At 34.2% G+C, this 72,089-nt stretch overlaps 6 protein-coding genes across 6 annotated transcripts; 3 read left to right on the top strand and 3 right to left on the bottom strand.

Annotated features, from left to right (window-relative positions):
- Positions 1-1,838: 1,838 nt before the first annotated feature.
- On the top strand, positions 1,839-2,384 carry LOC132545568 (dynein light chain Tctex-type 5-like). The gene has a single exon (XM_060209258.1). The coding sequence runs from the start codon at positions 1,839-1,841 to the stop codon at positions 2,382-2,384; it is 546 nt and encodes a 181-aa protein (XP_060065241.1).
- Positions 2,385-7,553: 5,169 nt separating this feature from the next.
- LOC132545485 (dynein light chain Tctex-type 5-like) lies at positions 7,554-8,207 on the bottom strand. Its single transcript, XM_060209168.1, has one exon. The coding sequence runs from the start codon at positions 8,205-8,207 to the stop codon at positions 7,554-7,556; it is 654 nt and encodes a 217-aa protein (XP_060065151.1).
- An 8,848-nt stretch (positions 8,208-17,055) lies between these two features.
- LOC132545649 (NAD-dependent protein deacetylase Sirt6-like) lies at positions 17,056-25,990 on the bottom strand. The gene is made up of 5 exons (XM_060209347.1): positions 25,639-25,990; positions 19,032-19,195; positions 18,370-18,753; positions 17,676-17,869; positions 17,056-17,272 (listed from the first exon to the last, which is right to left on the bottom strand). The coding sequence occupies exons 1-5, from the start codon at positions 25,988-25,990 to the stop codon at positions 17,080-17,082; spliced, it is 1,287 nt and encodes a 428-aa protein (XP_060065330.1). The 3' UTR covers positions 17,056-17,079.
- A 385-nt stretch (positions 25,991-26,375) lies between these two features.
- Positions 26,376-44,929, top strand: LOC132545596 (WD repeat-containing protein 36-like). The gene is made up of 20 exons (XM_060209291.1): positions 26,376-26,601; positions 28,893-28,920; positions 29,793-29,893; positions 30,344-30,461; positions 31,654-31,841; positions 32,521-32,653; positions 33,681-33,856; positions 34,511-34,631; positions 34,945-35,094; positions 36,738-36,892; positions 38,035-38,149; positions 39,083-39,248; positions 39,600-39,708; positions 39,879-39,958; positions 40,504-40,712; positions 41,059-41,204; positions 41,933-42,046; positions 42,740-42,824; positions 44,173-44,360; positions 44,631-44,929. The coding sequence occupies exons 1-20, from the start codon at positions 26,458-26,460 to the stop codon at positions 44,778-44,780; spliced, it is 2,676 nt and encodes an 891-aa protein (XP_060065274.1). The 5' UTR covers positions 26,376-26,457; the 3' UTR covers positions 44,781-44,929.
- A 9,616-nt stretch (positions 44,930-54,545) lies between these two features.
- On the top strand, positions 54,546-59,149 carry LOC132545650 (GLIPR1-like protein 1). Its single transcript, XM_060209348.1, has 7 exons — positions 54,546-54,704; positions 56,023-56,238; positions 57,246-57,370; positions 58,035-58,129; positions 58,343-58,474; positions 58,696-58,725; positions 59,010-59,149. The coding sequence occupies exons 1-7, from the start codon at positions 54,546-54,548 to the stop codon at positions 59,147-59,149; spliced, it is 897 nt and encodes a 298-aa protein (XP_060065331.1).
- Positions 59,150-60,801: 1,652 nt separating this feature from the next.
- LOC132545530 (ceramide kinase-like) lies at positions 60,802-67,450 on the bottom strand. Its single transcript, XM_060209214.1, has 10 exons — positions 67,330-67,450; positions 64,102-64,305; positions 63,212-63,340; positions 62,892-62,955; positions 62,521-62,735; positions 62,247-62,393; positions 62,002-62,106; positions 61,513-61,691; positions 61,054-61,193; positions 60,802-60,847 (listed from the first exon to the last, which is right to left on the bottom strand). Exons 1-10 carry the CDS (start codon positions 67,448-67,450, stop codon positions 60,802-60,804), a joined length of 1,350 nt encoding a protein of 449 aa, XP_060065197.1.
- Positions 67,451-72,089: the final 4,639 nt, after the last annotated feature.

Here is a 72,089-nt window from a genome sequence, read left to right as displayed (position 1 = left end):
CAAGATAGACTTACAATCGATGGAGTTATTGTGTAGACATTTACCTGTAGGGTTGTGTAAACATCATGCACAATAAATTCCATGGTCATTAAAAAGCTTATTTTAAAATTGGTTCGAGGTACAAAAAACCTCAATAATTTCATCCAACCAGGGTTGGTAACTTGCTGTGATTTTAGGTAAGTAAATGGAAGATTTTTCTTTCTTTTGTGATTTGATAAGTAGCATGCCAATTTGAGGTGAGATGAACATGAACAAGATCTTGAAATGTACAGTATATTATAATAATACATAACATGTAAATAGCCAGCGCTACTTCAGATAAAACGTACTATTAAACACCTTAAGGAAACACTTGTATGTACAGCATTTACTCCTGGCGGCTAGACTTAGCCAGGCTACACTGGGAATAGAGAAACTGACAGTTGGTAGATTTCGACAGAGGTAAGGGTCACAGATCTTGTTCAAGTTTTTGCGTGATCGACTGTGGTCCACGTCGACATCATTCAATGGTATACATGTGGATACATGTATTGATATAGTTTTGTGGTCAGTTTCGTTTGTATAGTTCTCATGTTTCAGAAGTAAAGTTTTAAGTATGGTTCTTTTCATTCATATATTCTACAGTAGCGTTACAAAATTTTCATTTGACTAGACTGTATTTCAAATTTTACTACAACTGTTTAGATATGTTTTGCATTATAGTATAGATAGGCATATTTTTAATCGAAATAGCAAACGAGGTCATTCTATTCAAGATAAGAAAAACGGTGTTTAAACTACTTTAAGTGAATGGTGCAATATACAATATGTATGTAGAAATATGATAATATTAGACTTTTAAATTCTCCAAGTGTTTAAAAAAATAAGTGAATGAATATACAATACTAATTTGATGGGATTTTGTCTTGTCAGTTTGGTTTCTTTTATGTACACTGTATGCCTTCAACGAATCCATTATTCACCTATTATTTGAAGTAATGACCAGTAAGAATATATCAACAATACCTTGCCATATCTAGTAATCAACCTGCAAATGTAATAGAAAAGTGCAATAAAACACTATAACTAGGTACGTTGTATAAGTTCAGACTATGTAAATGTATATATGACCTTACTTAGGCGTTCATCGACTCAAAACGACAAACCTGTTATTTACGCCTTGTTAATGTGTATTCACTTCTCCTAACTGGATATTAAAATCTCAGAATACGCAATTGGCATAGTGTTTAGAAACTTCTTAAGAAGTATTCCGTTATTATCGAGCAGTTGTACTTATGTTGTACGCTCTCTTGTGACAGACTATATTGTATGAATGGTTTATGACTGACAAGAGGTAGTTGCTATCAACATACTCTTTGCAATAGGTATGAAAATTATGCTTGTAAGAAATTCGTATCCAATATAACATGGCTAGTGTTGTGCGACGATGTTTCATCTTAAAATTGAAAAAAAAATCTTTTTGGTAGATTGAATGAATAACCATTTAGCAATGGAAACAGGCCAATGTACTCCTATATTAGAATTGTAGGTATTTCTAAGTTTATGATACTTGCGATTACAAAACATGGTGTCACTATCAACTTTAAAATCTAGAAAACATATTAAAATGATTGCTTTTTGTTCAAAAATCTTAACAAATTTTTAGTACTTGTTTATGTATCCGTTACTGTAACATACATGACATGTGTACTCCTGTTAATATGAAATATTTTCTTTTGTTGTTTTCCAGGAGCTCATAGCAAGTTAGGGTTCTGGTTTTCTGACTGAGGGACCAGACAAGTCCACATACTGCAAATAACAGAAAAGTACGTTCTAGAATAAAAAACACTTCAGCAAAAATGGCGGATAGAAAGTCAGCATCGACGGATGCAGGCCCAGTGAAAAAGAGCATGAAACCCGCTACATCCGGACCAACTATAGTTGGATTGATGGCGTCTAAGCGACTGACAAGCAAACTCACGTCTAAGCTCGGTAAAGACAGAAGATCTTCATCAATAGCTGCAAGTAATGTCCATGTCGAAAAGGAGCCGACTTACCGAATGGAGCCCAACAAGAAATTCAGCTCTGTAAAGGCACGACAAATCCTAGAGGATGTCTTATCGTCTAGGTTAGAGAGATACAGATATAATTCTAAGTTTGCTAGAAACATGGCCAAGGTGTTAAGTGACGAAATTAAAGACCAGATGAAAGCGCTGCATTACGATCGTTACAAGTATATCTGTGTTGTTTATATTGGAGAGGTCAAAGACCAAGCAATGGAGCTCACAAGCAGATGCGCATGGGACAATAAATACGATAATTCAGCGACATATACGTACCAAGGATCATTCCAAGGAAAAGCCTGGTTTTGCAACGCGTCTGTGTTCGGAGTTTACAGAGAATAAATTGAACATCACGACAATCGATAATAAAACATGTGGGAAATCCGTAATAGGTTCTCCCAAATATCGGATTTTTGTGGAGGAAATTGAAATATCGTATACCAGAATACTACGCAAAAAGATGCGTTGCAAGTTAGCAAAAAGTGAACTCAAACTAGCCGAAAATCTACACGCATCGATAATAAGTTCGTCCGTCTGATAGTAAGGGACAATGTGTAAGATGGATGTCAGAATTGGAAGAGTTGTATATAAACATGTTTTCATGGATCATTTAGTTATCACTCATGCTGATATTGATTTATAAGGAAGTGATGACACTGCTTTTACAAGTAGTCATAATTGTCTGAAGTTATGCATTTATTGATATTAGGACTACTCTTTGATATTTACAATGATACTGTGATAGATAGATCTCTAAGTGGCATTTCTGCTACTAGAGAGAGCAATAATGTCTTGGATTGTGTCCACATAGAATTTATCTCAAATCGAATTCTATGTATGCTTGCTTACTAGATTTTGTGATGATATCTAGCTTTATTTTGTTACCTTCTGAATTTATGCTTATATATTTGCAAAACCATTACGATACCGTCCTTATTTTAAAAATGTTTAAAAAGCATCTCCTGATGCACATTGTTCTTTTGTTATGCAATTTATTGAAAACATGCGAAGTTGTACATCATACTTTTATCCACAATTTGTACATCGAGTAGAATCCTTTGGGACCATTTACACTATCCGCTGTAATCATTTTGCACTTCTCAAATAAATTTTTATTTATACATCTCATGCTAACGGTTTATTTTCCATATCTTTTAACATTTTACAGAACCTCAAATGGAATATGATTGTGTTTTCTTGTAGTAAGGAAACAGGTCTCGGAAAGACCTTAAGGTTTATTTGCCGCTTTGTAAATCGACGTAAGAAAACCAACGCAATTTCCTACAAATGTTTCAGAATAGTATCAGGCCAATCTATCAGTAAAAGTGAAAAAAGAAAGAAATACAATATTCATTTTATGTTGACCTCCTTTCGTCTAATTCTTTCTTTCCTTATAGAACTGATATGTAATTGACTGTATAATATATCTGTTTTGCCTTTCGTATGAATGTTTAGTCTTCGTATCATTTAGAAATTTGTCGCGATCATGTCCGTGGGGAGACCAGAAAATTCTTTTTTTTTTCGTTTTTTGTTTTTTGTTTTTTGTTTTTGTTGGGATTCTCATATTTTCGTTTCACGTTTTATTTAATTCTCTTTCGCTAAACACTACGGTTTTGTTCTGGAATGTTACACGTTATCATAGGAAAAACATATAGTATTAACCTCGTTAATACCAACTGAGTAATTGAGATTTTAGATAACTCAGTTCACACAAAGTAGCCACTGTAGTCCTGTACAGGAATATGCTTAGTAATCAACGATATGAATACACATTCCTAACAAACACCAACAGGACTAATTAAATCATACACATAAACGGACTATAAATCCGGCTAGCAGCGTGTAGTCGGTGTAACCCCGAATTTATTTCAGGTATAATGTACGCTATTGTACACGCTAATTCATAATTACATATTATATTAAACTTAATTCTTATCATTATTTGATACGTTTAGTTTGTCAAAATTTAAAGGATCCACACTATGCCATTTATTGCCTTTTTCTAACTAAATTGCTATTTTAAATTATATCTAACATCTATTTAAAAGCTTATATTTGATAAGAAGACACAAATTGGTACGTGAATTTATTGTCATCATAAACATAAAAATCGCAATAAAAGTCATGTAAAGGATATACCACTGTATACACTCTATGTTGGTATTGTGTAACATCTCTCTACCTTAGAAGAATAGACAGGTTAGATAGTCGATTTTTTTATGTTTTTTTCCAATCCATACTTGAATTTTAACAAAAAATATATTTAATCAAAGATTACCGCTAATTGATTTTTTTATGTTTTTTCCAATCCATACTTGAATTTTAACAAAAAATATATTTAATCAAAGATTACCACTAACACTTTTAAGATTTATTTTCTGTGGATTTGTCACGAAAGTGGATGTTCATAAATGGAAGTGTAACACACATAAAGCTTTGAGTGAAAACTAATAGTAGCTGGGAAACATTGCCTGCTTATGCTACTGTTTTTAATATACTGGTATTCTAAATATTGTAAAGGTATTTTTTGAAGACCGACATCTTCTATCTCCATATTCAGAGATATGTGTTAAAGTTTGTCAGTGCACTTGTCAAAATGTTGGTAAAGGCAAGTAAAAAGATGACATAGCATCACTCTCCGAATGAAATGATTTGCATACTTATTTATCAAAAAAGGAAATATTCGAAAATATAAACACTAGTTTTATATGATATTTAAAAGTTGTTACAGCAATTTCAAACTAGCACCAAAACACCAATATAATCATTGATGACGACATATCATTACGAATAATTCTTAACACTATTGCTTTAATCCTCAAAATACACAGAAAGAAATCTTTTAAGTATATCATTTTCTACTCAATAACTTCATCGGTTCTACTACACAGTAATTACTCAGTTAAAATTTTGTTGTGCATTGTGTTAAATTATAAATGTCTATAATTAATCATAAAGTACAAAGGGATACATCTCTGATATGACTCGTTTGTGTGTCCCTGTCTTAAGTCAGAAAGCTATATTCTACTCAACGAGTGTTGTTATCTTTGTATGTAAGTAGGTCAGATATATCATTATCACACTTTGGTGAGGAATTGTGCAACAATCGATAATTACCGAGTACGAAATCAGTTTAAATTGTTACCGTGAAGGATGTGTTACCTTGTAATGCTTTCAGTTCTCATTTGTCACGAACATTTTAATGGAAGTATCAGCTGTTAAATGACCTAAGACGTTTCATCATAAATCACCGACAATTACAGCTCTTCTGTCACTCATTGACAATGTGTCAAACTATCAAACTGTAATTGAAATGAAATCAGAGTGAGTTAGTTAGAGTACTTAGTTTGATGACAAGGACGCTCCTCAAAAGTACAACAAAATGAACATCTACGAGCAATAAAAAAAACATTACGAGAACCTATCTCTGACCTTTTCACAAAGCACGCTCTGTCACCGATGTCCTTTTAACGAACATCAAATAGTGTTAAACGGGTATTTACTAATGGGTCCGGCTATATATCAACTGTGTACCTACATGTTCGGGCGATACTCTAATCACTCGTTGGTGTTTATAGAGACACTCCAAACCCCCTTATCAAACGCTAAAATTGCTCGTATTATTGGCTTTTATACAGGCGGTCGTGTTTGTAGAGAGATGATTATGGGTACCAAGGTTCTTGTGAAGTAGTCTAAAATACAGATATCAAACAAGGGTCGAGTATATACCAATGTATGGAGATGTTTATTGAGTTAGCCGAACTTTCGTAAATAATTTTTGGCTACTGTATATGCTATTACGTATGTTAATTCTAGTCTAACTGTGAGACTTGTAAAAATTTCAGCTAATTAGCAAATGTCACTTTGTATGAATATCGTGAAAAACAAACGCATAAGATATGAACGAGATCAATGAGACTTATTTCTTTTTTATTACATAAATAACCCTATTATCAATGTAATAACAACAATTTCATTTTTATTCTGTTTTGTTTTTACACACGCGAAATATGATTCAGTAGACCTTTGTTTGGTTGAAGGTTTTCATTGTTTCACTTGTGACGTTCATGGCCTCATATGCATTCTGACATTTCCAAAGACAAATGGAAGAAAATTGTCAATTTATAACTTTTATAAAATTCTTTTTTAATAAATGTTTGCAAAAGCATCTAATTAATGTGATAAACAGAATCCAACATTCGTTTCCATATTATATTAAACTTATAAAACTCATCATCGCTATCATTTCATTATATTTGCGAGAGGTTTGGTAAAATGAAAATCTCTAAGACTCGTTTAATAATAATCATATGAATGGAAACTTATACTAGATCATATAGTTTTTCCTGTAGGTGTGTAAGCAATCTTCACCACACATCAATTTGCGAGATAGTAAACATCACTACAGGAATCAGAGATAAAATAACAAAAATGAGCACAGATGCATGTAATTTCCTTCTTTTAAGAATAATTATCAACTTTATTACAAAAAATGCCGAACAAATAAAATGTTTCTCATTCTATAGCCGTCGGTGTGTAACAGACCGTATCACTAACTGACTAGCCTTTTCTGTGTATATGTTAAGTAGTATATATTTGTGTATTAACAAAAGGGCGGTATTTTTAGAAATGTAATCAAGCTGATAGCTTTTTGTATGGACAAATCTGGTAACTGAAACAATTAACGTTTGCCAAGTGACACGAATACTTGTAATAAAGATTTTTCAATTGACACAGGTACTGGTGATAAAACTTGGACATCATGCATGAAATTCATTACCGTAGCCAAGTAATATCCGTTACTGATACAGTATAACATGAAAAAGTTTCAAGGGAAAATATTCATTTTCAATTTTATTCTTTTTTGACAAATTAAGTAATGCAATTGTAGTTTTATGTAATTTTTCATTAACTTAGAATACATTTTATTGTTTTGATCATACAAAAACATATTGACAATAAAACATGTAGTAATATACGGTAATAAAGGGATGCATTTTCTCTATTACTATCAGGTACACATTCAGCACATCTTACAATGAGCCAAAGTAGTCCTCAATACACAACATATCATACCTGCGTAACAATTTAACGATTACATTTCATTCCATCATACTTCACAATTTCTCTTGATCCCGAAATAAGTTGTATGTATACACTAATATGAACACTATTTAGCAAATCAATATTTCATGTTAGAAAAACAAGTACCATGTAAATAGCTTAAAATGAAGCAAAATATATAGTAATTTTACGATGAAGATATTGCAATGGTTTAATAATTGTACGATCAAAAATAGATAAGAGTTCCTTCAAATATATAACAAAATTTTAGTCTTCATTTTCAATTGTTTGGACTTATACAATGTATCAACAAGAAAATGTTTGTCAGTATAGCTGAAATCTACTCGGATTGCGTAGTCTGAGTGTCTACATACCTCTATAAAAACACATATCGAATTATTTCACCTGATCACCGATATATTTTACGCCGTAAATCTGTATATTGCACTATTCATTGTAAACACCGTACACTGTCGCGGTGGCGTATATGGCGCTGTTTTGGTAATTGCAGGTGGCAAAAGTGTCGACTTTCTCATCCCATGCACAGCGACTGGCGATTTGAATTCCTTGGTCCTTGTTTTCACCTATGAATACAATAACTATTATCTTGTACCTGTCAAACTTTAGCATTTTTACTCTATCCTTGATCTCCTCCGTGATGAGGCGACTCATATTTGAACAGAGACGCGGGTTGTATTTCATTTCACATAGTCGATCTTCTAGCACCTTGTTGGCTATTTTTTCGACCTGGACGAAGTTGAATTTTAGCGACTCTTTTGGTTCCATACGGTATGTAGGTTCCTTCTGGATACTAAGAGCCGACATACGCGAGTTTAATAGACTTCTGGTACGTCCAGCAAGAATTCGGGAAGTTAGTCGTTTTGCCAAACGTTTTGAAGCCAGTAATCCAACAAACGATGGACCAGATCTTTCGGAGAAAACAGGAGTTTCATTCTGTTTCAGCTGAGAGATGGAACTTATCTGTCTCTTCAGCAAGTAAGAACTGTTCGACTTGAGCAGGGGTGAGGTTTTGGCTTTTTCTCCCATCTTTGGTGGGAGGTTCGCATTCGATGCAGATCTTGTGGCTGGTCTGATATCCATAGTGTCCAATATCAACTTCACAAATAAAATGTTTTAACAGAATCCAGAAAAGAAACACTAGCAATTCTTTTAGAGGCTTTTATGACTTCTAAATCAATTCATAAAACATTTCACTGTTTTTCTCAATACATTTCATATCACTTTTACTTTGCAAAAGATTGTTATGAAGTCCGTCAAACGAACGTACTTTTACCTTGTATCTTGATCACTTCTCCCATATGCAGGTGCTCAAATTTCAGAATCCCACGGAAGATGAACAGGTATGTGTATTCACAAATTATCCTATTGATTACGTATCCAACAGGTATGCAGGCTCTGGAATTCCTGTACGGATTGTCCTAGGTCATTAGTAGTTAGTAATACTGTTCTTGGAGCCAAATCAATACGTTGTGCTTCCTGTCTCCAAGTCTGTTCTAACAATAAATTGGTTCCCCTGCCTCAGTCAATATTTGTTGGAGAAAGTCGATTAGTCACATCCTCCTCATATCGTTCCTTGTATGAACAACTTGTGTTGTTGAAAGTCACTGAAATCATCGACCCGTGAGTAGATTTAAAACAGTGATTTCATTATTTTTTTTCTCTCTCTCTCTCTGTCGTATGGAGTTCCAAAAGTCCTAATTCAATTTAAAATACAGCACTATCAACCGTATCGAAATGCCAATTTGTATAGTGTGTCGAGACAAAACGAAATTGATAAATATATCCTTTTTGTATAGTTGATTCTCAATTAGGTGGTTTAATTGATTGTCGTGACATATACCTAATTTGTCTGACGCGTGTTCATTTTATCTCTTAAAAATGGACTCAAAAACGAAAAAAATCAAATCTAGCAGAACGATCAAATGAAAAGTACAATCTACAACAAGTCAGTATACAAGCTCCGGTCTTGAAATCCAACGTCCGGTATCCATCTCTCCTTGCAGTTAACAAACAGAACTTCACCCTTTTGGTCGACAAATACTTGGTCACTATAATATTTTTCTGAACATACATCAAACATATGTTTGATCCTGATTTCATCACGACACCCTTTTGATTTACCCAACATGCAGCCAATTTCTATCTGGCCTCAACACGTTGTATACAGGTGAAGGCCAGTTCGATACCTCTCTTCAGACACGTCTCGTATATCAGAGTAGTTTCATCAAGCACTTACATACACTCTTGACTTGACTGATAAATGTACTTAACAGCAAAACATCGTATTTAATATATATGATCTTCATTCTGTCATCTTTTAATATCTTAGGTTTTAGAGGTATTGGTTCACGTGAATTGAATTAATAATACCTTATAAAGTGATTTCAAAACGAACGTTTATCTCTTAACTGTTTGAAATTGACAAGCACTTACTGTTCTCATCTCGTGTATTAAGCATTGATTTGACACACACTTGCTACATAACAGTGTGATCTTATCCCTATGTCAAATAAGAAATTTTCTTTGGGTGGATAAATATCCACCTAAACATACAGGTGATGATTTCCCAATATCAGATACAGATTTTCTTATTAAATCATTTCTATTTAAATTTTTTTCTAACATAGATCGTCTCCGGATAAACACGAACGGGTTTAATAACATTCTAATCATATCTAATTAACACAATGATTATAATGGATGAAAGACAAGATCAAACATTTTCTGTATAACACAATTTCATTTATTGAATAAATTAGGACTAAATATGTAAAGTGTTTTGGTTACAACCTTCAGGTTAATTATTAATACGTTTGTAAGCAAGTTTTTTCTTTGTCGGAATGTTGTGCACATAAAATATCCACCAACATTATATAGGCAGGTGTGCTGTCAAAAGTTCTATCGAGATATATATTTATGATAAATCACTTTGTTTGAAAGTAAACACTTACTGACGGAAAATTCGAAATGTGTTGTCTACAAAGTATAATGCTTATCTTTCATAAGGTACGTACTGGCATACCAATGGCTTACCGAAGAAAAACGTACACAATATCAACAAAATCTTGCGGAAACGAGGGCAAATATACTCTGGAAAGAAAGAAAGAAAGAACCCTTCGCCACGATGCACTGAAAAATGAACAGAACACAGACAAGTAACTTAATTAGTAGGTATGGGGGAAAATCTAAAATCCTTCCGCCAAACTATCTTCAAAACATACTGCAAAAATATTTAGGACCTTGACGTCACAGATGCAATAATAGTCATCACGTGAACATGTGTTTCTTCATGATAGAAATTCATTTTGAGGAGTAAAACTCATCCCCTGTCCAAACTTTCTGTGAAATGCCAAAACTTTGAGAGCAATCCGAAATAACATTTGCAAAGAAATAAGGCATGTGAGAAAGAATTCATTTGGCGAGCAGTCAAAACAGTAAGGTCAAGTTATTTCTGTACATGAAATAAACAATGATGATAGGTAATAGTCACTCGGATGGAAACATTTACTCCAACCAATTTCCATTGCTTTTGGTATTTTCAATATCAAAAACCAACATGCCAACAGAATCATAACCCAAACTCCAATCTGACCAAACTATGACAAAATATGAACAAAAGAAAGATTAACAGCGAGATCCAGAAAAAGTTAAATGAGAATAATATCAGATGTTCCGGAAGAGTAAGCGTCTTCTGCTTCATCGACGACACCTGCCATGTTAATTTTCCAAATATGAAATGTCACGTTGGCAAACGAGAACATGTTAAACAACAACGAAACCACCAGATATGCTAATGGTCAGCTTCATATCGCACAAAGATAGAATATTTCTCAATGAGATCATTTTAAAGTAAGAAAATGAGAAATAATGTTTGTCATTCTGGAAGGAGAGCAAGTATAATGAATTATTTGTACTCCAAACTGATAGTTATTGCATGAGACTTCAATTATCATAAATTTATTCCTTTAACTCTTTTTATTATTTATGTAAAACAAAATGTTTTAACAAGATGATATCTATGTTATCAGACACGTTTATGATAAATATTCAAGTCACCATGTAAAGTTAATTTACATCTATCCTGTGCTGTATTATTGTTTATCTTTATCCATTCACGTATCGTGTTTGTGATCTTTTTACAAAGTGAAGTTCTGTTCAAACAAGTGAAACTCTCTTGACTTTTACGTTCTCTAGTTTTTCGGTCGACACTCAGGATGGCGCTTCGACTGTTCCCGGCATCCACATATATTAATTGTACACGGTTTCGAACAATTTTGTCCAGTCTCGTATAATGTTTGTTCAATGTGTTTATTGAATTTTTTCTACTATTTAACGGTACTGTTTCATGCACAAAAGGTATGAGCACTAAATATATATTTTGTGACGTGTTCGTGAGCGGCAAAATTTGAAGGAAAATGTGGACTCAGTTAGGACTGAAGATTTCATAAAGCAAGCAGTCAACATATTGAAGTATTCCTGTGAGAATAAATCATTCATTTATGGAAGTATTGACAAATACAAGGTGACTTATATTAGGTACATTTGTTCATGGCTTTCTGGATTCAATTTGCAGCTTGGAAGACCTTGGGGACTGTTCTGTTGATCCTCTTCGCTACCTCGGGACAAGGATTTTCAATCTTCCATATGCATAGTCATGATAAGTCCCACCCATGATAGTTTACGGCGGCGAATGAATCTTAATTGTCATCAAATGTGTATGATAATGTCTTGTATTCTGAAAAAGGTAATATTCACTAATATGGACGAAAATCTAGATAATATTTGTATTGCTGGTACGGTGGACACTAATGAGTTAATTAAAAAAAATGTAATATTGGGAATGTCATTGTCATGTATGTATATGTATTGTTCAGTAGTATGTCTACCATTTTGTTATAACAAATGGATATTGTATGTACGTAATGTCTCCGGTGTTTCTTGAAACACAAGCAAAAGAATAAATAAAACCTAAATGATTTACATGACATATAGACACGGACTTATCTTATTCACTGACAAAATAGGTCAGGGTATGCCCACGGTACTTAGACCAGCTGATTTAAAGAACCCGTTAGACAGGTAAAAGTCACTATATCATTTATTATTATGACGTCATTAAAAAACACATATTTGTACCTGTATGTTCTAATCGATAAGTACCGTAAGCAATTTATGAAACATGCTAAAATGCAAATTAATTAATGAGACAAGACGTTTTATTTTTATGTCCCTTTTTAATTAAGTACTCTTAATTATTTGATTAATAAGATAAAATCTTCATTTCCAACATTTATGAGATTGCGCTCAAAGCCAGGCTCTTTAATGTGTTACGCAGGTGTCATGTACATGACTAGGAACGAGACGGGAAGGCGTGTGTCGAATCTAGCTTACCACTGTTAAAAAGAGAGTCAAAATCATGTATAATTCTTGTAAATAATGTCTGGGTTGGCTAATTGGTTTGAAAACCATATATCTAAGATAAATCTCAGGAGGACCGATTGATAGCTTTATTTTTGTACAAAATGTATTTATTTAGAATCAGTTTTATACATAATCCCATAGAACAATTGATTTAATCTGCATGTGTCTTCATTTTAGGATGATATGTTACTTTTATGAAATTAGTGAAGAAGAAAGATAATTTACAAAATTGTTCACCGATAAGCAAGGACGTTATATCTGTACAAATAGTGAGAATGGAATACACATTTTCTGTGCAGCTCATTATATAATTACATTCACCTCAATGCAAACATTGGTATACTGGATATATTTTTCTTGATTAAAATGACGTCACGACGCCTTCCATTTTGTTTCGATGTTATCGGTTTGAAGTCGAGCCCCAATTTGTTCTGGTTGGTGGTGTGTTATATCTTAAATTACACAGACACTCGCCTGCTTTTATCAGGAAGGTTACTGCCACAATGACTGTTATTTTCTCGTAGCTTTTTTTATTCATGATATAAGGATATTGGAAGATGACGTGTACAAATTAAGTTGCACGAGGCAATTCATCTTCAAAACAAGACAGTAATAAATTCTTTATGCAATAAAAAGGTAATTTCACGATAATTTTCTAAAGAACTCTCTGTACTACAGACAAGAAGTGAGTCAATTCATCATCATCATCATCATCATCATCATCACCGAGACATTTAGAGTATTGACAAGCATAAGGATGAGATTAACAGTTCATTTAGTTCATATTACACAATCTATACAAGTGGAGGGTGTAGCACGTTTTGCGTTTGTATAATACCTTTCTTCAGATTGGTAAAACCAAATACCCGCTCTTATATAGCAAACAGATAGAAAACAAGATGTGTTTATGAAACACCATGCCCCCGGGTGCAACAAGATTCTGAAATGGGGCATTAAAACTACTGTATAAGGCATGTGTTAGTTGCACAGTTTTTTTTTTCAAATGTTGGCCAAAAGTAACGTTCAAGATCACATGGTCAAAACGTTTGGTACCACTGGAAAGGTCTTGTAACACACATGCCACATATGTATGACATACCTTTTACGGTTCAATAGTTATGGGCAATGTTAAAATTGACAACAGACAAACAAACAGACTAACAGACAGTACCAAAACAATGTTCTTCCGATACGAGGGTGTAAGAGTCTGTGTGACGTTTCGATGACTACACATTCAGCTTCATAACAGACAAATGTTAAGTGTACTTGCACTGAGGTATACAGTGAACGAGATGGTGATGAAATAAGACATTTTGGGAAATGTGCACGATCTTGACAGAAGAAAAAAAATGTTGAATTTATTTCATGTTATGTCTCGTTTTTACCAACATGCCCACTACCAGAGTACTTGGCATCATTCATGTCCGATTACAGCTAAAGAACGTAATTTTCAATGTTGTATTTACAACAGCATGGTTCTCTTTCCGGAATGCCATCCATCAGATTCAGCTTGGAAATAGGCAGCTCAATATATCCATTTATTGCAAACATTTGAAGAGAGAAACTAAAGCCACTTCACCCTTATGAGACAAACCTTGCCAGTGTAAAGATAGGTTGACGACATGAGAGGGTCATATACAGATTTGGCTATGTACAGCAATACAGTGGGTACTACCAACAACATCAAATTTACGATCAGAATCACATCCATGACGTAATGAAAACATGTTGATATCCTGATTGGCCAATTCAGAGGATGAACAAATGGGTAGACAAATGGTTACATGAAATACAGAGTACATGCACTGCAATACAAACTGATATCTTATGTGTTCTAATACAGGACGAGTTACCGCCCCTCTATCGTGTAATGTTGTTGAATATTGAATGAAACACCGTTGTGAAAGGTAAGCATGAAATGCTTGTTTCAGGAATGTCACACATTTCAAAAGACTTTTTACGAGGTTCACAGTCATGTTCCTGGTCTGGACTGGACATATTGAGACAGTATAAACAACTCAACAGCGATATACGAGGATTTCAATGTATTTATCCTGGGATTTAGTGAGTCTTTATCGAATTCTTACGTTACACACAGTCTGTAATGCCACCGCTTCGCTGTCAGATTTTCGAGGTAGACTAATTTCAAATAAATGATAGTTCAATTTTCTGTTTGAATATAAACCTGTTTTTATTGACTGGTGTCAATCAATGGAAGTCATGGCGATGAAAAACTCGTGAATAGAAGCATTGTCCCAGTGGAACAACACACACCTTCACCGACTTTTCCGTGGCGCTTGGGTTTGATATTTTCTCTTGACTGCCTAAGAAGAGATGCATATGTTTGTTGATTGTTTGTCCATTTCACAGATAATCTTCCATCAGAATACCATCAGCATTCCAGAAAAAAGAGGCCATAACTTTTCTCCAGCTGATGAAATAGTCTTCGCCTCCTTTTCAGGGGTGAACCAGGGGTTGTTTGGCATCTGTGGTGAAATGATGGACCCGTTTCATTCATAGTCAAAATAGTCACAAACCGCAGCAGAAAGTTAGCAGGATCTGCCTCTAAAAAGTTCAGATTAGCACGCGTCAAAGCCCGCCTAGTGTGCTTCTGGGGAACTGTCAGAAGTCAATGTACTGACTTTATCTCTCTGTAACTCGTCTGTCAGCCATAACAATATCATGAACGTTATTGACCATTTCTGGAGCTGCAACAGTGACAGGCCTTCCACGACGGGCGTCATCCCCAAGGCTCTGCCTGCCACGCTTAAGTTCCATCAACCACCTTTTCACTGTAGCATATGAAAGGGCATAATCTCCTAGTATTGTTACCATTTCAGTTTGGATATCTTTTGATAGATCTTTCTAATGTAAATATTGAATCACAGCTCTTTCGGCGATTCTTGTCCATTTTGCAAAAGTCCCTTGCCTTGTTTACATATAGTTCAGAGTGCGACCTCTTGGACATAAACTGACGGAATGACCCCAGTCTTCGGGTACACAGACTTCAATAGTCAGGGAATAGTATAGTTGGAAAAGGACATTCCTGCTTAACTTCTTCATTACAAGGCTCACAACTTATCAATCAGCCTTCGTAAATATTCATTGCATATCTTTATATCACACGGTCGTTTTTGTCTAATTAATTCACGAGAGAAGGGTTTTATTTAGTTCCTTAAACAAAGACTGTTGTTGTGTCCACCTCATTCAATCAATCGCTGGTTTCATACACAAGATCTAAACTAGAACAGAGGCTTGGTGGTGCGGAGAAAAACGTGTTCCTGTTTATGACAATAACACATTTAAACCGAGGAAGAAATCCCAACTGAATGCTTACATAGGACACTTAACCAATGATCCAGTTATGTTTACTGCTAGAAGAAATTATCTGCTGATATAAAAAGGTATGCATATTGTTAGCATTGTTGTGTTCAGACAACTTAATGCCTTCAGTTTCATGCGCAACTTAGACTAAATGAGTTACCTCCCTTGCTCGAATGAATTGCTTAACTTTAGCTAATAACAAGATTTAAAAAAAAGACTTAAAACTTGTAGATTTTTCAAAGTTTATTTTATCACTGAAACAAAATGTAAATTAACATATTTATATATATCTATAGATAAAGAAAGAAAAAAGAGATAAATAATTTTATGGATACAATTATTGACCCAATATCAAAATGAATATTTTCAAAAAATATAAAGTTCCATAATGGTGAAATAGTGAAAGACAAACATTTTATACACAGTATACATACCATAGAAACACTTGTTAACACAAATGATGTGGCTAGGTATACAAATATGCTGTATCATTATGAGCAGTCCTCTGTCCTCACACATTACAATACTCGCATATCACAATCTCATTGGACAACATTTTTTTATATCACAGACAATACATACCTGATTTATTGTATATTTTGTACTTGTATATGTCTATAGCTGTTTATTTATGGAAAACATACATGTGAAATGTATCATGAAAAATAGAATGTATATTTTTTAAACAATATAAAGTTTTTTTTTTGTTTTTTTTCTTTCTTCAGTACAAACATTTTATCAAAATATCACAATATACATAAATTATATACACTAATTTATCATCAACATAAATTAATAAATAGGTCATTCATGAGAGACATACACAGCAAATATTAATCAAGACATACAATACACTTTATCATGTCATGTAATTAAACATTCTCTCCTCTTAGTATGTCTTACGTAACAATCAAGGCTGAGTCATACATAATCAATTCTGACAATAAATGACACAAAAGTATGCAAAAGACAAAATATAAAGAACCGCATTTCAAAGAAGTATTAAGTAAAAGTGCAAAACTATTTGTTTAAGTGTCATTATATATCAATCCAATGCATTAACAGGAAAAAATTATTTTTGAAAGATGATTTCCAAACTTGAAATTCTCAGGCGGTATAAATCTTTTTAAACATCAGATTTATTAGCTCACTGTAGATGAACTTTCCGTTTTTCATTCACTGTCACCAAAATTTTATGCAATTCTCTTTATGAACGATGTTTATCATACTTTTTCATTCTTTTTCCTCTATCATCCTCCCATCTCTTCAGACTCTCTGGATCCAAGATGTGTTTCATCACTTCACGAAAAAAGACATCACAGTCACCAAACACCCTTGATCCTAGCTGTTGACCGTCTTTTGTTTTCTCCGCACAGACACTGTCCATATAAGTTTCCTGTCTGTTACAAAATGCAGAGAAAATTTGACAAATATGTTCGAATAAAATATCCAAATGCAAAAAAAAAAGAAAACACAAACTTTGGAATACAACAATGCAGATACATTGAATTAGTGTTATTTTCCCCCTTGCTTCAGCATTGAGAAATTGCTTATAACATTATCATTAAAAATTTGGCAGCTATATATTTGACTAGTTTATTAATGTGCTTTTTTAACTGATTAATAATCATGACAACTACAAAAAAGCAGAGTTGGTAAGTTCTTGGCATTCTTTTGATATTTTCAAGAAACCAAGGCAAGATTTACATACAAGGAAGGATATTTATCATTAAAACAACATCCAATCTATTTGCTTGCACTAAGATAAAAAATGACGTTAAAGAGTTAATGTGTGCCAAGTACCTGTTACAGATGACTAGTCTGAGGGGATGTTTTCCAAGCTCCACAAAGTCACTGGCTGGAGTGACCATCAGGGTAGTGCCAAGACACAACATGAGATCACATTGACTGGCGTTAGCAGTTGCCCGGTCAGTTATTTCATCCTCAAGATGGTCACGGAAATTGATGATGGAGTCAATTAAATATCCTCGACAGCCCTGCATGAGCAAAATTATCACATTGCTTATAAATGACAGACAGAGTATACAATAACACAATAATAACATACATCATTGCAATAAACTGAAGATTTTAAAGCATCAGCACCTTTGTATAAAAATGAAACCACAAGATAGATCCAATCTTTTCAGGTAATATTTTCAATGCTGTTTCAATACTTTGTATCATACTCTATGCTAGACCAGTTGGACTATATGCCATGTGTCTGTATAACTTTACACACCATTTGTACTAAGACATGTTTTACCATGGTATATGTACCATTTTACTGAGCAAATTGAGTGAAAAACTTCAACAATACTGTGTTAACATTGATCAATGCTGTCAATTTTATATTTTCATCGAAAGAAATTAATCTGAACTCCATTATATTACCAGATCCCCATATTCAAATTATGCATTTACTTATTTTCTTTTACAGCCAGAGCTAGCCCTGTATCAAAAATTGTGGTATAAAGTATATAACAGCACTGCTCACCTTCTTTTCACATTTTCTTCCTGTTCGATGACACAATCCACACCTCTTACACTTCACAGCATGTTTAGGTTTACGTATATCAGTTTTGCCATAATCTTCTAATTCCTCATAATATTGACTGCTTATGTCATCCATAACATAGAAATCCCTCTCATATCTTTTTCCACAAGATTCACACCTCTCAATGAAGACATTGCCGTGAAGCTCTGAGATGGCATCTTGTGGCACTCCTGACAAACCATGCAGTCCATCTCCATTCTGACTGATGATGTAATGGAGGTAGCCATCCTGTAATAGCTTGTACAGAGCTTCGTGTGTGTAGGTTGGTCGCAATGATTCATATGGAACACCATCACCTTCATTATCATCATCTTCCTCTCCAGTCTCAACTAGTAAAAGGATTCAGATAATTTTATTTTAAATAGTCAAAAATTACTCTAGGCACTTTAATAGCTGGACTGTACATTTTCAATAATATTATATATGGTCAAGATATCAATTGTAACATCAAACTAGTGTCTATCACTTTGTATTAAAAGTTCAATGCTTTTACACTGGAAGTTGACAGAATATATATAACTAAGGTAATCATATTTCATAGCACTTACGTGTCTTGGCTTTTATTTCCCTTATATATTTTGATATATAACATACTTGCCTGCTTGTGGAGTCACTGTTGCTTCAGGCTGGGTTTTCCTTTTCTTTGTTTCTGGTTCATTTTTTTCAAACACAGAGTCAACATCCAGTGAATTTTGATCCATCTCTGTCCACTTTCCACTCTTTCCCCTATAATCACCTATACCAGCTGATGTAGAAATTCCAGCTCCTGAAAAATTGAATTTGTACTTCACTCTCGCGAAAAATGAATTTAATGTTAAACTCAGACCTTTCTGGTATGGAGAATTACCTGATTATAGCATTTTAGGCAAGTTTACTTTATTTAAAATTTTACTTACATGCTTTTGGGTTTGATTTAAACATATTTTATTGCATAAATTGTATATACAAATGGATTGGGCACAAGTTTACAAACTTATATAAAGCCCGTTCCAAGATAAATAACAGACACATATAAATGCAAAAGATGACCTATTCGAAATTTACAAGATACAATTATATATACAGAGAGAGAGAGAGAGAGAGAGAGAGAGGGGGGGGGGGGGGAGAAAGAGAGAGAGGGGGAGAAAGAGAGAGAGAGAGAGAGAGAGAGTACATCTACAAATGTAGTGAAAAAGGAACAATAGCGATATGGTCTAACCCAACCCAGGTGACAATCACATTCTTTATACTATTCCACTCTTCCTAGCGTTCAACTTGTCAATGTCTATCAAAAAACCGTGCCACCGATGTCCTTCTCCTTGGTCCATGCTGATCCTTCTGGAAATAACATATCTCAACCGATTGTCACCCGAGTTGGGAAGGAACGATTATAATTTACTATAGAGTATAATTTAAAACCGGTTTGTATTTATAATAAATCTTTGGGTGGATTGGCATATAGTTTCGTTTTCCTGGTTAGTCAGCTCGGAGTTTCCAAATAATAGAAGGTGGAGGTCTAGTGGAATGAAATCATTAAGCTCACGATAAAGTTGTAGGCGTTGGTAGGCATAATTATTACATACAAAAAAGAAGTGATGAGCATCTTCGATATAGTGTCCACATTGACAGTGTTTATAATTAATTAAGTTAGCATGAAACAAGTCATTATTTAAAGTACTGGATCTGTTACGTAATCTGGCATGCAGGATGTTAGTTTTTCTATCACCAATAAGAAAATAGGGCGGAATTCGAATGTCTGTGTTTTTACGGAGAGAGTGTTTAAAGACCGAATATGTTTCACTTTGTCGGATATCGTGATCTAACTGATTCCAAAGATGAATAGTAGAGGGAAAGAAAGAAGATTTTGTGAGTTGTAGACGGTAGTTTGGTATGGAGTAATTATTGGCATTTCGAAGGTTATAGGGTGAATTTTCTGAGACTAAGGGGGGAAGAAGAGTGGATAAATAATCAGGTGTTAAGTTATTTTTGATTTTATAAAAAAGCTGCAATTTCCTTCTAGAGCGTCTAAAGCAAAGTGGTTCTAACCCACATTCAGAATATAAGGAATCTCTGCTCGTATAAGATGGTAACCCCGTAATCACACGAGCAGCCTCTAATTGAAGTTTTTCTAATTTGTCTGCGTCACCGAGAGTACATCCATCCCATACCTCACAGCAATATTCTAATAGTGGAATAATATAAGAATTATATATTCTATACAATGTTTGTCTACCTAGAATAAATTTAAGTTTTCGCAAGATACTAATCTGCTTAGATACTTTTTTACAAATGTCCTCAATATGACTTGTCCATTTACAATTCTGGTCAAATGTTACCCCCAAATGCTTATGATTATCTACAAAATTCACACTAACATTATCAAATTTTATATCTATCGCGTAGTCTAATTCGGAATTATGGATAAGTAATGCTTCTGTTTTAGTTGGATTAAACTTTACTAGCCACTTTCTCGCCCAATTTTGAATTTGTTCTAAATCATCATTTATTACAGTTTCAACGTTGTAAGGGGATGGGTTCGAGTATAATAAAGAAGTGTCATCGGCAAATAATTTTGAGAAACTCTGAAGATTATCGGTTAAATCATTAATATATAAAATAAATAATAGAGGACCAAGTACTGAGCCTTGTGGAACACCCGCATTAGAAGATTTAATAGAGGATTTAGAGTTACCCACGCAAACTTGCTGTTTTCTTTCACTTATATAATTAACAAGCCAATTTAAAAGTTTACCCCGAATACCATAATTTGCTAGTTTCACTTCCAGACCCCTGTGCCACACACGATCAAACGCTTTCGATATATCGCAAAAAACTAAACATGTAGGTTGCATTTTTTCTAGATTTTCGCATAAAGTATGATAAATTTCGATAAGTTGATGTACTGTCGAGTGACCAGGTTGAAAACCAGATTGGAACTTGTATATCAGTGAATTTTCTAGTAAATAGTTATTAAGGTATTTTACAACTAATCTTTCAAAAACTTTACCAACAGTGCTTAATAATGAAATTGGCCTGTAATTAGCAAAATTGTGTTTGTCCCCTTTTTTGAATAATGGTATCACTAATGCATGTTTCCACATTTTAGGAAAAACCCCAGTTTCCAGAGAGGATCTAAAGATGAGAGATAGTGGGAAAGCTACTGATACTGCTGTATTTTTTAACATATTATGACTGATTGTGTCTATACCAACAGCTTTATTCACATTTAAAGATTTAAGTATGTCAATTACGTCCCTCAATTCAAAATGTATATCTGATATTGTCGAGTCTGTCCGTAATTCTACCGTCGGAGATTCTATATTAATGTCGTCTATAGTAGAAATGGAAACAAAGTAATCATTTAAAATATTAGCTTTGCCATCATCGGTCATTTCAATGTTGCCATGAGTATTTCTAATAGGGGGTATAATGTTTGATTCGTCTGAAGATTTAACTAATTTACGTACAATTTTCCAAAAATTTCTAGGATTTGAATTCGAGTATCGATCTAAAATTCCATTTATATCAGCATAAAAAAATTCTTTTGTTCGTTTCTTCAAGTTATTCACATGATTACGTTGTTTCCGAAAGTTAGATAAGTTGTTGTTGGAGCGGTTTGATTTATACAATTTCAACAGTCTATTCCTTTTCCAAATTTCACGTCTTAAATTTGAGTCAAACCAGGGTTTGTCATTAGGTCTAACGGTCACCGTCCGAGTCGGTATACATTCCCTAGCTATGTCTAGGTATCGCGTTGTAAAAATTTCACACATATCGTCAGGAGAGTTAGCAGTCGCAAATAAGTCTACCCAGTCCGTATCGTTTAATTTATTATTAAATAAGTTATAATTTGCGTCATTGTAGCATCTTATAGTTCTTTCATAAGTCTTCCTAATACTAGTCCTAACTGTCAATTCAACCGTTGTCGCGCTATGGTCAGAGATGTCACTGTCTATATCTATTACGTCGGTGTAGCTAAAACTGCACGTGTCAGACAGAATAATCGGGTCAAGTAAGGTCGAGCTTGTACGTCCTACACGTGTCGGTCTTTGAACGATATTCGATAGATTAAAGGAGTCAAGGATATCAACAAATACATGGTTATTATTAATAGTTAAGAGGTCAACGTTGATATCACCAACGATTACTACGTGTGAAGTTTCATTAAAAGCCGTTTCAATTGAGTGTCGGAAGTAATACCAGAAGGAACGATCACAATTAGGAGGTCTATACACAGTACAAAGAAGATATTTTTGCTCTGAAAACTGGAGTTCTGTCCAAATAATTTCACCCACCCGGAATTCCAAATCAGCTCTATGACGGGTGCACAAGAGCCTGGAAGCGTAAACAGCTATCCCCCCACCCGGAGACCCACGATCTTTACGGTATACATCATAATCACTAAGGAGTATATCAGCGTCTACGGTGGAGTTATCAAGGTGAGTCTCGGTGACACAGACAATATCATAATCTAATGCTATATTTTCTAGAAATGATAATTTGTTTTTCAGACTTCGAATATTTAGATGAAAGATAGAAATGTCGGTTTTCTCGATAGGGCCGGGGTTAGGATGGACATCGTTACATGACAGGATGAGAAGTTGTAAAATTAATAGAAAGCAAGAGTTGTTAGTAATGGCAGACTGAGTAGCGTGAATGGCTAATAATAAAGAAGTAATGATACTCATTAAGCTAGACCTACATCTTGTAAACAGTTTACTGATAGAAATAAAAATGAAAAAATGTAATGTAGTATTTATACCGTGTATCCGTTGGTAGAAGCAACCAATAGCTACTCTATACTGCATTAAATCATTACCCATCATCATCAAAAATTACATAAACAATAGAGTAGACAATAGAGTAGCCATCAGGTCCATCTACCAAGGTTTTATAGCCAATACACCCAGTAGTAATTCTTACAAGGAAAAGAAAAGAACAGAAAAGATACAAGATAGAAAATAAAGGAAAATGACGTAAAAAATCGTAAAGAGAAAACATGGTTTTCACAAGAGTATATCTGTGTATGGCACGTTGCGTGATGGAGAACTTAGATAATTACATTTAGATAAACACTTTCAGATATAACATCATAACAATATGTACAGGACAAGTAAAGGACCTAACATAAATTGAAACACACCAATCTTTTTAAAAAAAAAAAAACCATTAGGCACAGACGGAAATTTGTAATATATCGTTAGACACAGACTTAATATTGTACAATATCATTAGACACATAACAAATCTGCAGTATGCCATTAGTCACATACCATTTTGTAATATCTCGTAGTACGCAGCAAAATGTATTTTCGTTAGTCTATACCAGATTTGTAATATTCCAATAGATAAATATCAAATTCAAATTGATAATATCATTAGACACATACCATTTTTTTTAATATATCATTAGACAATATTTTAATATATCATTAGACATGTAGCAAAATTGCATTATGCCATTAGTTATATATTATTTGTAATATATCATTAGACATAATTGTAATATATCATTAGACATATGCAAGTATTTGTACTGTATCTTAAGACACATACCAATATTTGTAATAAATCATTAGACATTTACCCAAATTTGTATCTTATCTTAAGACACATACCAATATTTGAAATATCTCGTTAGATATACCATTAATTGTAATGTATCATCAGACACAGACCAATATTTGTAATATATCATCAGTCACAGACCAATAATCTGTAATATATCATCAGACACAGACCAATATTTGTAATATATCATCAGACACAGGCCAATATTTGTAATATACCATCAGACACAGACCAATAATTGTAATATATCATCAGACACAGACCAATAATTGTAATATATCATCAGACAAATATCACATTTGCCATGTGCAATTAGTCGCATACTCATACTAAATTTGTAATATCTTATTAGGACATATATCTAATTTATAATATATCACTTGACACATACCAGAATGTGCAATAAATCGTTAGGCAAATATCAAAACTTGTAAGTTTTCCCTTGACACATATCAAATTAGTTTTATTCCTATAGTCGTATATCAAGACTTGTTATAATGCTGATAGTCACACATCAACTTTGTAATATATCACCAAGGCCATAGCAAGTGTGTAGTATTTCATTTGACATATACAAAGGTTTTTTTTTTTTTTTTTATATATATCATTAGACACAAACCACATTATTAGAATTAAATATTAAGAGCCATTTAAATTCAGACGGAAATTTGTAATACATTTTTTGACACATATCAACTTTGCCATATGCCACTTGTCACATACGAAGTTTGCTATATATCATAATACATACCAAATGTGTACTATTTCTGTGTCTTTAGACACAGACGAAAATTTATATTGTATCATTAGACACATATCAAATCTGTTATATGCCATTTTTCACATACCATGTTTGTAGTATACCATAATACATGTCAATTGTGTTCTATTCCATCAGACTTCAATCATTTGTAATATTTCTTTAGACATATATAAATTTTATAACATATCATTAGACACATACCAAAAATTGTAATACATTGTATATCATTAAACACATACCAAAAATTGTAATACATTGTATATCATTAAACACATACCAAAAATTGTAATACATTGTATATCATTAAGCACATACCAAAAATTGTAATACATTGTATATCATTAGACACATACCAAAATCTGTAATATATCATTAGACACATACCAAAAATTGTAATATATCATTAGACACATATCAAAAATTGTTTTATGCCTTTAGTCACACATCAAATTTTTAATATATCTTGTGTATTATTTCATTACACATAAAATATTACCGTAATTTAAATTTGTAATATGTCATTAGACATATCACCAATTTTTTCAATATGATATCATGAAACAAATCCTAAAATTTGTTATATACATGCATCATTGGACACAGACGAAACTTAGAATATATCATTAGACACATCTCAAATTTGTCAGATGCTTTTGGGTTGGTGATGTAACTGTGAACATTTGAAAGAAGCTAAATGAAGAGAATCCCACATAGGATGATAACGTTTTTTTAGATCCAATTTTCTTTGTAGAAACATTAACATGTGCTTTAAAAGACATACAATAAAAGTTCCTAGGTATATTGAAATTATGATCTGTCCTATTATGTATTTTTTGTGAACTTCTCTGTTTTTGTTGTACAGGTAATTATCAATTATTACGTTTCACGATCTTTACCTGTAAACGCAACACAGTGTTTGCTTGAGGTTATCATTTTAGCGACTCTCTTGGCTTCACGACATACATGTTGAAAAGAATCAAACTGCTCGAACGATTTTGCAGCCTCTTTCACTAGAACTTTCTCCTGGTGCGACATATTGGGTCCATCCTTTTTCTTTGCACGAGAACGCGACAACTTTAAAACATCATTCCAGCAATCTTTGTGAAACTTTGCCTCTCCATCACTTCTCCAACGTATGCAAAGTTTTGATTCATCGAATTCCCTCTTCGGTAGGACAGTTTTAGCCTCAATTCTGCATTCCGATTCATCCAATGAATTACTTTTACAATTTTTAAAAGAACAACTCATCTTTACACCTTCACGACCTGACGATTTATGCAGACAGAGCGATAATCAGTCTATTCTTAGAATTCACATCATCCCGCAATATATCTAGACTCGATCAGTTACGTTCTTACCAACTGCACATTAGGTTACCTCTATTTCAAACCCTTTACCGATAATGATTTTTCAAATGTTTGGATTTTACGTCTTTGTAAAGAATCAATTCCATTTCATAAAATACTAGTATGTTCCAAGCATAATTTGGCAGACTATTATAAAAACCATTTAGTACTTGAAATTTGTTTTGATTAATCTAATTCATTTAAATTGTATGTCGTAAAATTATGAGCTACTTTACGTCACACAAGAATTTTGCACGTGGATTTGTTGATATTTTTATATTTTGTATGATTTAGTTTGTAACTACATTTATTTTAAGGTTAACGCCATAAATATGTGTGTAAACATGTTTTCTTAAACACAAACACAGCATGCCAGTCGCAAGTAAAATCTTCGAAGGATATCGGGCACTCGGATTTGTCAGCAATCATGTCCCCCTGGCTGTCCGGTATCACAAAAAGCACAAGGATAACTATGTTATCACATGTGTTGGGAAATCGTACCACGTATATAATGTAGGTATATCTATGTATGCTTCAATTGATATCATATATAAGTGTAGTTGATAATGGATGTTTTAATAGAAATAATTTTCTTTAGAGTGTAAAGGCAGGTACTGTAGCACTAGCAAATCTGGTTCTAGACTATAGGCAGATATGTGGCTATATAAACAGTCACATCTAAACACGCAGGTGAGATTCGGTCACGTTTCTTTCGTGCAGATCGAAAAAATAATGGATGACGAATAATGTTTGTCAGCGAAATGAATATTTTGGCATGCTTGTTCAAGTTCAGACATTTGAAAAAAAAATGTTGTTACATATTTTCAGTATCGCTACTTTGTGACAAACTCAAAAGTGAGTCCATCCAATATGGCATTCACTTCTTTTGTCATCTGCAGATAAGCATCCCTTTGATGCAGATTCGGGCCATAGGTGCACTTTTAGCACAATGTTTCTGTGCTAAAAAACAACCTTCAGTGAATGTGAATTGTGTAGTGGAAGCAAGTGGTATGTTTTGGTAATTAATTAAGGAAGATTCATGTCTTACCATCAGAACATGAGGAGATGCAAGTAAATACAAAATTCAACGAACCCCTCCAAAATGGTGTCTTATAGCAGAAATAATTTATTAATTAGCAACTCGCTAGATTTATCGTCAATTTTTTTGCTATGCACATCAAGATTGCTATAAGATTTGGCTAAGTTGTTTACATTTTCCCTATATACATGTAGTCAGATTTGCTGGTGCTGCAATACCTGAAAGAGCTGGTACACATTCAATTTGATGATAATCGGTGACCAACTTTGTGGAAATGTTATGTTTGTAATGTTTATAGTTTAATGTAAAGCAATTACAACAAATTAAAAATTTGTTAGATGTCTGAAGCAATCTGATGTATCCGCAACCTTAATTTTTGGTTTTTTGGGTTTGGGTGTAAAGGTATTTGAAAATTTTGAAAAGTTATTGAAAATCCTATTCAGCCCTTATTTATTTATATTTATCTTCTTATGTATATATTGTCATGGTTTTTGTTTAAAGGACAAAAGATGTAACAACCTACAAGTACATGGTAGTAGGGCAACTGACCATGCTATTTGATACAAATTACTTCTTTTTGTCTTAGTTTGTAATATGTATACTATTGTACATTGCATTCCCCTACAAATACTTTTTTGGCATGTATATTTAATTATCATCATGGTATTTGTACAAAGTACACAAAATGTAACATTGAGTACATGATAAAAACACTGTAGCAGTGATTTATGACGTGCTGACTGTTGTGATGTGTGCATTCCAGTGCATGTTCAGGGTTTTCCATAAGAGCCAGTCGCCGGCCAATTTGACCGGCTACTTTGATCATTTGGCCGTCTACATCAATCCAGTTTCGTAATAATGTTCCGTACACGACTACACGTACACGGCAGGCCAGCCTCCTACTTTCACTACACAGCCTACTACTAACAAAATTATGGAAAACCCTGCATGTTCATTGTATAAGCATCCAATTCTGATGCCTGTTTGCCATGACTAAGTAGCTTTCCCACTGATTGCAGGTTGCTTTTCTGTTTTTCTCTTAACACCAAAAGCATTTGTTCCCATAGCGATGGTATAATAAAAGTTCTACAGTTCTACATGTTTATTGTAGGATTACAAAGTAAGGATTAAATCTATGTTTTTCGGGTTTTAGTTACTTCCCTTTGTTTCAGTTGGTTAATTTTACTCTAAATGTAATGACCTGGAGCAGATCACATATATTCATTTATTGCTGATAAAAAACAAATCTCATTATTTTCTTGTTTTTTTTTTTTTTTTTTTGTATAGGCTTTAAAGTTAGGCTACATACGTAACATGTATTTGTAAGATACATGCATGTATAATATAAAAAGCATCTTGCAAAGTGGTGTGACAGGATTTGAACCCAGGATTCCAGTGTCTTAAGTCCTCGATTCTGTCATTAATCTGAGCTTAAGAAGCATGCTCTCTCAGCTGAGTGACAGAGACTTTATCCACTAAACTATCATGTACAAGCTATACCAACTCACTCCTTCTACAGAAGTACATTTGAGAAATTTAATATTATTTATTTTGAAAAATCATAATTTTTATTTGGTCTGCAGGGGATATCAGATTTGTACAGTTGATGTTGGTTGTATTGTAGTGTTATGCAACAGTCAATCAGGTTTGTGAGATGCACTATAAATATATCTGGTGTATATATGTAATTATCACTGATTAAGTAACACATTTCAATTAAAATATCATTGTCAATGATTATGTAATCTGTAAATTTCATTTTCAGGTTTCAAAACTGGGGATTGTCTGTGTCAGTAAGTATGATTTATCTTTTCATCTTGATCAGAAATTATTTGTTCCCCTGCCATGAAATGGAGGGCATGAAGTATTACTCTCATCCATCCATATGTCCTCAAACAGTTTTTGGAGAGTTTCTTCGCTGTATAAGGGGATCATGTCTTATAATGACTTATAATGAGTTATTCCCCTTTGCAATTAAAATAGTGTGTAAGATAGCAGTTTTTGGACTTTTCCTGTCCTGTTCAGAATTTGAATTTGCTTTGTGGATGTAACCTATGGGGTGTCTGATCAGGCTTGAATCCCATTCATAATTATGATATTAGATGGAGTTGAGCTATTTGTGCCGAGGATACTGTGTAAAATGGTAATTTTTCTGACTTCTTTTTTAACCTTGTGTTCAGAGATAATGACATTGACTTTAAATTTGATGTGTGGTGTCATCCTCCAGGAATACAAATGTGGTTTGAATACTTGTTGAAAAATCAAATTCTAGGTGCATTTCTGGCCCTTTGTATTTAACTTTTCTGGACTTCTTTCCATTATGTTCATAGATAGAAGTTTGGCAATACTGACAACAATTTTGCCATCAGATCCCACATTGCCATTAATTGTTGGGGATGTTTGAAATTCTGTAAATGTGAATATTTGAGGTGGGTGCAGGTACATTCTTGTAGTACTGACATTTCAAGTTTTAGTTATCAACTATTTAGTACCTGTATTGGTTTTTCAAATACAAATGCTTATTCCCCATTTCTTTTGCCCTGACATGGAAAAAAGCATCTCCCAATAGAGACACGAATTCACTGTAAACAATATAAAAGTTTTTGTGTGTAATATATTGATAGATATAATCATATTTAAAGTGATTGTCTGAAATCATTTTCAGGTGACATCCATCCTGATGATATAAACTGCATAGCAGTAGATTCAAAATTTGTATTTACTGGTTGTGGGAATGTTATACGAGCTTATACAAGATGGAAGCAGGTTTGTAAAAGATATTTCTTTTTTCCTCTCATCCTATGAGTTTCATACTTGGTTGATCATGAAGAAAGGGTTTTAGAGCTAGACGACAACTAACTGGCTTGTGATCCAAATTAAAAGGAATGTTTTCCTTGGCATACATTAAAAAATAACTGAAAAAAGAATCCAAACCAGCTGATTGACCTTTAAATGAAGTTCATTCACATTTATAGATATTACAATGAATGATGAGATTTTAATGGATTTTCTTTTTTACAATTTTTAGGTTTACAATTGCCTTTATTAAAGCAAACTATTTTAGACATAAATCTGTCCTCTCATCTTCATTTTATTTAGTCCTCAAATGTACCCTCCCACTTAAAAATGTGAAATTTTCCAATTGGATACTTTCAACATCAAGTCATTGAATTTCATGCCTACAGTATTTTAAGTAATGCTTTTGTATGGTTTTAGCTGTCATATACATATGAAGGTCATGAAAAAGACATCCGTTTGTTGCTTCCTTTTGGGGAACATCTCATTTCTGTGGATGAAGAAAGTACAGTCAAGGTCTGGGATGTGGATGCTGAAGGTAAACTATTGACTGTAAAATGATATAACCTTATGTTCTTGTCTTATTTATCTGCTGCCCTTTAACTGCAAGTATGACATAAAATGATGCTTACAGTCCTCATTGCATCATTGTAAAACACAACTAAGCTTTGAAACTATTCATCATTTAATTTCTTCTAAAACAACTTTATATTCTCCTCCAAAAATTTCAGGGCAGAATATAGTCGCCATCTTGTCCATCTGTCTTTCTTTCAAGTCTGGAGCATAAATATGCCCACAGTTAAGGATGTATTCCTCTGAGAAGTCAGTATTAAACTTTTTGTCTGATGATGATTTTTGGGAAAGGTTTGATTTTAGAAAGTAGATTAAAAGCAAAAAATAAATATATTGTTGCACTACTTTTTCCAGGATAGTCCTCAGGATACATGTAACTGGAAATAATTAATTTCCACATTATTCTGATGTATTTCCTGAAAAACAGATATTCTCTGTTATTTTGGTGGGAACCTTTTCTTGAAATAAATTTTTGTCTTTTCGTTGCAAAGAAAGGTTATGGTACTTGGATATTAAGAAAGAAATCATGTTAAAATGCTAGTTTTTTTTAATTTGATTTAGGTTTTAAACTTTTATCTTTTACATTTTATTTGACCGTCTTCTAGTAATTAACTTTTTTAAGACTTTAAAGCTTTTAAAGAGAATTTTTGAGAATGCTTTTCATGATTAAAAAAGAGGTTTCCTCTGTGCTTTAATTTGTTGCATTTTCTCCCAAATAGCCAGTTTTCTAAGATTAAAAAACCAGCTGAAATATTTATTTTTGGGTCTTAAGTACAACTGTAGATGGCAAAGTATAAAAAAGGACCAAAGTCTTAGATATTATGTTGGAATTCATTTTATGTTTATTTATGCCTTACTTTTAGTCAAAACATCAGAGGAGTATATCCTTAAGCAAGGATAATGAAACTTGGTGTATACATGGTCCTGCTAAGGCGATGTGCTTTGTACCAACGTCAGGGCCCTCAGCTCCACAATAACAAAGTTACTGCCCTTTGTTAAACTTTCATGTCCATAGCATAACAGTTAAACCAGGATAATGAAACTTTGTGTATACATTGATTATGTTTTCCTGTAGGAAATGTTAAACTTGATCCTTGTTCACATTAGGTATGTAATACTGAAATCTGTGGTAATTGATGTATTTTTATTTTCAATAGTTGTTTACATGGAGATGACTTTCAACAATAAAAACTTTTGTGTAACCACCTTGATGCATCCAAGCACCTACCTGAACAAGATTCTTCTTGGCAGCAAGCAGGGCAAGCTGCAGCTGTGGAATATTCACTCCGACAAGATGCTTTATATGTTTGAGGGATGGAATGCAGGAGTCACAGCTACTGAACAGGTAAAAACCATAAAATGCCTTGCTTGAAATACATATTTATTTTGTCAGGGTGTTAGATAAAGAGAAAATATTTATTTATTTCCTAATGGGATCAAATATAAATATGAAAATAATTGTATAATATTGGCATAGAGATATATATCCTGATTTCATAAAAAAACTGACATTGCAAGTCGAAAAGCTCTCATTATGAGATAAACAAAAGGAACAACGAAGTTGTTGTTTCAAAATGTATCCGAGATGAACCCTCCTATAACAACATCTTCTGGTCTGTGTATCTAAAGAAGTGGCAGACATTTTAGTCTAAACCTTGCTCGGAAACTGGTACGGACATGCAAGGGTATGAAAAACATGTAACATGTCAAATAAGTTAGCATAGGAGGAATGTCTTGGAAGGTTATACAGAAATATATATATAGATATGTTTTTTTGTTTGAATTGTCAGCTTTATTAACACTGTTTGTATGAAGAGTAAAATATCAGTTGAGAAAAGAGTCTCATACAGAGTGATGTATTGTAATTGTTTAACGATTCTTGGTGTATTAGGAGATACATGTTTGTTTATTTTTCTTATGTTTGTGTCATGTTGGTGTTAAGATATTTATTTATTTATTTATGGTATATTCCAAAACTGTAAAGTTATTTTAAATATTCTAAAACAATGAAAATTCTGTTACAGTCTCCAGCCATTGATGTTGTAGCCATTGGATTGGATGATGGACAGATCATTTTACATAATCTCAAATATGATGAAACAGTGATAAAATTCCGTCAAGACTGGGGCCCTGTCACAAGCATAGGATTCAGAACAGGTAAAACCCTGGCCCTGTCACAAGCATAGGTTTCAAAACTGGTAAAACGCAGGCCCTGTCACAAGCATAGGTTTCAGAACAGGTAAAACTCAGGCCTTGTCACAAGCATAGGTTTCAGAAAAGGTAAAACTCGGGCCCTGCCACAAGCATAGGTTTCAGAACAGGTAAAACTCTGGTCCTGTCACAACCATAACTTTTAGAACATAGGTTTCAGCAAAGGTTTCAGAACAGGTAAAACACAGGTTTTAGAACCCTGTTTTTTCATAAGCATAGGTTTCAGAACAAGTAAGACTGGGACCCTGTCACGAACAAAGGTTTCAGAACAAGTAAGACTGGGACCCTGTCACGAGCAAAGGTTTCAGAACAAGTAAGACTGATCACATTTAAGGAAGGTTATATGCACAAGTAATTACTGTGATTTGAATTAATCAGTGAGTACCTTTTATTAACTAATAATATTCTACAGAAATAGTCAATAACATTTATATACATACCTATTGCTGTGTTAGATATTCATAGACAGAGAATGCATTTTCCATTTTTGTTTAAGATAAAATACCTGACTTACCTAAAATTTGCATGAGAATAAACATTATTGGCAATTGGCATCTTTATATAAAGGTATAGATGATGAAGTATGAAAAAATATGATCAATCATCACTTTAGATGGAGCTAGAGGGTTAGATAATTGATTATATTTGATCATTGCCCCATCACTACTTTAAGGGCTATTTTTAAAGGTTATTAACTATCACAAAGCAACAAGGCTTGATGTTTTATTTACTGAACTTATCTATCAATCAAGATCTTGTAGTCCGTCCCCTGTCATAATACTGAACCAAGAAATGATGTGCTACATCACCTGCAATAATAAGAAAGCAGTTGGGCCAATATATATGACATTACAACTGTCCAAACATTTATTTATTTTCTTGACAATCATATATGTAAATCCTGTTCTCTGATTTTTAGGTTTAGTTTGGAGTAAAACAGTCAAACAAAAATACTTTTGCTTTCTGTTGTCAGATGGTCACCCAGTAATGGTTACAGGAAGTGCTGTAGGCCACATGGCCTTGTGGAATTTGGAACAGAGGAAGTTGACCAGTCAGATAAGAGAAGCACATTCAACCTCTGTTACAGGGATGGTGTGTGTGGCTTCTGAACCATTGATAGTGACTTCAGCAGCTGATAATTCACTGAAGGTTAGGACGTCTTATTATACCAAGAAATGTTCAATAATTGGAATGATAATGTCCTTTTACATGTTTTTTTAACTTCAGCCCTTATACGGAAAATTTGGTGTTAATACCTTGAAAATCCTAGCATCTATGGTGTTAAATAAAAAAACTAAATGTTTACCTAAAATATTCACAAAACCCACAAAAATGAAGGGTGACCTTTGCTGAAAAGATTAAATATAGAAATATAGAAATATAGGAAATAAAGAACTGTTAATCACAACTCATAAACTGAAGAAGAATACTTTGATCACTGTCTCTGAAAAATTCTGGGAGAAATGTGGAATTCAGTGTCAGGAAGTCCTTAAAAAGTCTAGAAGTTTGATTGTCTCACATGTCTGTATAAACCATGTTGGTGTTGACCTTACTACATATCTGTATCTACACAGCTAATGTTAAGACATGTGCTAGCCCATTTCTTCACAATCTCTCTTCAGCACTTTCTTATTGAGGGGAAATATTTCAGTGGGAACACTTGCCGTAATACACAGTAATATGTCATGCTATGAGATATAAGGGAGAGTCAATTAGTTTTGATGAAAGGAAACATCTAGTTGTAATTTTTATTATGTACTTAAGATTGGATATTTTAGTGGGATATTGTACTTGTTTTGATAGGTGTGGATAATGGACTTGCCAGATGGTGGAGGTCGTCTACTAAATCAGAGGTCAGGACATTCTGCTCCACCCAGCAGACTAAGACATTATGGAAATGATGGCAAAAATATTCTCAGTGCAGGTATGGTTATCAAGTAATATCATCATTACTAATATCTTTGTTTTATTGTTTCTGTTTATTTTGAAGTTTGCTACTGTTTCTATGATTTAAGATATGAAAAACTTTCATCACTCGAGATGTAGCAAAACATTTGATTGGTAAATGAAAACAATTTGTAACTATACAACCACAATAAATAGTCTATAGATTTCTCATTAGTGTATGTCATGTTAATTAATCATTAAATTTTGTGGAAACAAAATCCAAAGTACTCTTGTCTTCTATTGTAGAAAAATGATAACTGATATAACCAATATATAATGTTTTTTAACAGGACAAGACAGCACGATGCGCTCATTTTCTACAGTTCATGACAAACATTACAAAAGTCTGGGACGTGCTTCATACAACAAGTCTGAGACGAGAAAGACCGGCCTGAAGAGAGACAAGCACATGATGCCCTCTGTTACACATTTTGTATCAGGTAATGATAACTGTTAGGCAGTAAAACAGAAACATAAGGACATATATCCTGATAACTCCCCTAAAACGGCGATGGTAGAAACAGCATTTGATCAGCAGTAAAACAGAAACATAAGGACATATATCCTGATAACTCCCCTAAAACGGCGATGGTAGAAACAGCATTTAATCAGCAGTAAAACAGAAACATAAGGACATATATCCTGATAGCTCCCCTAAAACGGAGATGGTAGAAACAGCATTTAATCAGAACAAAACTGGAAGTTATCCGAATCCATTCACCGTTATTTAGTACCCATTGTCTTTTGAGATGTGCAACACATGCACATGTTTAAGACAAGATAATGATTGATAATTAATAGGGTCACACACAGGGACTAGGCTCTAAGACCCAACCCCACTGTCTTCATGTGTCAAGGGTTATCCACAATCTTTGTCAATATCTCCCAGGTCTCTCCATGTCGCCTATTTAACAGAGGCCATAATGTTTTCCAATTCTCTTGCTAGGAAATGGAATGTATTTTATAAGTGCTTTATGTACATAAAGAAGCTTTAGTTTCTTGTTTGTTTATTGTATCTAAACAGTCCCTTCAGCAAAGCTTTAGTTCAGGGCAAGAAAGCAGTAGAGTGGTTCATTCTAGCAAGATAGAGCACATTGTCAAATGATGTGTGATAAAATTAGCAATAACTCATTTACATTCAATTATATAAACAAAGTTGTTTAATCATCCAAGCTTAATTGTATACATAATAAATCATGCATATGATATGGAGGTAGTTACTATTCAGTAATTATTATTAATATTGTGTTACAATTATCATGGTAGCATAAAACATGGACAGATCAATGTAATTAACTTGTAATTAATTTGAGCCATTTGTGGCATTTTCTAAAGTTGCTCCAACTCAACAATGACCTTATCTTCTCCATCAACATCTTCCCAAAAATTCCATCTCAGTGTTTTTCACAAGTCTTATAGGTGCTGTTTTAACTTGAACAATGAGGTTAAAGCCCAAATATACATACTTAACTGAAAAGTAGTTTCACCAGAAAAATGTTGAGAATTGCATATATTGGTGATCAAAGTCCCATTCATTGATCAGTGTTCTTGTACACATCTGTAGGCAACAAAGGAAAATAAATTATCACATACCATGGTATGTAAGTCTTTAAATCTATACATACAGTAAAAAATTGCTTGGGGTCACAAGAGGTCAGAAGGTTAGAGTGTGAGTGTTACCCTACATAATCCTCAGAATGTTGGGAGATGTGCAGTTTCGATGCTCCCAACCTTTAGTGATTCATTTTTCTTAAGAAGCTAAGAAACAGACTGATCTGTTCTGATGTGATTCTGCCCCAATTGCTCTCAATGGCAAGTGATCGGCCTCCTGTATGTTGTTCAGTGAAGTAGCCACCGACTGCTAAAAGGGGACTCCATCTCAAAATGACCCTGGACTATAAACTTAGCTAACAAACAGTTTTTCCATGGTATATTATTTTGCCGATTCCATGGAATGTGAAACACAAAGTTAGAATGATAGTAGAGAATATTACACTGAATGTGAGACACAAAGTTAGAATGATAGAGAATATTACAGTGAGGTATTAATTGTTGTGGATGTATTATACCTTTTTTGTTACAGAGTCCAGTCGACAGAGTGACTGGGATAACATTGTAGCCTGTCACCGTGGCCTGTGTACAGCAACCACATGGAGCTATCAGAGGTCAACCATGGGTCAACATAGATTCAGTCACGACAGGTTCAACAGCCAAGCATTGAACAGTACTGTAGCTCAGGTATCTGTCCTTTAGCTGTGTTCCAGATACACTTTTACAGGTGTTCTAGATATAAGTATAGTTTACCTATATTTTAGGGGTGTTTCTGATATAGATGTAGCCCAGGTACAGTGCCTATCTTTAAGAGATGGTCCAGATGTAGATATAGCAGGTACATATCTGTTAGAATATTTCAGATATAAGTATAACTCAGGTGCCTATCCACAGCGAAACTTATTTCAAGACATTTTCCTGGTAGTAACCATTGGATTTTCTCAACTTCCTGAAAAACACAAACTGCCCCAAGTAGGGATTGTTGAAGTTATACTCTCTACTGACGGAGTTATCACAATCTCATACAGTAATATACATTTCTCATTGGTATTCCTGGTAACATATAGCTGCCCCAAGTAGGGATTATTGAAGTTAAACTCTCTACTGACAGAGTTACCACAATCCCATGCAATGATATACATTTCTCATTGGTATAATGATAACATATAGCTCAGGTACCTTCATTTTGATAGGAATATTTAAGACATAAATACATGGAGGGTGTCTATATAGAAACACTCTGCTAGTACAAGTCTTTCACATTATCATTTAAAATCAGTGCCTTTCTGCTACACTTCTACGAGGGATACCCTACTATCAAACAGCACCTGCTGAAGACTACCTATTAGGGTTAAACACAGTCTCTATTAATGTATAACGGTGACCCATATGAATTGTAACAACATGTAAATGTTAGAACAGTTAATTTGAATTCAACCATTTTTAAAATGTAATTTTTTGTTATAATAGTGTATCGCACAATTGGATAGCGGAATTAAAGCTAAGCTAGAACACCAAAGACAGAACAGAACTTTAATATTTGGCAAAAACATGATACATAGGCAACATGTGGCAGTTTACATGGAGACTAAAATGATTTTATGACATAATGAAGAAAATAACATTGACTTTTCAATAATTTCACTTTAGTTTTACAAATACATAAATCTTTTATCTGTTATTTAGAATTTTTGTGGTATTCCAAATATACATATACTTATCACAGTGCTAAGAGTGTGAAATTATTTTTATAAAAGTTTGCGTCGGGTAGCAGTGAGGATGACATGTTTTAAAATGACGTACTTTTTAAATTAGAGTTTAATTTACAGGCTGTTGACATCAGTTCATGTGGAAACTTTACGGTGATTGGATACAGCTCAGGGCATGTAGATAAGTACAATCTTCAGTCGGGTATACACAGAGGCAGTTACGGAGATCCAAAAGGTGAGACATTCTCACATAGAAGAAATATGATCTAATTGCCAAATCAAAAGTAAAAATGTTAGTATGTATATATCTTTTATATATGTAAATACAATATACAATATTACATAATACAAAGCAGACAATTATTATAGACATTTTTCTAGTCATTAAGATTTTTTAGAGTGGTACATATATTGATGTTTACTCTTGCACTGTATAGTCTTTTCACTCTTAAACTTTTGTGAGATTTCTCTCGGTCTTTAAGAGCAAATTTTAAGTTTTATTATTGGGGAAAAGATCAACAGAATAAACTAATTTTAGGTATTTGGAATTTGCCCGTTTTAAACAATATTGTACTAATGATGTCATGTATACATGTATCAATAAAATCTCAAGGTAATTTTTTCTCAATCTCTTAATCAGATTTTTAGTTTAAAATATAAAAAAAGATATAATATTGCTGTAAATATGTCAATTTTTTAGATGTCCTGTTTTTTGCTTTTTTTGAAATTTTGATTAATCAGCAAGAAAAAGATACTGTGGAATTGTTATTGACAGAGACATCTATCTTATGACATCCATGAAAAAGAAATTTTTTTGTTTCAAGTTTTTGATTAAACATTGAATTTTGAACCATTGTAAAAGCAGCCATGTTAGTAAATATATTTAGATCATATTTGCATTAAACGAGAAGAAAGTGTGTGTACATACTATGCATATTCCAAATACATTAGTAGATTTGATTATCCAAATATTCCTTACATTTACATAAAGAAGGTTATAGGTACCATGGTAATGTATTACAATTGTTCTACTGATGATGGTGTGATCACGTTTGACCTGGAATTTCAAGAGATTACATAAGAGTACACCAAACATTTCATACCGATGAGATGATTCAGTGTTTAATGATGATGTGTACTAACGCCAAACTTTGCCATTTCACTTCAGCGCATGACTGTTGTGTACGAGGGGTAGCTATAGATGGTCTCAACCAGATGCTGATCACAGCAGGTAGTACAGGTGATATCAAGTTCTGGAAGTTTAAAGATCGGAAGCTTCTGAATTGCCTCCAATTGGGAAGTCAGATATCACAGATCTGTTTACACAAAGAGAGGTAAAACTTTTGATGACTTCTTGAGAGATGCAGGGTGAATCTTTCTCAAATTTTATACATAGGTTTCCCTTAATCCCTTGATGTGCTCTTTCCACCATTTCTTGTCTTGCTCCATTGCAAAATCATGTTGTATCTTGAGAGCTTCTCTAAAAATATTTGGTCCATATTTACCCAATAGTGTACCAAGCTCTTAATGCAGGAGAGCTGGGGCATTCATGTCTTGGAAATCTCTTAGTTCATTTCAGTATTAGCTGTATATTCGATGAAGATTACTTCAGTAAAATGACTGACTATTTTTTGTTCCATTTCTTGTGATAGACTTGAGAGGTAATTATCAAGTTTTGGTTTCAGTTCTATGATGGCTGTCTCGGAGGATAATTTCAGTATAAAGATAGTAGACATTGACACTAAAAGGGTAGTGAGAACCTTTCTCGGTCACTCCAACAGTGTAACAGATATGGTAAGTGGTCATCATTCCGCACCTTTATTAATCACAACAGACTTTTTATTTTTTATTTAAACTGTTAATCAAGAAATTCCAGTCTTATCTTCACATGAGCCCAAAGTCTATCCAAAGGGATTGATTTCAAGTCCTGTTAAATTTTTCACCTTTATATTTACTATTTCCAGACCTTCAGTGCTGACTCCCGATGGCTGATCACAGCCTCAATGGACTGCAGTGTACGCACTTGGGACATGCCCACAGGCAGGTATGTTTAAGAATGGTTGTAAGTAGCTTTGCACAATATTGCATTTAAAGTTTTGGGGACGTTGAGGATGCATATTTAGATTTAGCAGTTTTCATTAAATGAAGTTTTGAATGTCCTGTTTAATTTTCAGGTCCTTCATACTTTGTTAAAAAGGGGAAAAACACCATCACTAAATCCAAAAGCAAATCCCTTTTATAGGTTTATACATGATATTAGAAACCAAAACTGTTCTTTCAGATTATAATTAACTTATTAAGATTTTGACATCAAAATACATCATTAAAAAATACATGACTTGCCTATTAAAGATGGCAATATAATTATCAAAACATCACACACACATTTTGTAACTAGTCTTGATATCTGTTATAAAATCTATTCAGTGTTTAGATATATGTATAAAAGCTGAAACACATGTAAAAATGTTTGATGACCTGAAACCCCTATAATTTTGCTGATCTGTTCTTACCAATTACTGCATCTATAAACTGAGTTCGTATACATTTTAAGTCTATTTACCTGGTGATTTTTATGATCTGTTTCAGACTAGTCGACTGTTTTGCAGTAGACACCGCAGTGACAACCTTGTCAATGTCTCCAACAGGGGATTTTCTGGTGACGGCCCACGTTGATGATATCGGAGTTTATCTCTGGTCTAACCTCACACTCTTCTCACATGTACCCTTGAAGCCCCTCCCTTCAGACTTTGAACCACACACTTTGGCTATGCCTGCCACAAGTAAACAGAAATCCGGTAAGACTTGATTTGAAAACTTTGAATACTTTTAGTATAAAGATAAAAATTTGTCAATTTACATTTTTCAACTACTTCAACAATTATACCGGTAATAACCTACATTGCTGGATGAAAGTATTATATTAATGTTCATGTACATGTGTATTTGCCTCTGTAAAATATTTCTCCTTAACAGACTTAACGTTATGTCCTGAGATATTTTTTTTATTTTAATGCATTCAGAACTGGTACATCAGATTATTACATTTGTCATTAAAGTCTTAACATTACAAATTAAATTTAACATTACGAATTAAAGGTATTCAAACAAAGTTGTTAACATTGTTGTTTTTATATACGCTAGGATCGGCAGAAGAGGAAGAGGACTCAACAGAGGAGGAGGAAATTACTGACTTCAAATCTCCACAGCAAATATCAGATGAACTTGTAACTTTGTCACTACTACCAAACTCTCGATGGCAGAATCTGCTCAATCTCGACACAATCAGGGTAATCCAATCACAATGCTTTCTTCACAACCATAACTATAAAAGATTAGATATAGTTTTAATATTTAGAAAATATTTCAAGAAAATGCAAATAATCGTGACATACAGGAGAAGCATATATGATCACTAGGTTAAGTATTTGTAATAAAATCATTATTGTGTACAGGAATATCTGTCATACTGTGATAAAATCTGTATATGTATATTAGTCTCTGTCATACGATGATAAAATGTGTACATGTACATAGGTCCCTGTAATATTATGATAAAACCTGAATACTGTACCTGTCCCTGTGGTAATATGATTAAATATATATTACATGTATGTAATACTGTACATGTCCCTGTAATATTATGATAAATATATATTACCTGTCCCTGTACATTATGATAAAACCTGTGATAATATACATGTCCCTGTAATATATATAAAACCTATGTACTGTATAGGTCCCTGTGATAATATGATTAAATATATATTACATGTATGTACATAGGTCCCTGTAATATTATGATAAAACCTGAATACTGTACATGTCCCTGAGATATTTTTATAAGAACAGTTTTATTTAGAAGAGTCCCTGTGATATTATGATGAAATATATATTACATGTATGTACAAGAGTCCCTGTGATAATATTATTAAATATATATTACATGTATGTACGTATGGAGTCCCTGTGATATTCTGTTTAACAGATTAAAAATTGCTTTGTGTTTAATCCTTAGAGGAGAAATAAGCCTAAAGACCCCCCGAAGGCCCCCAAGGCAGCACCATTCTTCCTACCCACTGTCGCTGGACTGGAGTTCAAGTTTGCTGAAGCAGAAGCAGATGAGGACAAGGTATCTATATCTGTAGCACTTTAATGTCATTAAAATGTATTTCCAGAACTTTACTCCTATCAAATAATTCATAGCTGAGAGTGAATTGGGAATATTGTCAATTGATGGTACAATTGCATCATAGTTAGCACTCCTGATTTTGCATTGGTACACCTGTATAAGCATTAGTTCTCTTACTGATGTAGGAAATGGTATTGTACAGTGGAATCTGCTTAATATCATGTTCCATTTGTCAGGGGATAATGTGATGATAATTGGAATGTAAAATTAACATTTTTTTATCGGATGTCTAAACCAGAAAATTAAATGTCTGATGCGCCTGACTGACTTGATTCTTACAGAAATTGTTTGAAGATATGTTTGTATAATATAAAATCTACAATATCACAATTATAAGTGCTTAGATAGCTATGTAGTAATGTACACTTTTAAGCAATCAGGGTTCAGTTCCCTGATTGGATATGAAAAGTTCTGGGATCACCTGCCCACCACAAGGGTCTTCCCATTGTGCTTCAGTTCCTCCAACAGTAAGACCCTTAGCACACTTCAATCCAGACCAACAGGTGCTATTTATAAATGTTATTTGCTTCTTTTGTAATTGTTGTTCTGAAATTAACATGAATATGTGTAGACAGAAAATGAATACTTTAGTGATTTAAATTATTGTAAAGTGAATATACTTTTCTTTCACAGAGTATGTCTAAAATCATCAAAGGAAATCTTCAGCCACTTTCAGCACTTGGTAAAGTGTTAACACAGGATACAGAAGATGCTAATTGTAAGTATATGTAGGCTATAGTAGTAGCGCACTGCATAACTAACTAAGAGATATTTGCTTGAAAGATACTGGGATATCAAAGACAAAAACTAAGTCTGAAAACTACACAAAATACAAAAAATTTATATTCACAGGTGTAATATGTATGGTAATAAAGGGCAGCTAGAAAGCTAAACAAGGTAGTAATATTACTGACTGTAAAGAACAACTACCGTGTCAGGATACGACCAAGTTATTTGACATTACCAATAAGATAATGTACAATAAACATGCATATTTTAACAATTATTTCATTTTAGAGTTTTTTGCACTGAAAGCATTGTGCTGAAATATGATGGTGCTAATTGCTTGTTATGTAACAATTATTGTAGATGCATGAGTTTGTTATTGCCTAATGTGCTGAAAGGTGATAATTTGCTCAATGTTTTTTTTATGCCCAATTATGTATGTTTACAGTAGATGTTGTTTGGTGAAATGCATTATAATTGAATCCCCCGACTAAGGGAGATGAATCATGGAGTTCATGAATGATCACTTATTTTCTCCCACTTCTGTACATGTAAAATAAATGTGTCCTCTGTTGGATAACTCTATTCCACAGTAATGTAATGTAATTTGATACATTGCTGTTGCACCTCTCGTCTAGATTTTGACTTTTCTTTCGATCACTTTGGATTTTCCTTAGTCACTTCCTAGAGTAAAAAATTTAAGACCCTAGCATCACTAAAGTGTCAAGGAAGGATGAAACAGCTGTATGATGTAGTTAAATTCATTGTTTGGTTCTGGTGTATCTCACTCTAAATTAAGAAAAGGTGCTATTCACTTATGTGTCATAAAGAGGACAGTATTACACTAGGACATCACAATCAAAAGTCTGTCAAATATTTCTCGCCTGCTTATATGACCATCATTCCATTAATAACTGATTCCATCTCATTAACAAGAGGAAGAATCACACAAGCTTGTTATGAAGAGAATGTAGTGTTCTTTATATTATAATTGTATGCTATACATAATGTACTTTTTTCTGTTTTTAAATCAATCCTTTAGTTGTAGTTGACTAAGAAAGTTTGCTATATCAGCATTTTGTATACATATACTATATTTGCCAAATGTTTATTAAAGAAATGAGAAAAGTAGTCAATTACATATTAAAGGTATGTAGAATTATGGAATAATAAGGGGATTGAATGTGGGTTGAAAACCTTGACAATACCTTGGTTCTGACCCAAATTCTACCCCATCAAGTGGTATGTCACTGTGATACTGTGTATCAGTGAAGGAGGGAAGAATTCCCGCTCAGATCTGTAACAATACACAGAAAATGATCAATTTATTTCTTTTACAGTTGAGGAGACACTTCAGATGATGAAAAAGCTGGGACCATCAGCCATAGATATTGAGATTCGATCTTTAGAACCTGATGGTGGGGGTTCTTTGGAACTAATGTCGTGTTTCCTTAGTTTTATCCGCTATGTCCTTACCACTAGAAGAGACTTTGAGCTAGCCAATGCTTACCTGGGATTATTTCTCCAGGTAATTATATATAGCTTATATCATGTCCTGTAGAAATTAGAATTTAAGTGTTGAGAAAGAAAGCAAAAAGCATGTAAGTTACGATATTACTGTATACTAATCTGCGTTACATTTATACATTAGATTCACAAAAATGACCCTATTTTATGGAAATTAGACACATCACATAGCTTTGATGATGATTGAGGCAGGCGTACCAAATCTGACAGAAATTTGTTACCTAGGTCAAAACAGCCGTACAAATACCAGATAATTCTGTTTCTGTTTCAGGTCCATGGAAGTCTTATAGCTGGTGAACCAAAATTAGCTAAGGAGTTAGAAAGTGTGAGTAAAGTGCAGACAGAAGCTTGGCATGAGGTGCAAGATTTATTCACACAAAATCTGTGCCTTGTGAATTATCTACGGACTGCAACAATATGAAATAAAATATTTGGCTGCTGATAGAGCTGATGGGTAATTGTGCTGAACAATATTGAAGTATGCAAATAACACAATGCTTTGGAAAACATCACACAAGCTGTTATATGGAGATATTACAAAAGATGTTTGATGGAGATTAAGGATGAAAGACAAGCTTTATTCTTGAAATATATGTAATAAATGTAAATGAAAGAAATTTGCTTTTATATTGATTTCTGTTCAATATTGTACACCTGATCTTGAAAGGTCTATGTTTTCCACTCGGAGACACATTTGACATTATCAGTATCTTGGTGTGCGTACCTCAAGACTGATATTTAAGCATTTGACATTGCCATGATGTCAAAATTTTGATAGAATAATTGAGTCAGTGTTTCAAATCAGACTCAATGCATAACCATTAATTTTTCGTTGTTTGTGTGGAAAATGCAGCTTGCTGATTCGTCAATTTTTTCTTTTCCTTTCTCGATAAAAAAAACAACACTTAGCTCCGCCCATTTGATAGAGATTGGAGGAGTCAATGGCAACAGGTCAATTTACAGCGGTCTGTTTGAACTGCCTTTTTGTTTGATTGGAACATCTGTTTACATTCACCTGGTGTGTTGATCATTGTCGTTTAGTGATGTAAACAAAAAACAGACTACAACATCATTAAATATTCAAATATCTTACAATGTACACAAGCTAAAAACAACGAACAAATAAATAGTTTATCAGGGGGAAAATAATTATTTTATACTTGCTACACGCATTCAATCAATTTGTAGAAAAGTTTCTCTTTCAAAAGCATGAAACTAAAAAAAATCACATCAAAGTACAAATACATGGAATAAACAAAACAATTGAAATAAGTGAACCATCTATTGAATTTTGTTGGTGTATGAAAATGATCCTGTTGGTATAATTATAGTGCCAAAGACTTGAAATTCTAAACTCATGGGGATCAACTTTTCATTACATGTGTTTCACATGCAACAAAGTTTTGGAAAAGCAAACCTTTTTCTGGAAGCAGAGTATCCATCCTTTGGTGTACACATGTTTATCTTAAGTCATACTTGGTAGTGTCTGACACATTTTCTACAAGAGATTGTACTCATAATGCTCAATTGTGATGACCTTTTTAGCTCTGTGATCATTCATCAGACTTACCATGGTAATGTCACTTAAACTCTCAACCACTAACTGATACCTTTAGAAGTTGGTGCATATGAACTATATCTAGGATAGTGTGGCAGTTGTAGTTTCCTGTTCAGTTTGAACATTTAATGTTCAGACCTCTTAACATCTCATATATGTGCCCTTGGCAGCTGAAAACTGTTTGCTAAAAATTCTTGTTTTACCAAACATTAGATTGAAAAAATAAACTACTTACAATATTAAATATTTCAACTTAAATGTAACATCATCAGATTTCTAATGAGAAGGTGATGTATTTATTGGAGAAATATTTGTAATCATTGTTCTGTAGGTCACTGCACCAAAACTTGGATATTTATAATATATAGGCTATTTATAATACAGAATCATGATAGGTCACTGTGTTACAGAATCATTATAGGTCACTGTGTTACAGAACCATTATAGGTCACTGTGTTACAGAATCATCATATGTCACTGTGTTACAGAACCATTATAGGTCACTGTGTTACAGAATCATTATATGTCACTGTGTTACAGAATCATTATAGGTCACTGTGTTACAGAATCATTATAGGTCACTGTGTTACAGAATCATTATAGGTCACTGTGTTACAGAATCATTATACGTTACTGTGTTACAGAATCATCATATATCATGATGTAACAGAATCATTATAGGTCACTGTGTTACAGAATCATTATATGTCACTGTGTTACAGAATCATTATAGGTCACTGTGTTACAGAATCATCATATGTCACTGTGTCACAGAATCATTATATGTGTCACAGAATCATTATATGTCACTGTGTCACAGAATCATTATATGTCACTGTGTCACAGAATCATTATATGTCACTGTGTTACAGAATCATTATATGTCACTGTGTCACAGAATCATTATATGTCACTGTGTCACAGAATCATTATATGTCACTGTGTCACAGAATCATTATAGGTCACTGTGTTACAGAATCATTATATGTCACTGTGTCACAGAATCATTATATGTCACTGTGTCACAGAATCATTATATGTCACTGTGTCACAGAATCATTATATGTCACTGTGTTACAGAATCATTATATGTCACTGTGTCACAGAATCATTATATGTCACTGTGTCACAGAATCATTATATGTCACTGTGTTACATAATCACTAAAGGTCACTTTGCTGCAGTACATTTTTGCAGCATAGTAGGTCACCGTGCTACAGAATCGGCATTAGATTAGGAACTCCTAGGTCAAAGATACCAGAACCCAGATGTTACATAGGTCAAAAAAGTACAGAATTATTATGCCATATCAGCATTTAATATCAGCTTGACATTTCCACATTTTTCCTGCTCGTTTGAATAACTTTGCTTGTTGGGTATTTATCAACATCAAATATGCAAATGCTTTAATTAATACTGGCCAATAATTTAGGTCATTATAACTCCCTGCCATGTACCAGTGTGTGTCAATAACAATTATATGTAAGTGTCCAAGGTTATCATTAGGGTAAACGGTTTTATTCTCATTCATGTTTTTAAAAAAAAGAAAGTTTTTAGTGCAGATATATGCACATATTTTACCAGCTATGACGTATGGTTACATATTTTGAAACAGCAGAATTTTTTCCACATTCTAATTCCTGGACACACAGTGCTTTGAAATAAAATCCAATAACTTATTAAAAAAATTAAAATGAAATAAAAAAAACCTCACAAAGAAATAAATGCTATCAAAATTATAAGTGATAGCTGAAATTACTTTACTGTAAAATGACTTAAATGGAAAATAGGTATGTCCTTCCTAGACAGGACAGATGTAGTATGATGGTATTTTAAAAACCATACTTTATCGGGCGAGCTATCTACCTCATCCTTGAATATATTTAAACAAAGTAATGAGAGCTGTTATCTATTCAGACTCTCTTCCTGTACTACAATGTCTTAGCAATAGAAATATTGAAAATATTTTCATTCGTAATACATTAATACTATATCATGAACTTGCCTTCAACTTTCGTATTGGACAGCATTGACCTTCTGTCTACTCGAGAAATTTATTATTGTAACATGACAAGTCTAAAGACCCTTTTTGAAACTTTTGAGATTAGTAAAATTCTAGGTTATCTGAAAGACGTTGGTATGTACTATAGACTATGACAATTTATACTTTTAATCTTTTGTGATAATATAACCATTCAAAAATTTTAGCATTTGTCTTTTACCTTTTGGTTTGTTTGCTGTTATTTCCTTTTTGGATCCTTGTGTTTTATCAACGGTGGATGGCCCTAACGACCTTTTATGTGTTGACGGGCAGTTATCCTGGTACTAATAATATTATATGGACTTCAGGACCAAATATGGTGATTTATTATGATTGAAGGTAACAGAACAAGGATTACACACCTACCGCTGACCTTTATAGGTCAAAGAGTACTTGCCCCAGTACAAGGCATTGGGCCACTTCGGTAAGTGACTGTGACTAGGAAAGATATCTACACTAGTTGGGTATGTAAATAGACCTGCATGGTGAGGTCATGGAAAATGTGAAACAAGAAACATACTCAACAAGGAAATTGAAAATGTCAGTATTTATTGGCAGGGCTGTGGGTTATGTATATTGTAAGATAGCAAATCTTGAACCCAGACTGTAAGGTATGTGCAGAAAGATAGTAATTCCATTAGGAGCCTGGATTATGTTGTATGTGTAGAAAGATAGTGATGCCATATGGAGCCTGGACTGTGTGGTATGTGTAAGCCTGGACTGTGTGGTATGTGTAGAAAGATAGTGATTCCATCAGGAGCCTGGACTGTGTGGTATGTGTAAGCCTGGACTGTGTGGTATGTGTAAGCCTGGACTGTGTGGTATGTGTAGAAAGATAGTGATGCCATATGGAGTCTGGACTGTGTGGTATGTGTAAGCCTGGACTGTGTGGTATGTGTAGAAAGATAGTGATGCCATATGGAGTCTGGACTGTGTGGTATGTGTAAGCCTGGACTATGTGGTATGTGTAAGCCTGGACTGTGTGGTATGTGTAGAAAGATAGTGATTCCATAAGGAGCCTGGACTGTGTGGTATGTGTAAGCCTGGACTGTGTGGTATGTGTAAGCCTGGACTGTGTGGTATGTGTAGAAAGATAGTGATTCCATATGGAGCCTGGACTGTGTGGTATGTGTAAGCCTGGACTGTGTGGTATGTGTAAGCCTGGACTATGTGGTATGTGTAAGCCTGGACTGTGTGGTATGTGTAAGCCTGGACTGTGTGGTATGTGTAGAAAGATAGTGATTCCATCAGGAGCCTGGACTGTGTGGTATGTGTAAGCCTGGACTGTGTGGTATGTGTAAGCCTGGACTGTGTGGTATGTGTAGAAAGATTGTGATGCCATATGGAGTCTGGACTGTGTGGTATGTGTAAGCCTGGACTGTGTGGTATGTGTAAGCCTGGACTGTGTGGTATGTGTAAGCCTGGACTGTGTGGTATGTGTAGAAAGATAGTGATTCCATATGGAGCCTGGACTGTGTGGTATGTGTAAGCCTGGACTGTGTGGTATGTGTAGAAAGATAGTAATTCCATTAGGAGCCTGGACTGTGTGGTATGTGTAGAAAGATTGTGATGCCATATGGAGTCTGGACTGTGTGGTATGTGTAAGCCTGGACTGTGTGGTATGTGTAGAAAGATAGTGATGCCATATGGAGTCTGGACTGTGTGGTATGTGTAAGCCTGGACTGTGTGGTATGTGTAGAAAGATAGTGATTCCTGGACTCTGTGTGGTATGTGTAAGCCTGGACTGTGTGGTATGTGTAAGCCTGGACTGTGTGGTATGTGTAAGCCTGGACTGTGTGGTATGTGTAAGCCTGGACTGTGTGTTATGTGTAAGCCTGGACTGTGTGGTATGTGTAGAAAGATAGTGATTCCATATGGAGTCTGGACTGTGTGGTATGTGTAAGCCTGGACTGTGTGGTATGTGTAAGCCTGGACTGTGTGGTATGTGTAAGCCTGGACTGTGTGGTATGTGTAGAAAGATAGTGATTCCATATGGAGTCTGGACTGTGAGGTATGTGTAAGCCTGGACTGTGTGGTATGTGTAGAAAGATTGTGATGCCATATGGAGTCTGGACTGTGTGGTATGTGTAAGCCTGGACTGTGTGGTATGTGTAGAAAGATAGTGATTCCATATGGAGTCTGGACTGTGAGGTATGTGTAAGCCTGGACTGTGTGGTATGTGTAAGCCTGGACTGTGTGGTATGTGTAAGCCTGGACTGTGTGGTATGTGTAAGCCTGGACTGTGTGGTATGTGTAAGCCTGGACTGTGTGGTATGTGTAAGCCTGGACTGTGTGGTATGTGTAGAAAGATAGTGATTCCATAAGGAGCCTGGACTGTGTGGTATGTGTAAGCCTGGACTGTGTGGTATGTGTAAGCCTGGACTGTGTGGTATGTGTAAGCCTGGACTGTGTGGTATGTGTAAGTCTGGACTGTGTGGTATGTGTAAGCCTGGACTGTGTGGTATGTGTAAGCCTGGACTGTGTGGTATGTGTAAGCCTGGACTGTGTGGTATGTGTAAGCCTGGACTGTGTGGTATGTGTAAGCCTGGACTGTGTGGTATGTGTAGAAAGATAGTGATTCCATAAGGAGCCTGGACTGTGTGGTATGTGTAGAAAGATAGTGATTCCATATGGAGTTTGGACTGTGAGGTATGTGTAAGCCTGGACTGTGTGGTATGTGTAAGCCTGGACTGTGTGGTATGTGTAAGCCTGGACTGTGTGGTATGTGTAAGCCTGGACTGTGTGGTATGTGTAAGCCTGGACTGTGTGGTATGTGTAAGCCTGGACTGTGTGGTATGTGTAGAAAGATAGTGATTCCATAAGGAGCCTGGACTGTGTGGTATGTGTAAGCCTGGACTGTGTGGTATGTGTAAGCCTGGACTGTGTGGTATGTGTAGAAAGATAGTGATTCCATAAGGAGCCTGGACTGTGTGGTATGTGTAAGCCTGGACTGTGTGGTATGTGTAAGCCTGGACTGTGTGGTATGTGTAAGCCTGGACTGTGTGGTATGTGTAAGCCTGGACTGTGTGGTATGTGTAAGCCTGGACTGTGTGGTATGTGTAAGCCTGGACTGTGTGGTATGTGTAGAAAGATAGTGATTTCATCAGGAGCCTGGACTGTGTGGTATGTGTAAGCCTGGACTGTGTGGTATGTGTAGAAAGATAGTGATTCCATAAGGAGCCTGGACTGTGTGGTATGTGTAGAAAAATAGTGATTTATGAATACAGTTTGTGAAGCAAAAGGACGGCTCCATATTGAGCGTGGACGTCATGGTTACGGGTGACTTGAAGAAAGCTGCTCTATGGGATATGGGTGGCAGGATTACGATGATTTTATTTTGCCATTGAACATGATACTGACACATGCATGACATCCATTGCGTCCTCAATATTAAAATGGTACTTGTACAGACATTTATCATAAAGCATAGTACATTTCAATAGGTATGCTACGCTAATTGTGTAGAAATATCTTTCTCTTCTATCTAATATAGCGTACCTTATTTAAAACCAACCAGTATGAAAAGGTGATCCGATCATTTTTATAAGGTTAGATGATAGAAATTAATGGTTTGAAACCGTTCAGTAGAAAGTTTATCCCATGTAATTCTAAATTAGATGTGGATGAATCGAAACTTTTCAACCTGATATCGAAATCGTTGAAGCGTGAATTTCAGCATCCAACTTTTACATCTAGTTGATAAAACCATAACTCTATTGTGTTAGTTTGATTCTGTTACAAATACCGCAAAATTGCCCAGATATGAACTAAATAAAACCCGTAATCTTCACGAATGGATCAACTTCTGTAAAAAAAAATTAATACTTATATACATATACATTGTATAACGGATCAACCCCGTTTCTGTGAAATTTTTAATGCATTTAATACGTTGGCGCTAACATAATTCTGCACATTAGCGTCCGTTTACCAGTATCATGTAGTTCTTCATATATCGACTAGTAACCATACAGTTAGGCAGTATTACAGAATTGTACTAATGCCACGTGTAACGGAAGAATAATGATTATAGAAATAATGGTGGCGTCCAGATCACCGGCACCATCCACCGTCACTTACTTTCTCTGTAACAAATTCTCAGAATTTATTCTATATCCAAAAGGTCGCGTTTGGCACGAGGATTGTTGTTCTGGAATAATAATTATTCTTCCAGAAATTAAGCAATAACTGTAATTGATGTTACATATACGCAAATGACATTTGATTTCTGAGCCTTTTTGGAGATATGATCTCGCGCATTATACGACTTTTTGTTGTTTGGTACATGCGCAATCTTTGGGTTTCGGACTGAATGGGTATAAAATGCTGATTTCACCCAACATACTGCAGTCTTATTCCACAACTCCAGGACCGCAAAGCAGAGTGAAGTTACAAAACAGTAAGTAGAATTTTTACTTTATAATTCAAACACAAGTAAATAAATGGTTTGTCTACCCTAGAACGGTATTTTTGAAAACTTTACATGTATGATCACCGTTTTTCGTTTGATAGAATTCACAGCTGGTCTTTTTTTCGATAAAACAACATTATTAATTTCCAAACTACGTCTGCTGAAGCACAGTCAGTGAGAGCAACAAACAAGACACAAATTATGATAAAAGATTATAAAAATTAAAAAAAAAAAAAACCTGAGATTTTTCCAAAATATTTTATATTTTTTTCTCTGGTTATAATTGACAATTTCTTGTTGTTTGAGATATACTATATATCATGGAACTTTTCATTTGCACAAACCGAAGAAATCTCGAGAATTATGGGTGAAGAAAAGTTCAAATAAAAGTTTAAAATGGATCTGTAGTCACTTGTATAAATTTATTATGGCAATTCACACGATAACCTAAGGAAACATTTCATGTGTTAACCGTGTAAACCAGATGTCGAAAACTATAAGCCCAACCCCCCTTGGTATTATATTACTGACACAGTAATTCTGATTTAGTCAACGACTCCGGTTCCTTAGATATAAACAAACTTGAATTAACAAAACAATCGTTAAGTTATGGCTGTTTTCTTCATATTGAATATTTATCTTAATGTTTGTTAAATGGGCGCTGTTTTCTTCATATTAAATATTTATCTTAATGTTCGTTAAGTGGGCGCTGTTTTAATGCCTAATGAATAGCTATCTTCACGCTCGTGAAATGGGCGCTGTTTTATTCATATCGAAATGCTATCTAATCGGTCGTGAAATGCGCGTTGTTTTATTCATAATGAATAATTATCTTAATGTTCGTTAAATGTTCGTGAAATTAATAATTATCTTAATGTTCGTTAAATGGGCGCTGTTTTAATAATATTGAAAAGCTATCTTAACGTTCGTGAAAAGGGCGCTGTTTTATCAATATTGAATATTTATCTTAATGTTCGTTAAATGGGCGCTGTTTTGATAATATTGAATAGCTATCTTTTTCTTCAACGTTCGTGAAAAGGGCGCTGTTTTATCAATATTGAATATTTATCTTAATGTTCGTTAAATGGGCGCTGTTTTGATAATATTGAATAGCTATCTTAACGTTCGTGAAAAGGGCGCTGTTTTATCAATATTGAATATTTATCTTAATGTTCGTTAAATGGGCGCTGTTTTGATAATATTGAATAGCTATCTTAACGTTCGTGAAAAGGGCGCTGTTTTATTAATATTGAATATTTATCTTAACGTTCGAGTATGGGCATTATTTTATTCATAATGAAAGATTATCTGAATGTTCGTTAAGTGAGCGCTGTTTTATCCATATTGAATAGCTATCTTAACCTTCGTGAAATTAGCATTATTAACTACCAAAGTTGTGATAGCTGTACAAGCCGAAGAAGTCAGTGGTCGTGAATTACAATGTTGTGTGTTTTGACATCATTTAGATAAGTTTCATATTTATTAAAAATATATATCGACATAGGCCTTTAAATGACAGCGTCCATTACACGTCCTATACAATCCTGCGAAACAAATGTAATTTATTTTTTCTAATATTCTAAATTATATACGAAAATCTAGAGACATTTTCAGTATCTGAAAATAAAAACAAAAGTGAAATGATTTCAGATTTGAAGAGAATGAATCATTGACAGCTGCAAGGAAACCCTACCTAGACAATACTTGTCATTGTCGGATGAATTTAACAGTAAAACATAAGCCCATTTCTATAAACCTGCCCAACAAAATGCCCAGACATTAAGAAATAGAGGCACTAAGATCTCTTAATGTGCTTTCCCCTGTCATTGTTAGAAATGATCCCTTAAACATCTGCCGAAAAACGTCTCTATCGCCTATATATGTCGGAGTTATCTATCCTAGCGCAATGAAAGGCGAACAAAATGTAGCCTCGCTGTTAACCAATACCTTGTTTTTTCCTACAATCATCAAACCTCGTTAATCGAGTGTCTTGGTCTCGATATATACAGAACAGATGTAACTAATTTATTTCCATACACGATTCTATGATCGAGGAAAATCAAACGATATTAAAGTGAATAACAGGTCATTGCCGTCCAGGTTTTAATTAAACAATTCGGATTTGGATCTGTTTGACGTGTAGGACTATTTTTTAGATAAAGGAATTTTTCAGACGATGTCCCGATCAGCGTTGCTGTTGTGTGCCTTTCTTGGTATACTGATGGGTGTTGCTGTTGCATACGAAGTTGAGTTCACTCCGGCTCTGAAGACCTTCATTCTAGATATGCATAATGAAATGAGAAAGAAACAACATGGCGCTAATATGAACGAATTGGTAGGTTTATATGTCTTTTTGTTTCATCATGTAAATACATATACACTAAATCATGATGGTATGACTGTGTAATTACATATATACATACAACACGATGGTATGACGATGTAATTACATATATACTTACAACACGATGGTATGACGATGTAATTACATATATACTTACAACACGATGGTATGACTATGTAATTACATATATACTTACAACACGATGGTATGACTATGTAATTACATATATACTTACAACACGATGGTATGACGATGTAATTACATATATACTTACAACACGATGGTATGACTCCGTAATTACACATACACTTACAGCTTCACGAGTATTAGCAGTCTTCTCTGCACATCGCCCTGGTGAAATTGGTGTCATATACGTGATGTATGCGGACGGCAAAAATATTGATGGCATAGGAAAAAGAATTTCTAAAAATCTATTGTGAATAAAACAATTTTTGACAATGAAATTATGGATGTTTCTGAACAATGTGTGAATTTTATTTCGTTTTCACTAAATATTATGGCCATGGAATGACTTTATACTGTTTACCTGTACAATATAAACTATGGTATGTAATTCATATGGTCATAAAATACCAGTAATTTTGCTTCACAAGCACAGTGCTAGACGTGTTTAAGTGTCATGAATAACTGTGAGTACTTGGAGTGTTGCGTTCTCATTTCATTATCGTAGTATTGCCAGCAAGATTCAACTGATGATCGTACACGCTCCAGCGGATCATTTACCTAATGGTTTCTGTTACCAAACAATTAATGTACTGTACACTTACAAATAGTAAGTTAAGGTTATTCCACGCTATTAGAAACGGTTCATCGTGGAAGCAGCTTCGTTATGTTAAAGGATTTAAAAGCTGTCAAGTGTAACTTCTCATTCACTTTGCTTTCAACTGGTAAACTGATAGGTTGGGGCATACTGCTTAAATCAGCATTCAATATATTTCCGTTCAGGTTTTCATTATCGTTCCACACTAACTTTTGTCATCCATCGATATCAACATTTCTTAACTTCTCTTTGATAATTGTCATTTTACACTACCGAAATTTATGCCATAATTATAGGAATTACACATTTTTTCAATAAATGTAATTGTCCAACTGGAATACTCCAAGTCAATTCAGTTATGGCGACAGGTCAATCCGCCGAGCAATACTTATAACTACCTGTCTTTATAATTGTCTTAGTTTGTAAACGGCTCAACAGTTGATTACCTGGGAGATTTCTACCTGTAAATTACATTATATACTTTACTTACCGTCACAGTTTAGAGTTTTTTTTTGTATCTGTCAGTAGGAATGGGACAACACACTAGCACAAGAGGCTCTTGACTGGATCTCGTCTTGTACGTTTGAGCACCAGATGAAGGGTCGAGGTGAGAACCTGGCTTTCAACACTGACGAAGCGAGTAACGAGGAGCTCATTACAAAATCCATGGATGATTGGTACAGCGAGATTCAGTACTTCAAATATGGCAACAAGTCCTGCTCGCAAGATTGCCACTTCTCGCAGGTAGGGTCTAACATTTCCAGCTCACGTGACTACCACTTCGCGCAGGTAGGGTCTAACATTTCCAGCTCACATGACTGCCACTTCGCGCAGGTAGGGTCTAACATTTCCAGCTCACGTGACTGCCACTTCGCGCAGGTAGGGTCTAACATTTCCAGCTCACGTGACTGCCACTTTGCGGATTTAGGGTGTAACATTTCCAGCTCACATGACTGCCACTTCGCGCAGGTAGGGTCTAACATTTCCAGCTCCCGTGACTGCCACTTCGCGCAGGTAGGGTCTAACATTTCCAGCTCACGTGACTGCCACTTCGCGCAGGTAGGGTCTAACATTTCCAGCTCCCGTGACTGCCACTTCGCGCAGGTAGGGTCTAACATTTCCAGCTCACGTGACTGCCACTTCGCGCAGGTAGGGTCTAACATTTCCAGCTCACGTGACTGCCACTTCGCGCAGGTAGGGTCTAACATTTCCAGCTCACGTGACTGCCACTTCGCGCAGGTAGGGTCTAACATTTCCAGCTCACGTGAATGTCACTTCTCATAGATGTATCATAAATTTGCATTTCACTGAGTATGCCCGTTTCAATGAGCAACTGACAAACTCGCAACACAGGATTTCGAGAGATATGATATGAAATTGGACGCGTTTGATTCTCGTTAGTATGCCTGGTGGTTCCATGGTTACTTACCTCGGTTTTACTTGAACGTGATATTACTTAACTGAACCGAATAAAATTTGCACGGCGGGTGTCATTGATGTAGCAGAAGACGATTATTCTTCCGAAACACATGGTATTGTTCTCTTAATACTTTTCTGAGGTACTATTTTAGATCATTTTTTGCTCTAGTGTTATTGAATTTGAGTTTGGATTATGATTATGTTGTCATGTTGGTATTTTCTTTATTGTTTTGATATACCAGTGTAATAATGTTGGTAGCTGTTAAGTAAATGATCTAAAATAATTGTATATATAAGTACTTTACGATATACGTATGAATTGTTGTTTTTAGCTTGTGTGGGCCGAGACAAATAAAGTGGGATGTGCCATGGTTCGTTGTCCTACATTCCATGTCCCTTGGGATCCCAACACTGCCATCCCTAACGCCTGGTACATCGGCTGCTTTTACGATCCAAAGTAAGACAGTTACTTTTATGTCTCCTTTTTTGTTCGTTCCTGTTATTTCGATTTAACACGCTTTGTTTATAACCAGAATTTATAGTCATAAGTTTATCATTAGTGAATCGATGCTGGAACTTGTGCAAGTCTACAAAAAATCGTAGTTTATCATTGCAAAGCTATATCAGTTGAAAATTACATGATTTCAACAAGTCCTAAAATTACCTCTCAATTCTTCACTATTTTCACTGACAAGTCCTAGAAGGACGAAACAGCTGTATGATGCTGTCAAAATCATTCTCTGGCTCCAATGTATCTAATTCTAAATATATTTGTATTAAAAGGTGCTAGTCACTTGCGTGCCTTTTGTGCAATTCCCATGATTATTTCAGATAACTGCTACGTTTTCAGATGAAAGTTATATTCGATTTGGTGCAGGAATTAACACACACAATTCGAGGTAGTTACAAAATAGACAATTGAGGTGACCGTCAATATATTTCACTTAAACGTTCGTAAAATGTATTTACTTAAAATGTTCACGTGTTATCTTTTATATTAATAATACCCAGATACGTGCTATTTTTTTTAAAATTGTAATTTAAATGTTAGTTTATGATACACTTTGTTTAACTTAGTTCTTCAGGCGTTCTTTCAATTAGTTCTATCGGTATATTTCCAGAGGAAACGATTACGGTGTTTTCCCCTGGTTGAAAGGACCACCTTGTGCTCATTGTTTGAAGGGACAAACTTGCTCACTTAACCGTCTATGTCACGGTAAGTCTTCTGGAAACTAACAAAAAAAATCTGCAATCTTCGTCGAAGTATTTCGTTATTCTTTTCTACTATTACCAAAATGTATTCAAACTTTAAATCCAACGGTCACCCTAACGATATGTACTATAGACTCTCTTGCTCCGAAATAACGAGATAAACTATTTAGCGGTTATGGAAAACGACATATGACATATATCATTTTATATCCTTCAGGAGAAGGCATCATCCCGTGTGTGAACATTGAGTCCAAAGATCACTGTAGTTTCTGGTATGAAGAAGGGGAATGTGACAGTAATCCAGGATTCATGCACAAGTACTGCAGAAAGGGTTGCAAACTTTGTACTCGTAAGTCTTACTCAAAATGTCAAAGAAAACTGCATAAAAAATATTTAAGCTGAAAAATGCTGAACTCCTGTTTCTTGAATGTTTCCATTCCCGAAAAATTAGTGAAACATTTGTCCTTACCGAAATTTGATTTTTTTAATTCGAGCTCGTTGCGTTTGTTTAATACCACCTAAACAATTGATTGAACAGAGTTGGATGACGTGATTGTTCTATTTTTACAGCGGCACCCGGGGAAGAAGAAGAAGAAAATGGTAAGTAAAGAGATTTGAGATCAATACAAAGGTACAGACGTATATGTTGTTTTTATTAATTGACACGAATTGAGTTCTTAATCATACATATTAAAGATCCCTTATCAATTAAATCCTAAAGATAACCGATATTCTGGTTTCCTGTTGATGTTATTCATTTCGGCAAAATCAGCGTGTTGTATTTACATAATCTAATACGTTAGATTTCTCCTGGTGATTATTGCAAACACATCAATGGGTATATTGCTAAAAGTAATGTTGGAATTTGCCATTGTACCTTACAGAACCGTGTGAAGATATGTCCAAGTATGCTCAAATGCGCCACAATGGTCAGCTCGCGTGCGAAATCTGGCGACAAAATAAACAGTGCGAAACCAACCCATTCCTGAAAACAGCGTGCAAAAAAACATGTGGATTCTGCTGAGTACAAGTTAGCGCGTGACAACTTTCTATTTTAAATTTTTGAACGTGTGGATTCTGCTTAGTACATTATACAAGTCAGCACGTGTCAGCATTCTATTCTTGAACGTGTGGATTCTGCTAAATAGAGCAAGCTCTGGCTGCAACATTCTTTAATATAGACGCTTGAAATATTTATGCAAGAGTTGGCCCATGATACTTTTCTAATAAAGACCAAGGGCATCGTTCTATAGGTGACATCTATTGTTTACATACAATTGTAGGCACAAAATGGAATTAAAGAACGAATTGAAGAATGGTCAATCTTTTTTTATTTACATAAGAGAGACACATATTAGGTCACATATGTTAAGTGCATTTGAAAAGATAACAAGTGTCAAAAACCATGACGAAAATTGAAAAATAATTAATAAGAAATTAATTGGATACTTCATCAACAATGATATCAATAAGTATTAATAAAAGAACGATGATGAATTAATGGACGAAAGAATTTGTAAAAGATAATAAAGATGACAATTACTAATTTATAAAGACATATATTGAGATGACAACTATAAAAACACCGCTTACACTTTGCGGTGTGTCTTAATGGTATATCATCTAGTCACCCAAAGATAAACATCCCGAGTTGCAACACAGTTAATGTACATAATCATACAAGTTAACATACAATTTGCTCACCACAAGCTGTACAAAAAACATTTTCTTTATCTCAATAAACATACACGTACAAACTTAGCTGACATACCTAATCAGTAATATTACCTATGGACATATTTTGCTTAAAACATAGGGCATAAACATATTTGTAATTCAACACATAAAAAAAAAATCTGTGGCACGGATTCAAACATAATATTTTTGAGTTCCCATTAAGTTATACGGGAGATTTATAATATTCATCATATAGAAAATGGAATATATCACAAATGTTCCCATATGCATATTGTAATACTGTTCGTCAGTACAAACGATTTTAAATGCTTTTGATAAACATCAGGACATTGGTTACTGTGAGAAGGCGAAACCCTACACACAAAGAACACAGAACATTTTATATAGAATAAGATATACATATGTATATTGTATTTGTTATCTTATGTATAAAGGATATTTCATGAATTTTCATTTCATAATTTTTTAATGACACGATTGTTAGTACACAGGTAGAAGCCCTCACAGGTTGTTAAGTAGATATGTGAAAGACGTAAACAATCGAAGACAGCCGAATTGTTGCACCATTTTCGATTCATTACATAACGTCAGTGCCGATATTTTGGTATATAAATCGATTTTCTGACTGGCACAGTCAGGTCATGTAACATTAGTGACATACATTTGTATATAAAAAGATATCATATGGTAGTTTTCAATAAATAATACACGGATTATATCATCAAACACATGAACAGCATCAAATCATTGTGGAATATGGTCGAGACTAATGATCCATTCCCGTCAGGCTGACACCTACATTTGAGCAATACATGTAAGACTTAAATCGTAAAAATAATTATATAAATAAAAGGACAAGAGTGTGCCTGCACACATTGTATATAAAAATACATAAATTATACGAGATTGAAAATGACTAGAATAGGTTAAGTTATACAACGTCTTGTTTATATTCTTGAGACAGACAGGCGAGAGGAATCACTCACTCACGGTCCCAAACAGGCTGATGGCATCTCGATGTAATCTAAAAGATAGAAGACATGAACAGCGTGAGAAACGAATGTAATGATAAATAAATGTTACAGTAAAGTAAATTCAAATTTTATATCTATTGGTTTGAAATAATAGACAATATAAAAAAAACTTTGGAGACATTTAAGACTATTATAAAAAATATCCTACAGGAGGAGGATGAGAGGGTTGGCGAAAACGAGGTTCGAATACTCTTACCTGACATCAAAATATTGTGATGTCAACAGCGTGTGTTCTCCGTCGTGATTTATATAATGTTTACGTGTTGATCCTTGGGAACTTTGTAGACGGACCTCAAATCCAGTTCCCTCTAATGTCTTCACAAAATCATACCCAAACTGTAAAAATAAATGTTGATTAAATGAATACCAATCGCTGTCATGATGACAAGTGTATTATCACAAAAGACATTGTTTTCATCGAATGGTTAATAACGAGTCACTCTTTCTGTGTTGTCATACTATTAACTGTTATTTTTTTTGTTTTAGAAGAAATTTTACGGTAGACAAATGACCTGTCGTTAGAACTCTGACATTTGTGGTTGAGACAACGCCTAACATAGCAAGAGTCATGGAGACGGAAAACCCGTCACCAACCACAAGATAAATGACGTTTCTGAGGTAGGAAACTTCTAATCGTACTTCAGTGAATACTTACACAACCAGATTGCCGGCTGTTGACTTTGAGCAAGTGTCTGAGGTGCTCTACAAAGCTGCATTTCTTGACAGCGTGTAGAGCTAAAGAGGTGTCCCCAAATGTTGGGGTCATCCTCCGTGGGCCGTTAACAAGTGTTGGTACCCACATATCCAAACTATACATTGGACCGGACAGACGGCCTAGACCGAAAATAAAAAGTAAAATGTATTTCAAAATATGTATATATATTTATAAATGTTGTATTATCTCATTATTTTATTTCAGAAAAAAATATATTTGCTTTTAAAATAAAAACAGAAACGTGTAAAAATGTTTTCATCATCATCAGCGAGTCCTACTCGCGTTCAAGAACAGAAGTTTGGATTTGTGTTTGAGCCATGATTGAATTAGCCGAGATAGGTATAGGTACACTGACTGGAATTTCGAAAACGAAGTTTTCTCTACATATCGTTAAATCTAACATCAGACGGATGTAAGAATGCTACTCACAGTTTTTCTCCATCATGTCCTTTATTGGTAGAGTTGTTTGTTCTTGTTGTTTGGTAACTTCTAGATCGACAGTTCGTCTTTGGAAGAACGCCTTGAGGGGAGCTACTGGTGATATAAAGATGAGGAAACTAGTTCGGGGAATATACAGTGACAAATGTCTATCTACACTTCACAGCTACAGTGAATTTTGACATTTAGAATTGTTTTAATTGATCAACTTTACTGTGTAATAGGAATCCACTTACCAGAGTGTCTTGTTGGGCCCAGCCATCTCATCTTCTCACAGTCCTTCACCATCTCGCCACACAACCCAAACCCAAGAACAAGTCCGGCGAACATTTTCAATTTGTTGTTCTCGTATAGACCAGCAACATTGGATCGCGATGTTTTGCCTGAAACCATCAATCAAATATATTTGTCACTTGCATGACATAACTATAAAAAAAAATACGAATGCTTTGAAATGGAGATATCCTGTTACAGTTCTTAAAAGTGTTATGAATTTGATACATTACTTACCTTTAATAATATGTAAAACAGCTGTTTCAATATCTCTGTTGCCATGGAGAAACTCCACCAGTACATTTCCGGTTCCTGCAGGAATGATACCGACAGGTATGTTGCTTACTGGAGATGTGGGCGTATCCAATTCTATGTCACTGTTTGGATGTTCTTTTCGAAGGAGGGCGTTCACACATTCACTGTACAACCCGTCACCTCCAACTGTTACTATCCTACATAACATATTAGAACCAAATATTTAGTGGGTAAATATTTTTATATATCTGCATGCCTTACATGTGTCTATTTTATACTAATTCTTAAACCAATATAATGTTTGTTATATATCAAAGATAATTTACTATTGGTAAATGGTAATGCAAACATACCCGTCTATTGATGTGAGGTCGTATTTCTCCAATACAGATGAAACATGGTGACGTCGTTTAGTGACTGAAAAAGCAGATATACCAGATATAAAATTTTGTTAATCACCCTATAATGCTAAACAGGTATGTCAGAGGACATTTTAAACATTTATCAGTAACATTAATAATCACAGACACGTCTAATGTTGTGACTCAGGATCGAATGACAAGTATAAAATAGATTGGAGTAACTGAGATGTACAGATATCAGCCATTCCATATCATGTTAATATTTTCTAGCCTTGAATATCACTGAATTATGAATGAAGTACTTCATTTACCTATAACATCCACTCCAATACCGCAAATTCGAAATAGTGGTGACATCTGCTTCCGGTAGACAGTCGTGCCCCTCTTCCTTCCGCTTATGGGATTGATGAACACCAGGAGGCGCCTCGGTTTCGATGAATCTATTCCAATAACAGCAACGTTTTTGAAGATTATGAAGTAACAGAAAAATTCAGCATTCTGACCAATGTTTTCATTTGATAACGATCTATGTCGATAGCTTTACAATAACAGCAAGTGGATAGTTGCGCCCAATCTCAAGACTACAATCGACATCTGTAAACAGATGTAACAGTGTATCTACCGCTCGGAACACCGTTATTCAGCTTGTCTGATGACACAGTCTATTGAGCAATCGCTGATAACTTGTAATGAGTACGCTATTATTTTCTATTGAATGTAATTATACAAATAATGAAACGTGAATATCTTCCTTGTAGAATTATATAGTAATAAAACAATGATCTGTGTAAATATCTTCTATGAATATTTATAGATATTTCTTTACATGACTGGACCAAAGTAATAGGGTATTTATGATATAAATTAGGAACAACAAGATCAAATGTACATAGATTTACGGGATAGTTAAACATGTAAATTTTATACTACAGACGACAAAAATGATAAATAATGTGGATTTTTCCCTTCTGTTTTTCTTTTCCTTTTTGCGTTGTTTTAGATTTACATAAATTACTTATTCATACATAAATATATATAAATCATTTTAACAATCGTTTATAGTGTACATGATTCAAACCATTGTTTTAAGGATAAATACACTTATTGATTCATAAAAGCTATTCTACCACTTATACCACATGTAAATACTTCTGAAATTCGATCGAGTATTTGGTTTCAGATGTTGCAGCATTTTACGTACCGTTGATAAAGCGGTTGATTTTCGTAAGGAAGTGTAAAGCATCAGAAGGGCACATTGATAATACAACAGAGTTCATCTTCATCACTCTGAGCGGGAAGTGTTCTATGAAGAACAATCTATACGCCATGAAACTACTGTCTGTGACGTCACTACCTGTTTTGACTGGATGCGCAGCTAGTAGGTCATCTGTACATATTGAGTTTACTGAAATATGAAAAGAAAATACTGTGGATTCATTTTATTTCGTGGGGGTCCAATTTTCGTTGTTTTCGTGGATGAGCAAATCCACGAATTTAAAAACACAACGAAATATGAACTACTTACTAAAGTAATTTTGAAATTTGACCAAGTAATCTTTGCCGACACCGGAAACGTCCACCGGTAATGACAGAAGCCCCGTAATTAGTCGGGAGTCGGGTAGTCTGAGGCTCGACATGGATACGCTAAATTGGTGTCAAAGATATATAATTATATATTATTAAACATAACAAAGGGTAAGTACCCATTGTGATGCTAAGTATGATGGGATCGCAGTCGTTAGCGACACTGTGGACACTAGGCTTGATCGGACCATCCTGTCGACTGAAGATTGGATCCGTATTTCTATCCGACTACAGGTTCACAATAATTATTAATAATGCAGATCTTGTTTACACACCTGTTTACACACATGGTCCCATCGATACGCGTGGTGTTTTCATATGACTGCGGTACACCGACTGATCAGCACACAATGCTTATCCACTGAAAACAATTGTTTCTGATAATTACCGATTGATTACACGCCAGGATATATACTGATTTGTGGTTTGATATTATTGCGAGACTGTTGTAAACAGCGTTATAAAAACACAGGACGCCATCTTGAAAAAAAAAACGTTCTTTTATTCTTGTCATTAGTGTTAATTCCTGTGAACATAGCCTTAATACAAACAGAAAAAAATTCGACTGGAAGCAAAAAGAGAAAATTCTAACGTTTTTATTTTTTTCCCACAGAATCAAAAATCCACGAATTTATGAGTCCACGAAACTGTCTAATTTGTAGAAACAACGAAAATTGAACCCAACGAAAATAAATGAATCCTCAGTATTATATTATTTTAGTCAATGAAATAGTTTATTATTTCTTTTTAAGGAAACGATATCGCTAATCACCATAAAGATATCAATCATTTTCTTACAGAATTACAGAAAAAAAAAGATAGCACAATACAGCAGAGAAACATATAGACAGGCATTTATAAATTATATGTACATCGTTCATGAGGCGTCAGGAATCCTAACACTTGATACCTGGAACTTAGATCCGAAGAAATATGATAATAAAATGCTATTTCAACCAATTGTACATATACAAATCTAAATATTTTAATCTGAATTTAATTGAAACACATATCCTTAATGCTTGTATTGATTAGTAGTTATGGTGGTGAAGTACATTTTGAAACATGATCTATAAATAAACAAGATCTATGTGTTGACATTATCTGAACCTTAAAGTTTATCGATCGATTTGAATTGATAGCTGCACTTTCAGTTCTTAAACGTTATCAAGGTCATTAAGCGATCACCTGTATAAACATACCGTAAATAGGCCACCTGATTTATATAAATATTGTAATATGATATAGACCTTCAGTAGGAGATAACTACCTTGTAATATTTATTGATCTAAACTATTGATAAAAACGAGTATAAAATCAAAGACATTTTAGATAGAAATTTTTCAAAATTTAGTCTTGGGGGTGTCTATATCGATGGTATTCAGACAGGTGTCTATATTGATTGTATATAGGCAGGTGTCTATATAGGTGGTAAGTTGACATATGTCTATAATTATTGTATATCGGCAGGTGTCTATATAGGTGGTAAGTTGACATATGTCTATAATTATTGTATATCGGCAGGTGTCTATATAGGCGGTGTGTTGACAGGTGTCTATATTGATTGTATATAGGCAGGTGTCTATGTAGGTGGTAAGTTGACATGTGTCTATAATTATTGTATATAGGCAGGTGTCTATATAGGCGGTGTGTTGACAGGTGTCTATATTGATTGTATATAGGCAGGTGTCTATGTAGGTGGTAAGTTGACATGTGTCTATAATTATTGTATATAGGCAGGTGTCTATATAGGCGGTGTGTTGACAGGTGTCTATATTGATGGTATACAGACATGTGTCTATATAGGTGGTAAGTTGACATGTGTCTATAATTATTGTATATAGGCATGTGTCTATATAGGCGGTATGTTGACAGGTGTCTATATTGATGGTATACAGACAGGTGTCTTTATTGATAGTATGTATATAGACAGGTGTCTATGTTGGTGGTATACAGACAGATTTCTATATCATTGGTATATGATTATATGTACAGTTGTCTATAATGTTGATATATGTACAAGGGTCCATTTGCCTATGTGTCTTGGAATAGGACAAGAAAAGAAACCTTGTCTCTACAGGAATAACAACTGCATGTCTCTAAATGACAAAAGAATCGACCTTGCTTCCTGAAAGGAATACAACAGGTGAGAAAGCGCCTTAAATTCTATCAAAACGAAAGATCTAACAGAATATATACATCGCTAGCGGCGTTCTCTGCTGATACCTATAATTAGCCAATATATGGTAAAAGATTTTACTGAAGAAATATCTGATTACATAAGGCTTTGTGTATGTGTATATGAAGGTTCAGAGATCCAAGCGTGGATATTTCATGAAGGCGAACACCGAAAATTATTTTAATATAGATATGTAAACAAGTATGTTTATGTGTGTTCAATATCAAATACATTCTCAAATATTTCCCTTCCTTGCAAAAATCCTGTTTGATTTTTTGTGAATGACCCGATGTGTACATATCATAAAAGTTATCAACATCAACATGGTTATAATGTCAAGTCGGTACGTTTGGTGTCATAAAAAAACTTATTGGTGTGCTTGCTCGAAAATACTTACATTTACTTTTCAAATTAAGTTAACAAAACGTAAACAAATTCCTCAACACCAATGGGAATAAAATTACTATAGTTTAAACTCAAAACTGACCCTTTGTAACATTTTCTAATATAACAACAGTCTTCATTTTCGTGTGAAATCGATCCGAATATTTTTTTAGATACTCATCCTACAATGGATATTGATATGACTAAAGTAATAAATGAATTGATAATTATTATTAATATACTAGAACACTAGAGGTAGACAAAAATACATGGATATCTTACCTTTGGAATTATTAGTCTGTATAGTCCAAGTTAGAACATCTTCTGTCAGTGTTACAGCCACGGGAACAGATTTCTGTCCGACTTTAGTTGACAAATGCATCTGAAACGTGCTTTTATCCATATCACTTTTCAAAGTGTTCACTTCACATTAAAGTTAATTTTCTTTCACCTGATGATTTTAACACTGTATTTACCAGTCCACGGGTCTTTATAAAGTTGCTGCACCAAACACTTTGTTCTTCTATAGCTCTTATTAAGTTAACTAACTAATTAAGTTAACTGTATTAAGCAGTCCACTGTTCTTTATAAAGTTGTTGCACCAAACACTATGCTCTTCTGTAGTTCTTATTAAGTAAACTATTGCCTAACACGATAGCATGTTAACAATTCACCCTGTCCTATTGCTGTCTGTATGATACCTACACCCGTCTCTCTTTATATATACACAGACTCGCGAGCAGTTCCTGTTTCCCACATACCTCCAGGTGATATCACCAGGTATCTGAGTTCAGTATCGGGTACAAGTACTGAGCATGCTTAACTGTCATCATGTCTATTGTGGTAATTGGTTATGTTAAATATTAGGAAATAATAGTGTCCGGTCGATTGACCAAAAGCATGTATTGTTCCACAATAAGATAACATTATCTTTTATAGCAGAGACAGGATAGCCGTCCCGACTCTTAATGTTGAGATAACCGAAAGTTAGTTTACAAAGGTTCAAGTAAATGTGATGCAATATAATGTTTTGACCTTCTACATTACAGGGATAAACCCCAAACTATGAAACAAAGCAACATATAAGAAATTACATGTATTGACAATAGTAGCAAACACTATTTCCAGCTCCCTCTGACGTCTGTGAACTCTTCTATAAATGTTTGGTTTATAGGTATGATGCAGTTTTAAGCGTTATAGTGATATATTGATATATACCCATCTAAAACACGCTATTTATAAAGGTGTCTTTTGTTTGAGGTAGGCGAGTGGCCCTCGCAATTGTCTCTATGCAGTATCAGTGTTCTATCTGCAAACACTTAAATACCAAATGATGTTAATAGGTCTATTTGTAGTTAGATTTGCCCTTTAAAATGAGTTATGTTCATATCAACAGCGTGGTCCTTATCCAAGAAGGAGAATGATTGTTTTCTTCGTATTTTGGAATAAATTTTTTATTTAATATTTTTTCCTTTTATTATAATTAACTTATGCTAATATTAGAAACTATGATTTAAATTACTACGAATGATAGAAAACATTTTCTAAATTTTGTGTCTTAAATATTCAAATTAATTGGTCAAAAACCTTTATAATAAATAACTGTTTGATTAATTTTATACTTACATATGTTTGTTATGAACATTCTAAAATCAAAGTTTTGATGTACGCTTTAAAATTATTGAAATGGGCACACAAGATGTTAAACAATGAAAACAAGAAAACTTATGTATGTGAGTATTTTTCAATACTGAAAAGTCTCAAAAGAAAACAAGGCGGCGAAAACGTTTAATTTTTACTTCTATAATTGTTCTTTGATTTGAATGCTGGCATTTGATAGAGACACCAATGCATTTGACGCTTAAGGTGTTTATAAATAGTGATCTCCTTGTGGAAAATTCTATTTCTTTGTGCGAAATGAAGCTGAACATGCTTAATGCTGGTTGTTTTGCCTGTTGGTGCCGTTGTTATTTACCTTGTTCTCATTTGAGAACGTGACATAATATTACTTGAACAAGATTTACATAGCGGGCGTTGTCGATAAAAAAAATAGACGCTAACTCTTCTGTAGCACCTGGTCGTATTTTCCATGTACGTTTTAGGAGTCCCCATGTTAATCTTCCTTTTGTTCATAAATTGCCCTAGCTTTATTGAATTTGAGTTTTGATCATAATGATGCTGACATATTGAAACGTTCTTCTTGTTTTTATTTCTACAACAAACTCTGAGGTTAATTTTATGAAATTTCATTTTAAACAATATTTTAAACAATAGGGTTTTGAAACAAAAGAATGATATCATATTGGAATACAATGTTATTTCATATTGTTATAAATGAACACAATCCTTAGTGTCAATCTGCCCAAATACGGAAATACATTGTCAGCTGCATTTGCATAGTTTGAACGAGTTGACTCGCAGCAGTGACCACAGTGTCATAGTTTTACACCCAGGTCTTGTAAAGGAACATGACATTAACGAACTTTAATGCCTTCACATACCTTAGGCAAAATAGAAACCTGTTGACAGCAACAAATTACGTCAGCAAATATGCTGAATAGCAAAACTATTAATCAAATTCCTTTCTATTGAAAAGGCGAATATTAATATAATTTTTTGGTATTTTGCATTTAATCTGATTTAAAAGTTCGTGTTTTTGTTGTTTTATGCCTTAAAAGGAATGGCTTTGTTACTTCAATGAATGAGTTGCCTTCGGTAGCTTGGCACCTCGGTTTATAGATGATATATGTTCTGGAATGCCGTCTCACGAGAAGGGAATTCAGGGCGGCCTTAATGGCTGATGGTGTCAGTTTCTACGGTGGGATTCCGTATCAAGTTACAAGTATTAAACTATTCTGAATGGTGGACACAATCCAGGTGACAGGTACACTTTGTCACATCTAAATTATCTCCCTTGCGTCCCGTCGTTAGTATGGGCTAGGACCGTCGATCGGAAGACACACCTGCAACGGTCACGTGGTGCCAGTGTGGACGAAAATGCACTAGAATCGCAAGGAAACCGATGATTAAGAGACATTTTTGCTTCATTAACAGCACCAATGACTCGGAAGATTGGGTCAGTATATGGGATTGTTACAGTCATCCTCTGAGGCTGCTTTCTGGGACAGGAAATGACTGGAGATAAATATTTAAAACAAAGGCTTAAATTATTGTGTAGAATTGTCATTGTTATAAACGTGCAATACCAAAGGATCCTCGCGTTGTTCGACATGTACGTATGATGTTGTTTGTGCTCATTTTCAGTATTCCTGATTCAATTTTTGGGGCTATTTCACGTATTTTGAAATGCTAATGATATGAATTAAAAGTTAGCAACCAAAATGATAGTGATCAGACGTATGATTAGGTATGTTGCTGTTATTGCGATACGTTTTGAAAAATAATTTTGTTCTCCTGCTTTTGACAGTCAGACCTAGATAGAGTTACGAAGGATGGCAAACCTTTTGAGATAATTCGGGAAATGTTTTACATAAAGAAAAATGATCATTAAATAGAATGTAAGTAAAGGTATGTTTAAGGGATTTTAGGTTTTTTTATTTATTCTACGAAAGAACTTTGTTTTATGTCAGTTGCTGGACAGCAATTGTGTAGCAATTGTTGCAATATTAAGACCTGCGAATTTGTCTCAAGATAGCGTGTAGATTATACATTAACCGTTGTATCAACTATATATATACATTTCACCATAGTAATTAATTCATAAAATAACAACATTTTACTACAGATTTTTATAACAAGTATATTAGATTACGCCGGCATTAAAGTAACCATTAAATATACATTTATTTTGTTGTTATATTCATTTCTTTTCTTAATGCTGAAAATAACAATTGCTATATATATCATCCATACAGATGCCTTGAGATAAGATTTGACAAAACAGAAAATAGAGATATGAAATGAATGTAAAATAGGAACTACCCATATTTGCAAAAATGAGAAAATGTGTTTTCCGTACCTTTCCTTAAATTGAGTTTCATCATAATTTAATCGACTTTGGTCTATCTTAAAGGTCATGAATTTAAAGAAAACATTAACAAGTAAGACGGATTTTATTATTCCGTGTGATATATTGGATAAAAAATAATTATCAAATTTCTGCATTCAAAAGATAACCTTACGTTTAACAAACCACAAATTCCAAATAAATAAAAAACAAACGAAAAATGGCTAGAATCAGTTAGATCTCGAAGACATTATGCCATCATCAACATAAATGCATTGTTATCAAGTTAGCACACAAATTAGTATGTTATGCTTTAATACGGGTCATTCTTTTGAAAATTAATAGATTCGTTACAACGTATAATTATTTTTGTTAATTTTTTCGGCAAGTAATTGTGGATATAATATCGTCAAGACAAATATTAATATATACCAGTATCGACATTCAAGAAGTGTACATGTACCAGTGTCAAGGAGTAATAAGTAAAATCTCGACAAAGAACATATCTCCTAGTATGCAAAAATGAAATACAACATTTTAAATTATTGTCAACACCCTTGTAGGCTAACATGGGTTTGCAAATGAATAAGTAGAACAAAAGAAACACAGTTCAAACCTTCAGTAAAATGGTTACACCAGACGGTGAAGGATTCGATACTATAATTGTCACTTTCTATATTATTTGTTGTCAATTCAAAAAGATTTTATATACAAAAACAGCAATATTCACCACAGATGCTAAAATAGTGCTTCAAGAAATGGTGACAACCAAAACACTTCTAACTTCAAACACGCGTTTTATTGGAGTCTTACAAAAAGTAATTGGCAATTGTGAAAAAATGTCTCTGCAATTCCAAGAGACAACTATAGTCAAAGCATGGAATCGGGAAAATTATCAGTCTGAAAAGTTATCACGGAACAAACATTGTCTACTTCAGATTACAGTTCAGATATAAGCTGTCAAGATGGATACAATTTAATTAAAGGTTTACGATCATAGATACAATATACGTCTGTACACATAATATAAGGTCACACTCACAGGATAATACATGTTCAAGAAAATAAATAAAAA

Source organism: Ylistrum balloti, unplaced genomic scaffold (assembly GCF_031769215.1).
Source record: "Ylistrum balloti isolate Yb309-2 unplaced genomic scaffold, AGI_CSIRO_Ybal_v1 Utg369850, whole genome shotgun sequence".
NCBI classification, from domain to species: domain Eukaryota; kingdom Metazoa; phylum Mollusca; class Bivalvia; order Pectinida; family Pectinidae; genus Ylistrum; species Ylistrum balloti.
Note: the sequence above shows the minus strand (reverse complement) of the source record. Positions and strands in the feature narration are given on the sequence as shown.

Excerpts from the sequence above, each read along its gene's own strand:
- LOC132545650 (XM_060209348.1), top strand. The coding sequence starts at position 54,546 with ATGTCCCGATCAGCGTTGCTGTTGTGTGCCTTTCTTGGTATACTGATG. Across the intron at positions 58,130-58,342 it reads ACTTAACCGTCTATGTCACG|GAGAAGGCATCATCCCGTGT; the intron begins GTAAGTCTTCTG and ends TATATCCTTCAG. Across the intron at positions 58,726-59,009 it reads GGAAGAAGAAGAAGAAAATG|AACCGTGTGAAGATATGTCC; the intron begins GTAAGTAAAGAG and ends TGTACCTTACAG.
- LOC132545649 (XM_060209347.1), bottom strand. The coding sequence starts at position 25,990 with ATGAGTTGTTCTTTTAAAAATTGTAAAAGTAATTCATTGGATGAATCG. Across the intron at positions 19,196-25,638 it reads ACACTGTGTTGCGTTTACAG|GAGCTGGAATTTCTACATCA; the intron begins GTAAAGATCGTG and ends TCAATTTTTCAG. Across the intron at positions 17,273-17,675 it reads AGACTAGTCATCTGTAACAG|ACAGGAAACTTATATGGACA; the intron begins GTACTTGGCACA and ends ATTTTGTAACAG.
- LOC132545485 (XM_060209168.1), bottom strand. The coding sequence starts at position 8,207 with ATGGATATCAGACCAGCCACAAGATCTGCATCGAATGCGAACCTCCCA.
- LOC132545596 (XM_060209291.1), top strand. The coding sequence starts at position 26,458 with ATGCCAGTCGCAAGTAAAATCTTCGAAGGATATCGGGCACTCGGATTT. Across the intron at positions 34,632-34,944 it reads CAAAAATATTCTCAGTGCAG|GACAAGACAGCACGATGCGC; the intron begins GTATGGTTATCA and ends GTTTTTTAACAG. Across the intron at positions 39,709-39,878 it reads CCAACAGTGTAACAGATATG|ACCTTCAGTGCTGACTCCCG; the intron begins GTAAGTGGTCAT and ends TACTATTTCCAG.
- LOC132545568 (XM_060209258.1), top strand. The coding sequence starts at position 1,839 with ATGGCGGATAGAAAGTCAGCATCGACGGATGCAGGCCCAGTGAAAAAG.
- LOC132545530 (XM_060209214.1), bottom strand. The coding sequence starts at position 67,450 with ATGGATAAAAGCACGTTTCAGATGCATTTGTCAACTAAAGTCGGACAG. Across the intron at positions 62,107-62,246 it reads GGGCCCAACAAGACACTCTG|TAGCTCCCCTCAAGGCGTTC; the intron begins GTAAGTGGATTC and ends TTATATCACCAG. Across the intron at positions 61,692-62,001 it reads GGACATGATGGAGAAAAACT|GCCGTCTGTCCGGTCCAATG; the intron begins GTGAGTAGCATT and ends TTTTCGGTCTAG.